Source organism: Choloepus didactylus, chromosome 24 (genome assembly GCF_015220235.1).
Source record: "Choloepus didactylus isolate mChoDid1 chromosome 24, mChoDid1.pri, whole genome shotgun sequence".
Lineage (NCBI taxonomy): Eukaryota > Metazoa > Chordata > Mammalia > Pilosa > Megalonychidae > Choloepus > Choloepus didactylus.
This window is the reverse complement of record NC_051330.1, coordinates 22508469-22580557: the sequence shown is the minus strand read 5'-3', so window position 1 is coordinate 22580557 and position 72089 is coordinate 22508469. Positions and strand designations below refer to the sequence as shown.

General features: G+C 37.3%; 1 protein-coding gene and 2 pseudogenes across 1 annotated transcript; 1 reads left to right on the top strand and 2 right to left on the bottom strand.

The window, feature by feature from the left end:
• Nucleotides 1–8679: 8679 nt before the first annotated feature.
• Nucleotides 8680–15295, bottom strand: LOC119519956 (annotated as a pseudogene).
• A 28425-nt stretch (nt 15296–43720) lies between these two features.
• LOC119519955 lies at nt 43721–55339 on the bottom strand (annotated as a pseudogene).
• A 3585-nt stretch (nt 55340–58924) lies between these two features.
• Nucleotides 58925–59863, top strand: LOC119520093 (olfactory receptor 8H1-like). The gene has a single exon (XM_037817850.1). It carries the CDS (start codon nt 58925–58927, stop codon nt 59861–59863), a length of 939 nt encoding a protein of 312 aa, XP_037673778.1.
• The last annotated feature ends 12226 nt before the right edge of the window (nt 59864–72089 follow it).

The following is a 72089-nucleotide window of genomic DNA, read 5'->3' as shown; positions in this document are numbered from 1 at the left end:
GGTAGAACTAGATAATAATCAAATACTCACAACAATAAATAATAAATAATGAAAGTGCCAAATGAGATGAAATAGAGAGTCCATGGGCACAGAGAGATACAGGAATTCATACATGAGGGAAAAATAATTGAGCTGACATACAATGAAGTTAACTTCAGAGTTAAATATACCACTATATCATACTGACTTTATGAGAGAAAATCTTGGGACACTTCTAGACCAATCATTTGGATTCTACTTTTGGAGAATAAGGGGGAATTTTAAGCATGCTAATCTTACATCTAATTTTGCCATTTTTGCCAAATGAATTATTGGTAAGATAATTTTAGGCATAAGGGAGTGCATCTTTATGCTAGTGTTCATCACTTTCTTTCCCACAGAAATATTTTTGTGGTTAATTTGAAAGAAAATGAAAAAACAGGAAAGAAACTTGATTGGCACTCCAGTTAGGTGAAAATCACAGGTGGAAAAGACTTTTTTGCCTCCCTTCAGTATAACGCATCTTCAGAGTGGCAAACAGAATGAAATTATAGGAACCTTGACTCTTAGTTCATTAGTTATTTCAATAAAGCCCACAAAATAGAACAGGAGCTGGTGTTATCTGAGTGTCAGAACAAGAAACATCATGAGCGAGGGATGTCACAAAAGACATGTCTAATTTCATCGAGTGCACAGAAGATAGGCTAAAATTGGCCACTGTTTGTAAAGTAGCATGCAAAATTACACCAACATAGGAAGCAATGATGAGTGGCACATAAGCAGTGTAATTGTTAACTGAGTACAGCAGTGTGTTGTAGATTTCTACATAGTGATCACAGGCCATTGCAGCCTAGAGAAAGCATTTTGTGGACCCCAAAGTAACAAAAAGATACATCTGTGTGGCATATCCAAGAAATGAAATGGCTTTATTCACTGTCAGGAAATTGGCAAACATTTTGTGGTGACAATCTAAGAATAGCAGGTACTCAGGAATGACAACACACTCAGTAAACCGTACACAGGTTTCTGAATCCAGGAATCCCCATTGACCAATGCAACCACTCCCAAATTTCCTGTCTGATTAAAAAGATAGGTTGCAAGAAACAGGAAAACAGGCAGATGTCCAATTCATTATTATCTGTGAAGCACAAAATATAAAGATTTTCACGTTATATTTTTCAATGGAACACTGTATGGCTCCAAATTGATGGCAATCCAAAGATTCCATTATATATTTATAGGTGCCCCAGGTCATATCCCACAATAAATAGAGTTTACCCTATTATACCACCATGTTTGTGTCATTGAAGGACATAATGATATACTAGATATTGATGAAATGGAAAATTTTAATGATGTTGGGCCAGGTGGATGCACTTTTCTGTATAAAATAAGTGAAGAAATGTTCCTTCAATTTTGGCTAAATGGGTTATGTAAAGCAATCAAACAGAAAAAAAAACCTGCCAATTTACAGTTTATTTCCCAGTTAATTTAATGTTAAATTTTCTATCATCTCTTTTCATTCTAAACCATATTAAAATTCACAAAGATTAATGAAAACTGTGATTTTTTACATCCAGAAATTTTATAATGGAATGTACACACCTCAGTACTAGTCTTAAATTTGCTATAATGTCCATGAAATGCTTTAGTTTAATAGTCATGATTATAAAATGGAGCAATCACATTGCAGTCACAATATTTTATTAAATATAAATGAGAATTAATTGAAAATTATTTAATTTAAAATATTTCCAGGTGACAAAAATATGGATTAAGTTTAACTTACATTTCTACTTGTCTCATAGGACTTGATTTTCATACCAATATATTTTGTGCTCTTTTCTGGCAATGATCCCATGCCTATAGTCCTTTGGGAACAGTGATGAACAGAGCAGCAGAAAGTATGCTGGAGGCAGATGCATGCTGTGTGCCATCAAAAGCAGTGCTGCTGTGCAAGGGCTTGGAAAGGGTGGGGCTGCTACTTCCTGAGGAGAAAACATCAGTTTATAGGTGATTCTCTGACTTTGAAATCTAATGGAGTCAGTCCTGGCAGTTTTCAGAATTGTAAGAGGACCTTGTCTCCTTTTTTCCTTCCAATTTCTCCCTATTGAAATGGGAATATTCATCTTATGCCTGTCCCTCCACTGTATTTTGGAAGCAGATAACTTGCATGTCCTTTTGGGGATACAAATAGTATGGGGTATGTTGGTTTGGAGCTGAATGTACATCAGAAAAATATGTTTTTAAACTTAATCCATTCCTGTGGATGTGAACCCATTATTAGTAGGACATTTTTGATGAGGTTAGTTCAGTTAAGGTGTGGCCCACTTCAATCTGGATGGCCCGTAATCCTACTACTGGAGTCCTTTATAAAAGGAATGAAATTTGGACAGAGGGAAAGCCACTGGAAGAAAGAAATGGAAGGTCAAGGGAACTCAGAAAAGAAGGTAGAGGCCAGGAGAAGCTTCCATCTGTATTTCTGCATGACAGAGGAGGCCAGCACCAATGATAACCAGCAGCCAGCCTCAGAAAGCCAAAGGGGAAAAAGCATCACATTGATAACACCTTGATTTTGACTTTTTCCGTCTCAAAATATGAGCTGATAAATTCTCATTGTTTAAGCTGACTCATTTGATGGCATTATTTGAGTAGCCAAGGAAATTAAATACACATTTGCACAACCTAAAATTTTCCATTTTAACCACTTTCAAATATACAAATCAGTGGTTTTAAGTATGTTCTTAATGTTGGGCTGCAATCAGTGCTATTCATTTCCACTTTTCCATCATCCCAAGCAGAAACTCTGCACTAATTAAGCATTAACTCCCCTTCACTTCTCCCAAACCAGCCCATGGTTATCTGTATTCTGTTTTCTGACTCCATGAACTTGCATTTTCCAATTATTTCACATCAGTGAGATCACACAATATTTGTCTTTCTGTTTCTTATATATTTCACTTAGCATGATGTCTTCATCCTTGATGGGGCATGTATAAAAACTTCATATATTAATAGTTGAATAATATTCCATTGCATGTATATATCATATTTTGCTTATCCACTTATCTGAACATAGACACTTGGGCTGCTTCCATCTTCTGGAAATTGTGATTAAATATCTGTTTGAGTCCATCCTTTCAATTATTTAAGGTTTAGGCTTCAGTGAGATTGCTGGGTTCTATGGTCATTCTATACTTAAATATCTGTGGAACCACCAAACTGTTTTCCGCAGCAGCTTAAACAACAATTTTACATTCCCACCAACAATGATCAAGTCTTCCTTCCCATACTCCACATCATCTCCAAAATTTGTTATTTTCTGTTTCATATTAGTAGGTATTCTAGTGGGGATGAATGATATTTCATTGTGGTTTTGATTTGCATTACTTTAATGGCTAATGATGTTGTGCCTCTTTGCACGTGCTTATTGGATGTTTGTATATCATCTATGGAGAAATATCTAGTCACGTTTATTGCCCATTTTAATGGGTTTTTATTCTTTTTATGATTGAGTTGTAGGAATTTGTTCAATTATCTGGATAATAAAACTTTGTCTTATATATGATTTTCAAATATTTTATCCCATGTGGTAGGTTTTTTCCAATTTCATGATAAAGTTTTTTGTTGTACAGAAGTTATGATTTTGAAGGTCAAGTTATGTATTTTTTTTTCTTTTACTACTTATGGTTTTGGTGTAAAGGCTAAGGAACCATTACCTAACATATGACACTGAAAACATTTCCCTCTGTTTCCTTGTAGCAGTTTTGCTCAGTTTCTCATTGCCAAAACACATACGTAATGTGGGCTGGCTTAAACAGTGAGAATCAGTTGGCTTAGAGCTTTGAGGCCAGAAGAAGCACAAAACTGAGTCATCAGCAAGGTTATTCTTTCTCCTCTAACTGTTGCCAGTGTTCTTTGATCCTTGGCTTTTCTGTTACATGGTAATGCACATGGCTATGTCTCCTCCTTTCTCCTCCAAGTTCCACTGACTTTCAGCTGTTTCTGTCATTTTCTTTTTTTGTTTTGCCTTTTTTTCTTCTTAAATTTTTTCTGTCAATTTCTTTCTATATCTGAGTTTCATTCTGCTTATAAAGGACTCCAGAAATTAGATTACAAACCAAACTGATCCAGACAGCCACACCTTAACTAAAAATAACTTCTACAAAATGCCTTTTTCAAAATGGGTTTACAGTCATAAAAATCCATTTGTGTTAAGGACATTTTTTAAAAACACAATTCAATCCCCAACAAAATTATGTTGTTTTGGTTTTTATATTTCAGTTAATTGTCCCATATGGTGACAGGTTGGGGTCAACATTCATTCTATAGCATGTAGAAATCCAGATTCCCCAATGTCATTTGTTAAATAAACCATTCTTACTCAATTGAGTGGTTTTGGCACACTTTTCAAAATCAGTTGGCCATTGATAAGAAGTTTGGTTTTTGAACTCCCAATTCAATTCAGTTGGTCCATGTATCTGCCATTGTGCCATATCTTGAAGTTTTCATTACTGTAACTTTGTAATAAGTTTAAGAGTGGAAATCATTAGTCCTCCAACATCCTTCTCCTTTTTCAAAAAGGTTTGGCTATTTGGGGCCCCTTATATAACTTCCTTATAAGTTTGACAATTGACTTTACCATTTCTACAAATAAAGCTATTGGAATTCTTAATTGAGATTGCATTGACTCTGCAAATTGCTCTGCTTAGAATTGACATTTTAACAATAAATATTCTTCCAATTCATGAACATTGAATGTCTTTCCATTTATTTAGGTCTTCTTTCATTGGTTTCAGCAATGTTTTATAGTTTTCTGCGTATAAGTCCTTTGCACCTTTAGTTAGATTTAAACCTAGATATTTGATTATTTTGAAGCTTTTTCTTAATTTCCATTTAAGACTGTTCACTATCAATATATAGAAACATCACTGAAATTGCTTGCTGATATTTTATCCTGAGACATTACTAAATTATTTTATCATCTCTAGTTGATAGAAGCTTTGTTGTGGATTTTTCAGAATTTGCTGTATATGGGATCATGTCATATAAAAATAAGAGTTTTATTCCTTCTTTCCCAATTTGTATGTGTTTTATTTCCTTTTCTTGCCTAATTATTCTGGCTGGAACTTTCAGTACAGTGTTGAATAGCATCAGTGACAGTGCCCATCATTGTCTTGTTCTTGATCTTAGAGGGCAAACTTTCAGTCTTTCACCATTCAGTGTGATGTTAGCTGTGGGTTTTTCAAAATGACCTTCATCATTTTGAGTTAATTTCTTATTATTTCTAGTTTTCTGGGTGTTTTTTTTTTTTTTTCAAGAAATGTTGCTTGATTTTGTAAAATGAATTTTCTGTATGTATTGAGATCATTTTTTTCTTCATTCCATTAATGTGTATTTCTATAGGGTCAATTGTAATGTTCCACTTTTCATTTCTGATTTATTTTCCTGCTCTCTGTTTTTATCATTCAGTCTAGCTTAAGACTCATCAATTTTGTTGATTTTTCCAAAGAACCCACTTTTGATTCATTGATAGCGTCTATTGTTTCTTTATTCTTAATTTATTTCCACTATAATATTTGCCATTTAACATTCTTTGCTCTGTGATCTCTATTTCTTCAAGTTGTGAAATCTTTCTTTTGTAGTAAGCATTTAGACATATGAATTTCTCTCTCACCACCACCTTTGCCTCAACCTATAAGTTTTTGTATGTTTAATTTTTGTTCATTCACCTCAAAATATTTCCTAATGCTTTTATGATTTATTCTTTGACCCATGGGTTGTTTAAGAGTGTGTTGTTTGATTTCCTCATGTTTGTGAATTTTCCAGTTATCACTCAGTTATTGATTTCTAACTTCATTCCAGTGTGGGCAAAGAAGATACATTGCATGATTTCAAACTTGTTAAATTTATTAGTACTTCTTTTGTGACTTACTACATGGTCTGTCCTGGAGAAAGATCTATGTGCACTAGAGAATAATGTGTATTTAGTGTTGGTGGGCAAAAAGTCTGTTAACTCTAGTTGTTTTTAATGTCATTCAGGTCTTTTATTTTCCTAAGCATCTTCTGTCTAGATGTAGTATACATTATTCTATATGGTATATTGATATCTCTTACTCTTATTGTAGAACCATTTATTTTTTCCTTCAAATCTATTGATATTAGCTTCATATATTGTGGGGATCTGCTCTTTAGATGCATACATAATTAAATTTGTTATGTCTTTTTATATTGTGGTGATCTGCTCTTTAGATGTATACATAATTAAATTTGTTATGTCTTTTTTGTTGAATTGACCTCTCTATTAGTATATAGCATAACTCTTTGTCTCTTTTTTATAAAATTTTGAGTTCTTCTTATTTCCCTCTGCATATTTTTCAGATATTTTTGTTATGGTTACCATGGGGTTTAATATAATGTCTTAAATCTATAGCAATTACTTATGATTTCAAATCAATTTGACTTCAGTAACATACACAACCACTCTTTCTACCCTCATCCATTCCCCATTTATACAAATTATATCTTTACACACTGTATGTCATAATCAGAAACTTTTCATTACTTTTATGCATTTTCATTTTACAACTTATAACAACTAAAATGTGGAGCTAGAGAAAATATAATACAACAATACTAGGGTTTATATTTACCCATATGTTTACCTCTACCAGAAATCTTTATTACTTTATTCCTCTTCAATCCATCGTCTAGTGTCCTTTTCTTTGAAAAACTCCCTTTAGCATATTCTTGTAAAGCAGATTAAATGGTAATGAACTCCTTAATCTTTTACCTGGGCTTGTCTTAATCTCTCCCTCATTTTTAAGATAGTCTTGTTGGATATAAAATCCTTGTTTGGCAATTCTTTTCTTTCAGCATATAAAACATTTTGTCCCAGTGACTTTTTCCCTCAATAGTTCTGAAGAGAAATCTGCATTTCATTTCACATAGCATGTTGCTCTTTTCCCGCACCTTTCAGAACCCTTCTTTTCCTCAAAATTTGGCAATTTGACTTCAGTGTATCTGGACATAGTTCTCTACAAGTTTATTCTGTGTTTGTTTATTGGCTTTCTTGAATGCATGCATTCATGTCTTCATTAAATTTGGGAAGTTTTCTGCCACATGTCTTTTTTTTTCACAAACTGTGAGTTTTATTAACTTCAAGTATTTCATATATGTGCATGTTTTTCCTCTTCTAAGTTCTTTAACTGCCAAAATTACCCTTACAGACTAAAAATATTGTAAAGTAAGTTTGATTATTAATTTATAAAATTTACCTGTCAAATGATACGTTCTGTATGGATTCTTTTAAATGACATTTGAGTTTATTTGCAATTATTGAAAGCAGATAGTTCTATAAACTTTACAAATAGTTACAGGCTCCTTAAGCTTAAACTCACAACATTCATCTATTTCAAGGTTAAATAGAAGCCCATTTTCTTCAAAAGTAATTTTCTTCTATTTTATCATAAAATATAAAAGACAACACTCATAGTTTTTACAATATTGAACAAAAACCAAGATTTTTCTACAAATGATACAACTTTCCCAAAAGTTTAAAAGACATCACAGAATAATGTGATGTGAAACCAAACTTTCTCATCACCATGAAGTATTTTACTTTTAAGAAATATTGTGCATTATTTCCTTTTAAACCTGACTTTTATGCTAGATTTCAGTTGTGTGTAGGCTATGCAAACACACCAGATTTAATCCAAGTCATTCATATTTATGCAGTAGATTGTCATATGTGACCAGTTACCATATACACTGCCATACAGTAATTGCAGAAATGGCAAAAGGTAATCTTTATGAAAGACAAAAAACTCTTTTTAATAAAAGGCAACCAACACTGCCTTAATTTTCTGCAAAAATTTCCTCTTCCTCCTACCTCTTTTTTCCTTTTAATGGTACATTTTATAGCATGCCATTACTTAAAGATGTTTATATCACTTTTACTTAAGATAGCTTTTTACGTGGTTGCCTTCTTTTCTGATATACTGACATTATCAAAAGACATCAAGATTAGACTCCCCAGTAGTTTCTGAATTTTGCTCTTTTTGAGGTTACTCTACAATGATTTTCCTCAGACAAGTGTGACTCTGAGAACATAAGGAACCAGAAGATAATGAATGATACAGCAAGCAGTGTGAAACTGGTGCCATTCCAATGACATGTATATAAGAAGTTCCTTGAACTTTTCATTTAGAATTAGAAGTCAGAAAAACTTTTGAAATGTAAACATAAAAATAGAGCATATTTATCAACAGTAGATAACCTTATAATAGCAAGGTATTAAGACTCACAGAATAACACATAGCCAAAAGCATTAGAAATGCATTATTCTGAAAAAATGTCTGATAGATACACACCATTAACATATAACAAAATATGGCATTATTTCATAGGGATAAAAAAGGTAAGTTTCATCACAAAACAGATTTACTGGATTTCCACTTTGATTTTAGAGCTATATTTTAAAGATAAAAAGCAAAACAAAGTTTCCCTTAAACTAAAAGTCTTTATATATGTGATCCATTATTAATACTTATAATGCTCTTACAACATAAAACATTTAGAAACTTTTGGGCTTTAGAAAGTATGACCAGTTAACTTTTTTGGCCTTAACATATTTTAAATTTCCTTTAGAGAATCACTTTAATGTTTTCATTCCATAAGTCAAATATGAATGGAACAATTCTATTTCCTTTCCTTCTTCTTTGGTGGTTCATCCTCTGTCCGGCGCCTTCTCGCTCGGTCCCGCGCGTCCTGTCCTCGGCCGGCAAGGAGAACAGAGGGAAAGAGGGAGAGACGCAGACAAACTGACACTTGAGGTACGCAATGGCAGTGAATGCAAGCCTTTTACTGGAGCCAGGAAGAAAACTTTCTCTGTTACATATTCCACACGAGGCCCTATACCCCGTGGGAGAAGAACCTCTATGCGGCCGTCAGGCACGGCTCCCTGTGGGCTGTCTCTCCGAGGCTAGCCCGGGTAATTTCTTATGTACAATAGTTACAACCAATGTGCTGGCACTACGTAAGCGTGTACAATAGGCTAGCAGCAACCGCTGCCTCATACGTCATATGCGGAAGCAGGATACGGGCGCCATCTTGGCTCAAACGATGGGCGGGGGCTACTCTAGAGCAGGTCGCGGTGTGTCCACTAGGCCTTAACCCGGAAAGCGGCTCCCCACATCTCCCCCTTTTTTATATATTTCAACCCAGTGTCTCCATTGATGAGTGTACTCCCGTGGGCCTGAGTGACCCACTACATGTTTTGGTGCTTTGGGGAGTCTGGACTAGGCCCCTGCCATTTTACGGCGGAACCTCTGGCACCGACCAGAATGCTTACCTCATATAGAGACCAGAGAGCCCATGAGCTGGAAACAACGTGACTCTCCCTACAGTACTTTGTCTCGTAACTGGGGAAAGACGGTTGGGGCAGGAGAGTGGCAACCAGCGTCAAAGGCGTCACTAGGCGTCTCTGTGCAATGGCCAGAGTCCAGTCTGGCCACAACTGGGACTCCGCCTAAGAGACTCGCCTGAGACAAAAATCAAGACTGCTGGAGTTGTATGTTATATCCGGGATACGGCCATGGACTTTGCCGCGAACCTGGCCCCAGAGCGCCCCACCCCGAGTGGCCGGGACGGGGATCGATCAGTATAGAAGCTACTGTCAGAAGTACTATAGGTTGAAGACATAGCCATCATAGTGGTAACGCGCAGTTGCTGCTGTGCTTGAAACAAGCGTTCTAACAGGCATTTGACGATTACTAAACCCACCAACATCCCTATAGCGAGGAGAACCCAAGTGGTCAGATTGGGCCATGAAAACCAGGAGGTAACTCGGTTCCACAGGTCAGTTACCAGACTGACAAGGTTGAACTTAACGGGGGTCAACTTAACGGTCCCAATCTTGTCCAGGCTGACGTCCACCTGCTGGGTAAGATTGGTAAAAGTTGGCAGATAAGTATTTTTAAGCCAGTCAGAGACTTTGTGGGTGTTAGCAGTTACATTGGCCCTGACCGGAGTGACGCAAAGTCTGAAAAGGATCCATCGGGTGTCACACAGTTGCTCGACTGTTTTCCAGAGCCCATCTATCTCCTGTCCAAGTTCCTGTATTTCACTTTGCATTTTCTGGATTGCTTGCGAATTCAACTCTAACATTAGATTGTGGGCGTGCAACGCGTCCCGGGTGGCATTGGCTAAAGTGTTGACTGTTTCCATCGTCAGGGCGATCTGCTCCGTTGTCCAGGCTTGAAGCACCGCATTCCCCACTGCTGGGACGAACACTGAAGCGACGATGCCGCCGAGGTTCCACAGCCAGCTTTTGACACTTCTTGGTTTCCTGTTAAGGGAGGGATTAAAAGGTCCAGAAAACGGAAAGTTTTCCGTTGACACAACCTGGGTAATAGGGCCTACCCAATCAGTGGTGTTGACTGGGACCCAAACATAGCTGGGACGGTAGGTTAGGATGGCGTAGGGAGGGAATCCGTTCCAGCATTCAGACAGGGTACAGGGGACTCTGGAGCAGTTGAAGGTAGGCTCTGTAGAGAGTAGAAAGGCGAAGGGAGGGAGCACACAAACCTGCCTGTGCAAAGGGAAGGAACAATTCTTATCAGCATATGTTCCCTCTGCACCCGAAAAAGAACAATTGGCAGAGGTAGAGTTACCCGTCGCGTCGGTTGACGTGTTGGTAAGGGTACCATTCAATAGCATGAAATAGCGCAGGTCCAGACATGCCCCCAGGGGGTTGCAGGCCAAATGCTGAGCGAAGGTTTGGATACGGGAGGCTATGGGGTCGATTAGCGGTTCTCGACATTGGTTTACGGTACCCCACGCCGATGCCTCAGTATAGTTTCGGATCTTGCTTATGGCTGTGAAATTACGTATGTGAGGGCGCACGGACCAGAGCCACCAGTCCTCACTTAAGAGGAATGGGTGCCTCACGGGCATACAGCTGTGCCAAGAGAAGTCCCCCAGAGTGGTTTTCCTGTGCAGATCATGCGCGCAAGGGGAGAAAGGAGGCTGCGGGGCATCAGGATCTCGAGAGCAGTTAAGGACTGTTGGTCTAAACCCAGAAAACTTGAGGCATCTTTTCGTCTCATTTTTGTTAAGCAACCCCTCACAATCCTGTTGATAGCCAGCCGAGGTATTAAGAAATTCTAGCAAGACTCCAAAAGTCACCTGAGTGCAATGGGTATCACAGGCAGTACTTGTGCTGTTTGCGCAGGAACAATTAGCTATAGAGCGATTAGCAAATGAAAGGATCAGCGTATCATCGGTTAGAGGAAAGGTCTCGTTGAAGGTTATGGAGGAAACATTGGCAGGCAAAGGTAGATGATGGAGGCTAAGAGTTAAATTAGGAGTGAAGAACTGAGGAGAGGCGGGGGACCCCGCAGAAAAGGGAGCTAGCGTCGGGGGATGGTGCCAGAGGCCCCAGAGGAATTGATCTTCTCCCTGAACCACTGCAACACTGCTGAGAAAGAGAAAACAAATCAGGAGGGTATTTATAGGGGAATAGGGGTTGGGATCACCGGTCCTCCCCCTGGACGACGGGGAGGCGGTCAGGATCATTCTCATCATCTTGCTGGTCATCTTGCTGGTCGTCACCAGCGTTGAAGGTTGGGTCTCTTGTGTCCTGTTGGGGGTTCCCCAATTGGTCAGGCTGCAGCTTCTCAGCGCTCTCGGGCGTTGATACGGTTCTCACCAATCTCTCCGGAACCCACACCGGTTGACGTCCTGGTTCCTGTGGGAAGACACAAACAGAGCCTCTGGCCCAGCTGAGCACGGGGTCAGGGCCTTGCCACTGCCCCGACAGGACATCCTTCCAACGGACTAGATCTCTATGCTGAGGACTCGGGGTGGTGTGTTGCAGGGCAGGTGTCACTCCCTGTGAATTTTCATTTAAAAAATTGTATGTAAATAAGGCTATAGACAATTGAGCCTTTGGGGACAAGCCGTGACCTATCCCCCCTTTCTGTTTCCTAAGCAGGTCTTTGAGCGACCTGTGCGCTCTCTCGATGATTCCTTGCCCTTGAGGGTTATAGGGGATGCCATGTTTCAATTGGACACCCATGTAGGGGGTTAGTACGAGTCTGGAGGTGGCACAGAGGTCCAGTCCTGCTGAGCCGGGGGACGCACGAATTTGATCGGATCCTGTGTTGTCGAATGGCATGCAAGGGGGTCCGTCGAAAGGGCGGACCCCCTCTTCCCGTTTTTTGGAATCTGCTCGGGGCGGCCAGAGAGGCGTCTACCCTGCGCATCGAAAACCGATTTACAATCTTCTGCGCGGTGGGGGCCTTTGTGGCAACGGCCACACGGCCTGGTTACTGCACCTGGTTCGCCAAACCGTTGAGTGGCAGGGGGCTGACGTCTATTGGGACAATCTCTCTTAAAGTGCCCTGATTGGCCACAGCCATAGCACCCGTTAGACTTTGCTCCTAAGGTTCTCGGGCCTTTTGTAGCCACCTGTAGGGAGCTAGCTAGCATGGCAGCTAGACCTGCATTAGTTAAAGGGCTGCCAGTATCTCTACAGAGCCTGACCCACTCTGTCAAATTTTTTGCTCTGTTTTGTGCCAGGATAACTTTGCACTCCTTGTTGCACTGCTCAAAAATCATTTGCTTAACCACAGTCTCTGCTACTCCTGGATCTGAGAAGATTCTCTCAGCTGCGGTTTGCATCCTGGCTACAAAATCCGCAAATGGTTCTGTGGGGCCTTGGTGTATATTGCTGAGTGAGGCCTGAGCCTCTCCCTTACCTGTTAGCTTTTTCCAGGCACCCACAAAACAGCGGAAGATCTGGGCGTAGACCTCTTGTGGGAAACCCGTTTGGTTCTGGGCATGGGCGCCTCTCCCCAACAGCATGTCAGCATTCCACCCGCCACGTCTCCCTGCCGCATTCCTTGCGGCCTGCTCTTCAGCTAACTCCTCAAACCATGCTTTCCAATCTATGAATCGGCCTGACGGCAAGCAAGCACGGGCTAGCTGAAAAATATCTGCGGGTGTATGATTTAGAGCAGAGAGGTTCTCGATCATGTTCAAGGTATAAGGGGCATTGGGGCCATACTGATGGACGGCCTGCCTCAATTCCCTCAATAGTTTGTAATCATATGATTCGTGCTGATTGCCACCTTGGGGATTGATAATAACCGGGTACATTTCTGAGACTGGCTGCGGCTCAAGTGGCTGGTAGCCACCCAGCATGCCAAAAGGTCTAAATGTTGTGAAAGGGTTCCATCTCCAGAAATGTCTCCCACCACTACCTAATGGCAAAGGGTCCTGAGGGCCTGTGTACTCGGGCGGGGGGTACGGCAAAGGTTGCCCCTCCCCTGACCGGCCCATCGGGGTTTCCGGGTCTGGCAGCAAAGGATAATTACATTTACTGGGCATGGCCACTAGAGGGAGCTCTCGGCGAGGTCCTTTGGCGGAACCGCTCAACCAGCCCACCGGAAGCCGCGGCGTTTTTTGTGACGCGGCGACAGGAGCCGGCGGGGCGGAAGGCCGCGTGGGTGGGGCGGGAGGCTCCTCCCAATCAATTAATGGAGGCGCTTCCGCTCCCTCATCGTCAACGCTATCCGATTCTGAGGCAGAGGTGTCCGAGCTACCACCACTCAACTCTGGCTGCTTGCCTTTATGGGAGCCGGCCGCAGATGACACCGACTGGGTTTCTTGGAGAGCGTGCCGTACCTCTTGCAAGGCGGAGGACGGACTTAGGCCTGTAGCCGACTCCAGTTCAAGGACCGCGCGGACGGTCTCCCATATAGGGACTAGAACTGGATCCAGACAAACGCCCGTCTGCCACGCCCGGTCTATATCGTGACCAAGCTTCAGCCAAGAGGGCAGACTGAGGCTGCCGGTGGAGGGAAACCAAGGGGCAAAAGTTTCAACATCATCGAGAAACCTCTGTAGGGAGCTTTTCTTAACTGAGATACCCCTCTGCTTCAGGAGGGTTTTTAAAGTAGCCAACAAAGGTGAACTTCCAGACTGCCCCATGCTTGCAGTCGGCACTGTACTTTAACCACTCGGAGAGCTCTTCCGAGTCCCCGGGACCGCCTGAGAACCCACGGGCCCTGACTCTCACGTAAAAGAAACACTCACCTTCTCGCGCTGATCAGGCGCGGGAAGTCCGCTGCAGTTCCCCGTACGGGCCACCACTTGTCCGGCGCCTTCTCGCTCGGTCCCGCGCGTCCTGTCCTCGGCCGGCAAGGAGAACAGAGGGAAAGAGGGAGAGACGCAGACAAACTGACACTTGAGGTACGCAATGGCAGTGAATGCAAGCCTTTTACTGGAGCCAGGAAGAAAACTTTCTCTGTTACATATTCCACACGAGGCCCTATACCCCGTGGGAGAACAACCTCTATGCGGCCGTCAGGCACGGCTCCCTGTGGGCTGTCTCTCCGAGGCTAGCCCGGGTAATTTCTTATGTACAATAGTTACAACCAATGTGCTGGCACTACGTAAGCGTGTACAATAGGCTAGCAGCAACCGCTGCCTCATACGTCATATGCGGAAGCAGGATACGGGCGCCATCTTGGCTCAAACGATGGGCGGGGGCTACTCTAGAGCAGGTCGCGGCGTGTCCACTAGGCCTTAACCTGGAAAGCGGCTCCCCACAATCCTCAGAGCTGCTATCTGTGCTGGTGCTACTGCTACTGCTACCGGAGGAGCTGGAATCTGAGTCTGAATCAGAGGAGGAGGAAGAGCTTGTGGAGGAAGCTGAAGATGATGGACTAGAAGAGCTTTCATCAGTGTCACTATCCTCTGAGGAAGATGAGGTAGATGTTTCTTTACTTTCTGATGAACAATCACCAGCTGAACTGTCACTGCCATTGATACTGGAACTGGTTACACTCTTAGACCTTTTTCTCTCGGTCTTTTATTTTACATTAGTTTCTCCAATGCTTTGTTGTAATAATAATCTCTTTTCTTATTCTTTTAAAGCTTTCTTTAGTTCTGCTGTTGTTGAAGGCCTGTGTAGGTATTTTCTTTTTCCTGTGCATTCATAAGTCCAATGCCCAAGTTCTAAGCATTTCTGACATCTTACATGTTGCTTATTTGCTTCCCTCACTGGCTCCAGCTCCTTGGGGCCAGGCACCAAAATGTCTACAATAATCCTCTCCCCACTGGGGATCCAAATCTGGCATCAGATCCCAGCATGTGTCCACCCACTGGTTGACAGGTGTTTCCTCACTCCCAGTCCACCCCGTTGCCCAGCTTGGGCCCTCACTAACACCTGTGTCCAGCTTTGAGATGGTGCATGGATGCCACCATATTAGTACCTGCCATATGTCTTTGAATATTGTTTCTGATCCATTCTCTTTCTTCTTCTGAGACTCCCATTGGGCATATATTATTATGTTTGATGGTGTACCACAGTTCTTTTAGTCTCTGTTCATTTCTTTTAATTGTTTTTACTTTTTCTCCTTATATCAAATCATTTCTTATGTCTTATCTTATAGTTCACTTGTTCTTTATTCTGCCAGCTCTAATCTGCTCTTGAAACCCTCTAGGGAATTTCTTATTTCTTACTGTGCCCTTCACCCATGGTATTTTTGTATGGTTCCTTTTAAATTTCTATCTCTTTATTGTGATTCTCTTACTGTTCATTCATTGTTTTATGATATCCTTTAATTCTTTCTTTGAGTTTTCCTTTTTCTGCTTGAGAATATTGAGGATTTTTTTTAAAGTCTTTGACCAGTATGTCCAAAGTCTGGTTTTTAAATTGATAGTTTCTGAATTTTTATCCTGTTCCTTTGAATGGGCCATTATTTCTGTTTATCTGTTATTCTTAGAAACTTTTGTCACTCACTGTACATATTAATATTTTAATGTTTTAATTATAAGATTTAGTTCCTGAGCTGTCTGTTGCATAAATTTATATCCAGCTAGTGGTATGACACATATTTCCTTGACTGATAGGAGCTAAAAAACATACAAACCACTGCAAATCACATCTTTCACTGTCTTCAAAATTTGGCTGTTTTGTATGATGCTCCCCTTCAGAATTTAGCCCACTAATCAAGCAGATTAACCCAAGGCAAATAGGAAATTCAAGGTCAAGAATATCAGACTGTGACAAAGTGTGGGATCCTTTCCTTCTTTACTGAGCCTGTGTTTTGTCCTGCAGAGGTGCTTGTGGTCTTATAGTTTCCCCTGTTGATTGACAAATGAATGCCCCTTCAAGTTCCATAGCCTTGTATTGTGTGTCTTAAAACCAGTGATCCACTGCTCCAGCCCTCCTTCATGGTTGTTTCTTCCAGTGTTTCAACTGTCCAAGAGCTTCTTCAGTGTGCAGTGAAAATGCTTGGAAAGCAATTCACAGATAAGTGTTTTGGATTAGTCTTACAGATTGCCTCTGTATGGGTGGGAACCAAATATATGTATCTCAGATGCACATAGAAGATGCTCTTCTTCATCAAGAACAGAGCCAGGGCCCAACAATGGGAATGCATGTGTACTCCTAACAGTGCCTTAGAGTGCATGGTGGGTGAGGCTAGCTTCTCCTACAGTACCAAGCTGCATTTTCTTTATTAAGCACTTTCCCAGTTACAGCTATCTTTTAACTGTTTTCTGGAGGTTTGAGTAGGTGGATCTGCCAAATCTGTTTAGTTTTTCAAAGATTCTGTGGGCAGATGGAAACTTGTAGTGTCTATGTTGTCATCTTGAATGACTGGAGGCTACAAAATAATTTAAAGTGAACTGAAATAAGTCAATGATGCTAATTTTATCCTCTGGTGAAATCACTGGCAATATAGTTAAATGAGGTATGGTGGAAACAATCCAATAGAGAGAAAAAAATTAATATTAAATATTTCATTAACCCAAAGGAAGCCAGAAGAGAAAGGTCAGAAATCCAAAAATGGGTGACAAAAATTGAAAATAATACATCAACAATTATTTTAAAATTAAATAAATGAAAGACTCCAATTAAAAGACAGAGTAATTTATTCAATTAAAAATAAACTCAGGTATGTGATATCCACAAGAAACTGGTTCAAATTAAAAGATGTATAAATATATACCTTGTGAATACAAACATATAAAAACACTAAATTATTGTGAAAACATAGTTGTGTTAGAAGAAGTAGACCTCTCTATTACAGAGATATAAAGGTCACTGTATAATAACAATAGAGCCAAATTTTCAGAAAGATATAAAAATCCTTAACAGAGCTTCAAAACACATAAATATTTGACAGTACTAAATGCAGTCATAGATTTTAAATACATAATTGCAATGAATTTTTGGGGGGTTAAAGAGCAAATTGTGTTGAAATCTAAGACAAAGAAGCCATATATCCTTTGTTTCTCACTCCAATCTTCTGCCAATATGATGTTACTAGTAGCGTTGACCTATTGGAATCTCAGCAATAAAGATTCAGAAAAATTGATCAGTCATAAAATTAGTTTTGTGAATTATTCTTTCTTCAGCCTTTACTTCTGTTACTCAACATTTCATCCAATGTCTATAAAAAATAATTTCAATGCTGGGTTAAGAAAAACAAACAGAAAATCACTTCTGGTGATTTTTATAACCTGTCCCTATTGAGATGGAATTTACATAGAAAATCTCCATTAATCTCTCATTTGGCTCAAACTCTAAGGTCACCTATTGTGAAATAAATTGATTTTGGTTATTTAATCTCCACTTAAGCCTGGCATATTATCACTAAATTTTTGATGAGTACAAGAATTGTACTTCCAAAAATTCACCAAATATAAAATACATTATTTTGTTACTACTTTATCCTTACTAACAAATTACCGCCTGAAATTTTGGAGTTAAAACAGTTTTTCTTGGAAGAGTTACTGCCAAATCTACATGAATATTTAATTCAACAACATTAATATTTGCAAGATTCACAAGAAAGCATTTAACTTGATTATATAGGGAGGATGTGAGCTTCTGGCCATGAATTACAAATTGTTTCATAGGTCAGCAACTTTCTTTACTTCTTTTCTTTCTTGTTTATTTTAATAAAATATTAGCAAAGAACACTAAAAAATAAAATAAGTTGCAGGAACTTTTTTTTTTTTGATGAATGAAGCAGTACATCTGCTGTGTCAATGAATTAGCTGAAACTGCCAAACATGAATGGAGAAACTAAAATGTGTTTTCCTTGTGATGCTTCAAAAATGCCCATTCATCTGCTGTTACATACTCCTAAAGAACAGTTATGGGGCACCAGCCTATGCAAAAAGTATGAAATTATGAGTTTTACAAAACTCTAATATAACTTAGATCAAGTTGTATTATAAATAGTCATAAAATCTGGATGTTATGAAAATATAGCATGATAAAACTTATGTGACCACATAAGTGTACATATAAATAATTAGCTATGACTAAAGGAAGATGATTGGAAAAAATATTTCAAGGTTAACAACGGTTATGAATGATTTTCATTTTCTTCTTTCAATTTTTCTGTATTCTAATTTTTGTGTAATGAGCATATGCTTACTCCCATGATGGTGTCACACTTTTAAATATAAATACATTTTATGATGAAAAATGTGTTATTCTATCCCTGGTGGCTAATGATCTGGTCTTTCAGTCCCAGAGTAATTAAGCATTTCTCTAAAAAATACCTTCTCTTTTACCTAGTCAAATATCACAGAATCTTGAAAGAATGCCAAAAAAAATTGTCAAAATTATGTGTCTTCTAAGAGAGAAGGAATTATCTGGTTCAAACTTAACAATGATACATTAGTCTTTGGAAACATGCCAAGTACTCTCCTTAGAAACTGGTCCCAGAGACAGCTGAAAGGGGCATAATCAGCAATCCTCAATATAAGTGGTGCCTTGGTATTAGCAGGGGGAAAGACGAGGAATACGCTACTCTGCTTTTGTTCATAGAAGCTCTTTGGTATACTTGGGAGACATGATTTCAGGGAAAATTTTCATTTCACCAGGATCTGCACAAAATTTGGGGGTTGATTTATTTTACCTCAGAATAAAACAAAAATGCATGTACAAAATATAAAAAAATAACTTATCTCAAAGAAAAATATTATATCATAGAAAATTTCAGTTCCTTAAATGGTTTACATATTGAGTATGTGGGAATAATTTGAGGCTGACATATTTTTTTAGACATGTCTTACTTGAAAAAGTTTTTCACCTTTGGCTCAGGGTAAGTGCTATTCTTAAAGGTATAAGGTTTTACATTTGATCAAATAAAATGAGGATATTAGAAGAATGTCCATATCCATAGACATAACATTTAAGTCCTACCTAAATAATACCAGGATTTTTGGAAAAGGTAATATAGAATTTGTGGGATTAGAATATACCTGCAATGTACATATATTAAAATTTAATTTTGGAAGAAATTTGATTTTAAATAAACAAGTTAAAAACATATATCTTTTGAAAATTAGTATTAATGTGTGTTATATAATATTAATACACCCAGCAAAAAGGCCAAGGGTTTAATTTCTTTCCTGTCATTGGTGTTACATAATATTGGATTCAAAAGAACAGAAAATGATGCTTTAAAACTATCATGATTTATTACATATTTATAACTATTTTTTTCTGACAGTAATTATAAAGAGGAATCCAGCATGATTAATATGCTGTCTGAATTCAAGCAAGTTTTGTAAAATCATAGAGCCAACACAATGATTATGACTCTGGATAAGTTACTTAATGTTTTTCTCGTCTAAAAAATGGATACAATAACAATACTTATGAAATAATATTTTCATCTGGATAAATGTGTTAATGAAAAGAAGCATACATAACAATAAGGTTCATTCTAATTATTCAACATATATGAGTTTTTATTATATAAAATGCAAATGATTTTTATACCTAATTTATATTTGGCAAAGTATGAATTTTCTAGTCACATTTTGCAAACTATTATAAATTTTAGGCTATGAAACTAATTGTTAAAAATGCAGGATCATTCATATAAACATAAATACTTTTTGAAGTCTTTCATGCCTAGTTTCACCTTTGATTTCTCAACAATTTACAAAGGTTGAACACTATGGGAAACAAGAATAACACAAATGTGCCTGACTTCATCCTTATGGGATTGACAGACTCTGAAGAGATCCAGCGGATACTCTTTATGGTACTCCTCTTCATATACCTGCTTACTGTGCTAGGGAATGCAGGGATGATACTGATAATTCTCCTGGATCTCCAGCTTCATACCCCTACTATCCTGAAAGTTAATTCCACTTCAGGAAAGCACAGAGCCTTCTCTACTTGTGCCTCCCACCTCCTGGGAGTCACCATCTATTACAGCACTACAATTTTTACTTATTTAAAACCACAGCAGTCCTACTCCTTGGGAAAGGATCAAGTGGCCTCTGTGTTTTATACTATGGTGATCCCTATACTGAATCCACTCATTTATAGTCTTCAGGACAAAGAAGCGAAAAATGCTCTTTTTAGAATCTTGCAGAAGAGAGACGCACCAGGTAATTGATGTAACAGTGATAGTGAACATTCAGTGTTTTCTTTTCTTTCTTTCCTATTGGGTATTTACATGATCTCTCTCTAAAAATATTAACACCCTTCACTTAATTTGCATTTCTGTCAAAACATCCTCTATGTCACTGCACCTGTTCTAGAATATTTCCAAGAATATGTTTAGAAATTGGCATAGTATTTAGAAGCCATGAAATATATGTCATATCTGTTGTCTAAATATAGGTGCTTTTAAGGGCAATTATTATGAAAAAAATATGGTGTCAATTTTCAAAATGTATCATAGAAATACCCATGTATGTTCCAATTTTGGAAAATTTTACTATGAAGAGCACTTTCAGAGGTTGTTCCATTTATTCTGTAGAATGCAAAGAAATTTAGCAGAGCCATGAAGAGTGCCACGTTCGACTGGACAATCCAAAGGTCAGATACCATGGTTTAGATTCTAGATGCCCTAGGTTTTTAGCAGGATTTCTCTTGACAAGTAACTGAAAGTTTAAGTCTCAGTTTCCTTAACTGTAAAGTAAAAATAATAATTCTAAATACATAGAATTATGGTAAAGATTAAATGATAGGATGAATGTGAAATACTTAATGCAGTATTGATAATTTGTGGCCATCACCATTATCAGAATTATTACAGTCTTGCAAAATATTGAATACACAATGTGTTTTGTTATGAAAATATTCACTGGTGTTTCACATCTACTTTTGATTAACCTTATTTATTAAAAAACAGCTAAAAATAGAAAATGACACTTCACACAATTTTTAGAACAAAGGAAATATTTAATAGAATTCAGTTATAGAAAAAAGTATATGTGACCATCGAAGAAAGTTTGGTAAATATTTTAAAATATTAAAGAAAATAGAGATCTAGGGTTTTCTTTGTATTTAGAAAAATGGAATAAAGGTCTACATAAAAACTTATAGAGAAGTAATTAGGGAAGATGGCAGAATGGTGAGGAGCAGAATTTCATCTCTTCCCCAGAGCAGCTGACAATTACCCAAGAACTATATGAAACTGTTTTTGGGTTCTCCAGTAACCAGTCACACATCAGATGCAAATTTGGAATTGGAGGAAAAGCTGAGATCACAGAGAACATTGTAAGTTCCCCGACTAGGGGTCTGGGGCCCCTCCCCACCCAGACCTCACAGACTGTCTTGCAGCCAGCTCCCTGAAAGGGGGGAAAAAAAAACCAAAAAACAGCAATCTGCTGCGGGCAAGAAGGGAGGCTCAACCCAGCCTCAACTGCAGAATTAATTAACAAATTAATTAATTAATTCTGGGAGCTGGGGTGCTAAAGAAGGGCTGGGCTCTGAGAAGTGGGGGCACGTAAAAGCAGGCACCCATTCCCAGACTCCAAAAAAGGAATTTTTTCCCTACATTTTGTCCCTTCTGGCTTCTCACTGATCCCTTATCTTTTTGAATTTCAATAGCCCCCTGCAGGGGTGGAACTGAAGCTGTTGGAGACTAATTATCAGACAATAGCCCAAAGCATATCTTTAAATGCTCTATTCTGACACTGACAAAACTTTCAGGCTGGGGAAAGGCTTTTAAAAGAGACTCTTTTTTTTCTTTTCTTTTTTCTTTTTCTTGTTTTTCTTTTCTATTTTTTTTTAATCTGAAAGTAATATATGTGGTTATTTTCTATCGGAAAGCCCAGGTTGAGGGACTAGGCTGGGCTTGGGGGGAGACAGAGTAGCCACAGTGTCTTTGAGTTCCATATTCACTACTGAAGGTTTCCACCCCTGTCTTTAACTGGCAACACAGGCTGACCAAGGAATCTACCTGGAGAGGCCCCAAAGAGAAGAGGGGAGAAGGGAATAGTGCCCCTGAGAGATAACTGGAGTTCTGAGGATTGGGAGAGTGGAGGGAGGTCCAGCTCAATTGGCAGTCCTCCTTTTGGTAACTCAGATCCCAGGGGCTGGAATTCAGATTCAGGCTTCAGTCAGTCATGCCCCCAACAGGATCAGAGTCACCAGGAGAACTAAAGTCTCCACACCTCCTTACACTGGTGGGGGAGCTGCAGGCTGGCCAGCGCCACCTGCTGGACAGGAGAGGAAAAGCACCAATTCTAAAGGCCTCATAGGAGGGTCTCATTCTCAGGAAAACTCCATACCCTCCCAATGAGACCTGCGCCTCACTAGACTGGGAAAATCTGACTAGGGTCGACCATATCTGAGGAGACCCACTCACAAAAAGGTTACATAGAGGCAGAGCAAGAAACAGAAAAAATAAGAGGGGAAAAATTCTGATCAACTAAATAGAACCTAAGTTAGAGGTCTAGAATACATTGAACTGAATAACAGAGGCCAGCGAACAAAGCCAACCAACAAGAAAACCACTAGGTAAAAGACAGAAAACAAGCTCCAAAATAAACTAATCAAGAAAATCAGATGCCTAGACAACTTAAGATAACAAGCCACACCAGGAAACATGAAAACATGGACCAGCCAAAGGAACAAAAAAATAGCTCAGCTGAGATACAGGAGTGGAGGCAAATAATGCTAAATAAATTTGATGAAATGAAGGAAGATACAGCAAAAGAGCTGAAGGATATAAAGAAGACACTGGCTGACCATAAAGAAGAATTCATAAACTTAAAAAAACAAATGGCAGAACTCATGGGAATGAAGGCCGCAATGGAGGAGATGAAAAACACAATGGAGGGACACAACGGTAGATTTGAACAGGCAGAAGAAAGGATCAGTGAACTGGAAGACAGGCCATTCAAATTTACACACACAAAAGAACAGATGGTGAAAAAAGTAGAAAAATATGGGCAGGGTCTTAGGGAGCTGAGTGACAACATGAAACACACAAATATACGTGTTATGGGTATCCCAGAAGGAGAAGAGAGGGGAAAAGGGGCAGAAAGAGTAATAGAAGACATATTCACTGAAAATTTCCCAACTCTTATAAAAGACAGAAAATTAGAGATTTCATGAAGTACAACATACCCCTAATAGAATAGATCCCAATAGACCTACTCCAAGACACTTACTGGTCAGATTGTCCAATGTCAAAGACAAAGAGAGGATTCTGAAAGCAGCAAGAGAAAAGCGATCCATCACATACAAGGGAAGGTCAATAAGACCATGTACAGATTTCTCTGCAGAAACCATGGAGGCAAGAAGACAGTGGCATGATATATTTAAGATACTGAAAGAGAAAAACTGCCAACCAAGAATTCTATATCCAGCAAAACGTTCCTTCAAAAATGAGGGAGAGATTAAAACATTTTAAGACAAACAGACACTGAGAGAGTTTGTGAATAAGAGACCGGCACTACAAGAAATAATAAAGGGAGTCCTACAGGCTGATAGGAAAAGACAGGAGAGAGAGAGTTGGAGAAGAGTGCAGAAATGAAGATTATCAGGAAAGGTAAAAGGAGAGGAAAAAATAAGCTATGACATATAAATTCCAAAAAACAAAATGGTAGTAGAAAGTACTGCCCTTATAATAATAACACTAAATGTAGTGGATTAAACTCCCCAATAAAAAGACTCAGACTGGCAGAATGGATTAAAAAACAGGACCCATCTATATGCTATCTACAAGAAACTCACTTTAGACACAAGGACAAAAATAGACTGAAAGTGAAAAGTTGGAAAAAGATATTTCATGCAAACAACAACCAGAAAAAAGTGGGAGTAGCTATATTAATATCAGACAAGTTAGACTTCAAAAGTGAAACAATTAAAAGAGACAAAGAAGGACACTATATATTAATGAAAGGTTCATTTCATCAAGAAAACATAACAATCATAAATATGTATGCACCAAGCCAGAATGCCCCAAAATTCATGAGGCAAACACTGCGATCACTGAAAGGAGAAATAGATACCTCTATAATAATAGTTGGAGACTTCAATAAACAACTCTCATCAATGGATAGAACATCTAGACAGAGGATCACTAAAGAAACAGAGATGTTGAATTGTATGATAAATGAACTAGACTTGACAGACATTTGTAGAACACTACATCCAACAACAGCTGGATACACTTTTTTCTCAAGGGCTCATTGAACATTCTGTAGGATAGATCACATGTTGGGTCACAAAGCAAGTCTCAACAAATTTAAAAATATTGATATTATACAAAACACTTTCTCAGACCACAATGGAATGAAGTTGGAAATAAATAAAAGGCAGAAGGTCATAAAATTCAAAAACATATGGAGGCTAAATGACACCCTCTTAGAAAATCAGTGGGTGAAGGAAGAAATTACAAGAGAAATTAGTAAATACCTCAAGGCAAATGACAATGAAAACACAACTTATCAAAACTTATGGGATGCAGCAAAGGCAGTGCTGAGAGGGAAATTTATTGCCCTAAATGCCTATATTAAAAGAGAAGAGAGATCAAAAATTGAAGCGTTAACTGCTGACCTGGAGGAATTAGAGAAATAACAGCAAACGAACCCCAAAACAAGCAGAAGGGAAGAAATAACAAAGATTAGAGCAGAAATAAATGCAATTGAAAACAGAAAAACATTAAGAGAATCAACAAAACCAGAAGTTGGTTCTTTGAGAAAATCAATAAAATTGATGGACCACTGGCTAGGATAACAAGAAAAAAGAGAGAGAGCAGATGCAAATAAACCCAATCAGAAATGGGAAAGGAAATATAACTCATGACACTGCAGAAATTAAGGAGATAATGAGAAGGTACGATGAGCAAATATATGCTAATAAACTAGACAATTTAGATGAAATGGACAACTTCCTAGAAAAGCATAAACAACCAACATTGACTCAAGAAGAAACAGATGACCTCAAGAAACCAATCACAAGTAAAGAGATTGAGTCAGTCATCAAAAAGCTCCCAAAAAGGAAAAGCCCAGGACCAGATGGTTTAACATGTGAATTCTACCAAGCATTCAAGAACGAATCAATACCAATCCTGCTCAAACTCTTCAAAAAAATTGAAGAAGAGGGAAAGCTACCTAACTCTTTCTATGAAGCCAACATCAACCTAATACCAAAACCAGACAAAGATACTACAAAAAAAAAGAAAATTATAGACCAATTTCTTTAATGAATATAGATGCAAAAATCCTCAACAAAATACTTGCAAATCGAATCCAGCAGCACATTAAAAGAATTATACACCACGACCAGGTGGAATTTATTCCAGGTATGCAAGGCTGGTTCAACACAAGAAAATCAATTAATGTAATACACCACATCAATAAATCAAAGCAGAAGAACCACATGATCATCTTGATTGATGCATAAAAGGCATTTGACAAAATTCAACATCCTTTCCTGATGAAAACACTTCAAAGGATAGGAATAGAAGGGAACTTTTTCAATATGATAAAGGCAATATATGAAAAAAACCAAAGCTAACATCACACTCAATGGGGAGAGACTGAAACTTTTCCTCTAAGATCAGGAACAAGACAGGGATGCCCACTATCACCATTGTTATTCAACATTGTGCTGGAAGTTCTAGCTAGAGCAGTTAGGTAAGAAAAAGAAATAAAAGGCACCCAACTTGGAGAGGAAGAAGTAAAACTTTCACTATTTGCAGATGACATGATTCTGTATGGAGGAAATCCAGAAAAATCTACAGCAAAGCTACTAGAACTAGTCAATGAATACAGCAAAGTAGCAGGCTACAAGATCAACACACAAAAATCTGTAGTGTTCCTATACACAGTAATGTGCAACAAGAGGAGGAAATCAAGAAAAAAATCCCATTTACAATAGCAACCAAAAGAATCAAGTATTTAGAAATAAACTTAACCAAGGACACAAAAGACCTTTACATAGAAAAGTATAAGAAACTGCTGAAAGAAATTGAACAAGACCTAAGAAAATGGAAGAACATACCATGTTCATGGATTGGAAGACTAAATATAGTTAAGATGGCAATTTTACCTAAACTGATTTACAGATTCAATGCAATAACAATTCAAATCCCAACAACTTACTTTACAGAAATAGAAAAACCAATAACTAAATTTATTTGGAAGGGTAAGGTGCCCCGAATAGCCAAAAATATCTTGAGAAAGAGAAATGAAGTGGGAGGTCTCACACTACCTGACTTTGAAGCATATTACAAAGCTACAGTGCTCAAAACAGCATGGTACAGGCATAAGGACAGATATACTGATCAATGGAATCGAATTGAGTGTTCAGAAGTAGAACCTCGCATCTACGGACAACTGATCTTTGATAAGGCAGTGAAGCCGAAGCAACTGGGAAAGAGCAGCCTGTTCAATAAATGGTGTTTGGAGAACTGGATATCCATTTCCAAAAGAATGAAAAAGGATGTCCATCTCACACCTTATACCAAAATTAACTCCAAGTGGATCAAAGACCTAAACATTAGCACCAAGGCCATAAAACTCTTAGAAGAGAATGTAGGTCAATATCTTAAAGATCTTGTGATAGGAGGTGGTTTCTTAGACCTCACACCCAAGGCGCGAGCAACCAAAGAACAAATAGACAAATGGGATCTCCTCAAAATTAAACACTTTTGTACATCAAAGGACTTTGTCAGAAAAGTAAAAAGGCAACCTACACAATGGGAGATGATATTTGGAAACCACAGATCAGATAAGGGTTTACTATCCCGAATATATAAAGGAATCCTGCATGTCAGTAACAGAAAGACAAACAATCCAATTAAAAAATGGGCAAAAGACATGAACAGACATTTCTCTGAAGAGGAAATACAAATGGCTCAAAAACATATGAAAAAATGTTCAACTTCACTGGCTATTAAGGAAATGCAAATCAAAACCACAATGAAGTATCATCTCACACCTACCAGAATGGCCATTATCCAAAAAACAGAAAATGGCAAGTGCTGGAGAGGATGTGGAGAAAGAGGCACACTTATTCATTGTTGGTGGGAATGTAGAATGGTGCAACCACTCTGGAAGACAGTATGGAGGTTCCTCAGGAAGCTAAATATAGATTTGCCATATGATCCAGCTATTCCATTGCTGGGTACATACTCAGAGGAACTGAAACTTAAGACACAAACAGACATTTGTAAACCAATGTTTATTGCAGCATTATTCACTATTGCCAAGAGATGGAAACAGCCCAAATGTCCATCAAAGGACGAGTGGATAAACAAACTGTGGTATATACACATGATGGAATATTATGCAGCTGTAAGACATGGATCATGTAATAATGTGGATGAACCTTGAGGACATTATGTTGAGTGAAGTTAGCCAGAAACAAAAGGACAGATTCTGTATGATCTCACTAATATGAACAGACATTAATGAACAAACTTTGGGAGTTAAAAGCTGACAACACAGGTGACCCAGAGATAGAAAGAGGGCAGAGACCAGCCATTTGATGCTGAAGGACTACAGAACGTTTAGGATTGATTGCATAGATCCAGAAAGAGCATAATACTGCATGATGGATGGTAGCACAGTATTGTAAGTACAGTGAACAAAGATGTCTGTGAGTAAATCTGAAAGAGGTGGGATAGGAGAATGTATGACACCAGAGGTAAAGATAGATGATAAAGACTGGGACTGTATAACGTGGCAAAAACTGGAGTGGCCAATGACTGTTACTAAATATACAAATATAAAAATGTTTTTGCATGTGGGAAAGCAAATGAATGTCAACCATGTAGAGAGCTGAAAAGGGGATGGTATTCAGGAAAAACATAATCAAAGCAAACTGGAGTCTATGGTCAACAGTAACATTGTAATATACCTCAATTAAATGTAGCAAAGGCAATATGCCAATGCTAAATGTATATGAGAGGGGGATATAGGGGAGAAATATGGGATTCTTGATAGTGGTGTTATTTGCTGTCCTTACTAGTATATTGCATTGTATGACATGTTATTTTTCTTTTTATCATTTTTTTCTTATTGCTAAAAAAAAACATTTTTATTGTAGTAATCAATATGTTCAAGTGCTGATTGTGGTGATAAATGTACAACTTTATGATGATACCATGAACAACTGATTGTACATTGTGGATAAATGTATGGTATGTGAATATAACTCTATAAAATTTTAGGAAAAAAAAATATATATATATAGGAGTAAAAGTGTTGGAGAAAACATGGTGAGAGGCATGATGCCTCACCAATATGGACTAACTACAATGTGTAAACTCAGAATTGAATCTTAGAACATAGGCTAATGTGGACCTAATAATTGTATTAGTTCCTAGATTGTAAGCTCTTACAGCAGTTAACTCTATCCCTGAATTGTAATGCCTATCTCTAAACGTTGAGATGCTGATCCCCTAGAGTATAACCTGATTGGTCTCTAGAACAATACATATCTCTGAGACACCTGAAACTCAGAGCTAGAGCTCAGCAGATATGAATGTCAGTATTAGTGCATACAGCCACTGTCAAAAAAAAAAAAAAAAAAAAAAAAAAAAAACAGCTGAAAAAGAGCCCAGGCTTCAATTAGTGATATGAATGAAGCAGGTCTGGTTAAGACCAGGGCAAGCCAGGCCAAAGGGTAAAGGTTGAAACTGATTGTGTTTTAAAACTTCAACTTCCATATGAGACCAAGGGAAGAGATATCTATTTGGTACAGGATCTAAATTTTCTAAACTGTACAACTCTACAGTCGATTTGTTCAAACACCAAAATTGCATGGAACTTTGAATAGGAAGTGAGATACAGTAGGTTAGTATAGGCTGGAGTGAAATAGTGACACATCCCAGACTAATTTGGGCAGATAATAAAAAAAATATTTACAGCCTCCCACTCCCCAGCCCTGAGGATCTGGGGGAAGGTGCAGATGTGTTGGACATCCTCACCTGGACTGGTGTTGATGTCACAAACATCAGGACTGGCAGTTTGATGTGCTGAGCCCTCAATCATGGGACTTGCCCTTATGAAGCTCATTACCATAAAGGAGAGTCTAAACTTGCATGTAATTCTGCCTAAGAGTCTCCCCCTGAATACCTCTTTGTTGCTCAGAAGTGGACCTCTCTCTCTCTAACTGAGCCATCTCGACAGGTGAACTCGCTGCCTTCCCCCTACGTGGGACCTGACTCCCAGGGTTGTAAATCTCCCTGGCAATGCAGAATATGACTCCCAGGGATGAATGTGGACCCTGCATCATGGGACTCAGAGTATCTTCTTGACCAAAATGAGGATGCAAAATGAGACGAAATAGTTTCAGTGGCTGAGAGATTTCAAATGGAGTTGAGAGGTCACTCTGGTGGACATTCTTATGCACTATATAGATAACACCTCTTAGGTTTTAATGTATTGGAATAGCTAGAAGTAAATACCTGAAACTACCAAACTCCAACCCAGCAGTCTGGACTCCTGAATACAATTATATAATAATACAGATTACAAGGGGTGACAGTGTGATTGTGAAGACCTTGTGGATCACACCCCCTTTATCTAATGTATGGATGATTAGAAAAATGGGGATAAAAACTAAAGGACAAATGGGGTGGGATGGGGGCATGATTTGGGTGTTCTTTTTTCAGTTTTATTTTTTATTCTTGTTCTGATTCTTTCTGATGTAAGGAAAATGTTCAGAGATAGATTGTGGTGATGAACGCATAACTATGTTATCACACTGTGGACAGTGGATTGTATACCATGGATGATTGTATGGTGTGTGAATGTATTTCAATAAAACTGAATTTGATTTAAAAAAGAAAAAAAAAATAGAACTATCCTAACACCATTTTTGATAGTTTATTCATGATCTTCTAGATTAATATGTATGTATGTGTATGTTTATTTTATGTATATATTCCAAGTTCTCTTTCTATTACTCTTTTGCAGTTTGTGTTTTACATTTATCAGTATATTGCTTGGTAATTGCTTTGTCATTTATAGTTGGGAGTTGAATGTTTTCTTGGTCCTTCAGTGAGACTAAGACTCTCATAATGCATGCAGTAATTTCTCTCATGTGTCTACCTGCTAACCACTTGAAAACCCTACGATTCTGTGATGCGCCAACAAGCTTCAGTAATTAAAAGTTCTTGGCTTAAACTCAGTATGATTAAAATCAGTGTTTTGCTCCTGATTTCTACAGATGTGTTATGTTATTTAAAAAACAAATTTTCAAATTAAAGTTGTGTTTATTTCTTTTAAAAATTTAATAGAGAAAATTTGTAAAGAGAAGTGTTCATAATGAATACTAATTTTACAAAACTCATAATTGTCATAAGGTAAGTTGGTAAAATTTCCTTTAAAAATTCCTCTAAAAAATCTAGGATTGCACTTTTAAATTTCTCTACTGCTCAATTTATACAAGAAAATATTTTCCCATTTTCCAAGTATTTGTTTAAAATAAAGTTCATCATTTGTTTTAGGCATAATAATGTTTAAAATCTATTCATTAATTTATTCAAATTATTAAAATCTTCATTGTTTCCCTTTACAGTCTTAATTTATGTGAAAATTTTAACTTAGCAGATATAACATAAATGATTTCATTATGACAATTGCTATTTGAAATCTGTTTTTCAGAATCTATACATTTTGCAATTCCTCTTGATGTTTTTTGCAATGAGAGATGTCTTTGATAAGCATTTATTTATTTTTTTGTTTGTTTGTTTTGTTGTTTTTTAAATGAAATTTTACTGAGATATATTCACAAACCAGATAATCATTCAAAGTTTATAATCAGTGGTTCACTGTGCCATCATATATTTGTGCATTCATCAGCACAATGAATTTTTGAACACATTTTTTAATCCAAAAAATAAAAATAAAAATCAGAAAAAAATAAAAAAGAATACCCCAAATATCCTATTCCTCTTTTTCTCCACCTCAATTATTTATTTATTGTCTTTGTTTTCTTACTCATCTGTCTATATGCATAAAGGAAGTGTCAGTCACAAGGTTTTTGCAATTACAGAGTCACACCTTAAGAGCTATATAGTTATCTCCATGAATCAAGGATACTGAATCACAGTTTAATTTCAGACATTTCCTTCTAGCTTTTACAATACACTAAAAACTGCAAAGGGATATCTATATAATGCATAAGAATAACCACCAGAATTAACTCCCAATCCTATTTGAAAACTCATAGCCATGGAAATTCTATTTTGCTTATTTCTCTTCCCTCTTTTGTTCCAAGAAAACTTTTTCAATCCCACAATGCCAAAGCCAGGCTCATCCCCAGGACTCATGTTCCACATTGCCAGGGAAATTTACACCCCTGAGAGTTATGTCCTACGTGGGGAGGGCAATGAGTTTACCTGCAGGGTAGGCTTAGAGAGAAAGGCCACATCTGAGCAACAAAAGAAGTTCCTTAGGGGTGACTCTTAGGCATAATTATAATTAATTCTCCTTTGCAAGAATAAGTATCATACGGGTAAGCCCCAATATCAAGGGCTTGGCCTGTTAAACTGGTAGTATCCAATTCTTGCAAGAATATCAGGAGTTCCCAAGGTAGGGAAGTTTAATATTTCCACATTTTCTTCCAGTCTCTCAAGGGGCTTAGCAAATACTTTTTTTTTTATTCTCTGCCCAAATTACTCTGGGATGTATCAGGGCATTACACTAACATGTACAAACCAATGTGGTCTCACTCCCTATTCAAGGTTCCATGTAATTATGGTATACAAATAAACTGACCACACAAGTTAAATTAGATATTGTGATATAGAAGATGTAAATTTTGCACAAATAAACATCTCTTCCTTTGGTCTCACACAGAACTTGAAGTTTTAAACCACAGACAATATCTTCCTTTAACCTTTAGTCTCATTTGCCTTAATCCTAACTGATCTGCTTCATTCATCTCCCTAATAGAAGTCTGATCTGTTTTTCAGCTTTTTTTTAATGGTTACTCTATGGGGTAATACTGACTTTCACAGCTGCAGAACTCTAGCTCTGAGTCTCAGATATCACACAGATATCCAATGTTCCAGGAAGTGACCAGTTTATATGCAAAGAGTTCAGCATCTCAGAATTTAGAAGTAACCATAACAATTCAGGAATAAATGTCAGTGCTGAAAGTAATTTCAATCTAAGAACATTTACAATAAGGCTTCCCCTGATAACCTATTAATTGCTCTCAAATTCAATTCTCAGTGTTTGCATATTATACTTATTCCATATTGGTAGGCATTATGATATTAGTCTTTACATTTATGGCTTATTTCACTCAGCCTACTGTCCTTGAGGTTCATTCACCTAGCTGTCTGCCTCACAACTTCATTCCTTCTTGCAGTCACTCAATATTCCATTGTTGGCACACACCACAGATGCCCCTCTCTTCATCAGTCTATGTAACCTTAGGACACTTTCATCCATTGCAGATTGTGAATACTGCCATCAAAAAATACCAGTGTGCAAATGTCCATTTATGTCCCTGTTTTCAGTTCTCCCAAGTATATACCTAATAATGGGGTTGCAGGATCATATGGCAACCCTATAGTTGGCCTCCTGTGGAACCACCACACTGCCTTCCAGATGGGCTGCACCATTCTACTTCCCTAACAACAGTGAACAGGTATATCCCTCTCTCCACATATTCTCCATCACTTGTATATTTTTGTTTATTTTCTGAATGATTTTATTCTCATATCATATGATCCATCCTAAGTAAACAATCAATGGTCCCTGGTGTAATCACATAGTTATGCATTCACCACCACAATCTATAAGAGGATAGTACCATTTCTTCTGCAAAGAAAGAAGAGGAAAAAAATGAAGAATAAAAAAGTGAAAAATACAATCAAATAAGATAAAAAGAAGAAATAACAGAAATAATACCAAGAATCCCATACTCCTTCTTTATATCCTCTCATTGACATTTATATTTGTATATTGCCTTTGTTACATTTCATGGAAGTATATTACAATGTTATTGTTAACCATACACTCTATTTGAATTGATTGCATTTTTCTATATACCACATTTTTAACACCCTTGCAATATTTTGTTTGTTTTATGCTCCCCAGAAAAAGCCATGTTCTTTGATGCAATCTTGTGGGGGGAGATGTATTAGCATTGATTAGGTTGGAATCCTTTGTTTGAGTGTTTCCATGGAGATGTGACTCAATCAACTGTGGGCAAGACCTTTGATTGGATAAATTCCATGGAGGTGTTGCCCCACGCATTCACGGTGGGTCTGAATTAAATCACTGGAGCCATATAAAAGAACTCATAAACAGAAGGACTTCAGAGCAACTTCAGCTAAGAGAGGACAAAAACAACATTTTGGAGAGCAGCATTTTGAAACACCACCTGGGAACAAGTGGACACCAGCTATGTGCCTTCTGATCTAACAGAGGTTTTCCGGACACCAATGGCCATCCTTCAGTGAAGGTACCTGATTGTTCATGCCTTACCTTGGACACTTTATGGCCTTCAGACTGTAACTTTGTAACCAAATAAACCCCCTTTTATAAAAGCCAATCCATTTCTGGTGTTTTGCATTCTGGCAGCATTAGCAAACAGGAACAGTCACCATCATTGTCCACTCTAGGTTTCACTAAGTTATACATTCCCAGTACTTATCTTTTATCTTTCCTTCTGTTGTCATACATGCCCCTAGCTTCCTTTTCCAATACTACTTACAGTCAGCTTATTTCATTGTACTTAAACTATTGTTCTGCCATCTGATATTTTGTCTTTTGGATTTTGTGTGTCATATCTTATTTGATTTTTTTCTTCTTTTTATTTAGTTATTTATTTATTTTCTCTCTCTCTCTTTTTACCCTTACTGGTAGTCTTCATTTCTACACTCCTCTAAAAACCTCTCTCTCTCCTGTCTTTTCTTATCTGCCTGTAGTGCTCCCTTTAGTATTTCTTGTAGAGTAGGTCTTTTGTTCACAAACTCTCTCAGTGTCTGTATGAAAATACTTTAAACTCTTCCTCATTTTTGAAGGGCAGTTTTGCTAGATACCAAATTATTGCTTGGTGGTTTATCTCTTTCAATTACTTAAATACATCATACCACTGCTCTCTCATCTCCATGGTATCTGTGGGAAAATCCTCATATAGTGTTATTGAGCTTCACTTGTATGTGATGGATTACTTTTCTCTTGCTGGTTTCAGAATTCTTCCTTTGTATTTGACATTTGACAATCAGATTAGTAAATGTCTTGGAGTAGGTGTATTCATATCTATTCTATTTGGGGTTCACTGCACTTCCTGGATCTGTAATTTTATGACTTTCATAAGAGATGGGAAATTTTCAGTGATTACGTCCTCCATTACTGCTTCTGCTCCTTTTCCCTTCTCCTTCCTGGACACCCATGAGTCTTATGTTCATGCACTTCATATTGTCTTTCAATTCCATGAGACCATGCTCTTAGTTTTCCATTCTTATCTGTTCTTTTGTGTGTGAGATTTCAGAAGTCCTGACCTCTAGTTCACTAATCCTTTCTTCTCCATCTTCAAATCTGCTTTTTCAAGTCTCCGTTGTGTTTATCATCTCTTCTATTGTGACTTTCATTCCCATAAGTTCTTCCAATTGTTTTTTTTCAAACTCTTGAGTTCTTCTTTATGTTAGCCCAATGTCCTCTTTATATTCTTCCTAACTTTTGCCATCTTTTCTCAATTTGTTGATTTGATATTTGAATTTATTTAACATGTTTTAACATCTTTAATTTGGTGTTCCAGTCTTGTATATCATTTGAACTGTTAGGTTGTTCCTTTGACTTGGCCATATTTTCATTTTTCCTAGTGTGACTCATAAATTTTTGTTGGTGTCTAGGCATCAGATTTCCTTTAAAGTTTATTTTAGATGTTGTTTTCACTCTTTTACATAAGGTTTTCTTGTTGGTTGGCTTTGTTCTCTTATCTATCCTTTGGTATTTAGTTCAATTTATTATAGATCTCTATCACAGCTTCTGCTTAACTGATCAGAATTTTTCAGCTCTTGTTATTCTGGTTCTTATCCTGCCAATATGGAAACTTTTTTTTTTTTTTTTTTTTTGAGCAGGGTTTATCCAGATATGTTCAACCCTAAACTGATTTTCCCAGACCAGACATGCCCAGGTCAAAAGAGGGAGGCATAATCAGTATCAAGCTTCCCTGATGATGAGACCCAGAAGGTTTTCAGACTTTCCTGTGAGGCTTCTAAGCTCTGTGCTTTCCCTGTGCTGCCCAGCAGGTGGTGCTTCTCAGCCTACAGCTCCCACTAGCATAACAAGTTGGGTGCTTTTAATTCTCAGCAGACTCTATGTCTGCCAGGGGTGTGATTGAGGCTGAGGCTGAGGGAGAAGCCAAGCTCAGAACTGTTTGTCCCAAATGACCATTAAGTTTATTAGTAAAAGACTGGTTACTGATAACAGTGCATCATAAAATCTTCCAAAGGAAAGGGAAGTTTTGTGGACCATATGTTTTTGTGTGGCAGTACTAAGTTATTAATTTTTAAAATCAGTACTTTTTAAATGGAAACAATGATCAAAAATCTGTCACAGAATTTTGGGACCCATTGAAACAAAGTTTAATGAGAAAATAATAGGTTGTTTGTTTGTTTTTTCCAGTCCCTAGGGCCTGAATTATCTGAAGCAAGGCTACCACTTTTGCTGGTCCCCAACCACCTTTTCTTGTGGAAGATAAACCATTAAGAAATTATCTCCTTCACTTGACTCCTTACTTTGTCTCTCAGACTTATCTTAACTGCACCCTTGCTTGGGTCAGGGATGATAATTGAAAATACCTGATGCTTTCTATAATAAGCTAATTAGAATAGTTTTTAAAAAAGAGAAAAAAGAAATCCCCTTTTCAGAGCCAGTCTCCAGCCCCCAATTTTTGCCAGTCAAGAGCCAGACTTGGTACCTGGCTATATGTGCCACTTTTCTCGGGACACAGCCCTTTTTCAGTATTCTGAGCTTGGCCAGTACCAAAAGCCTCTGTTTTTTATTTATTTGTTTGGTTGTCATTTATTTCCATCTTCTCTTCCTCCTTAAAAAGACCTCAGGGTTCCTTTCTTGCTTGCTCCAGGTTTATCTGTGCTTATAGCTCTAATTCAGTTGTCCAAATTTGTTAATTAAAACTGCAGTTGGAGGTTGGTTGAGCTACCTTACCTTGCTCTAGTAGAGACTGCTGCTTTTTCCCACAGGCAAGTGTTCCAACTCAATGTGCTGTGCCAGTTGGGGAGGGTCACCAGCCCTCACAATTTTGGGGGTTCTACTTACAGTTTATGCTGTGGTCTTGGCCCTTTCACCCATTCCAGACTACTGTAAAATGTGTGTTCAGTCATAGCTGTCCCCAAAACAGTTGTTCCAGGCTCTTTACTAGTTTACCTGGCTATTTCCTAGCTGATCTAGAGGACAAAATTCCACACTTCTATAAGCAACTATATTGCCCCACCTTCTGCCATCTTGTATATGCATTGTGTCTCTTCTTATATTTTAGGGTCTATATTTTCTGGCCTTTTTATGAACTGCAATGACCTTGCTTTTATTTATATACATTTCATTGATTTAGAAAATGTGTCCTATTGATATGTATTCACAATCATGGTCAACAGATTCTATAATTTTGTAGAAAATAATACATTCAGGAAATGCTTAATTTTTAATTAAATTAAGAATACCCTCCAAAAAAAGAATACCCTATCCTCTTATATTTTGTTCTAATGAGCAATTACATTATTAAATATATGCATCATAATCTTTGGACAGCATTAAAACACTAGACTATTTGCATTTTCCTTTTTATTCCCATATATGTCAGTGCAGATCATATTTTATATAAAATGTGGTCTGAAATTTTTCACTCAGGAATCCCCACAGCATGCTTGCTTGCAGGCATATATATAGATTATAGATGTGTGTGTGTGTGTGTGTGTGTGTGTGTGTGTGTGTGTGTGTATTAGAGAAGTTGAAGGTTTAGAGAAAAATTATGGACAAACTGCAGATCTCCAATAAATCTTCCTGTTACTAATGCCTTGCATTAGTGTGATAATTAGTGTGGTAGCACTATTTTAATTGTGCTATTAAGTATAGTCCATGGTTTACATTAGGATTCAATGTTTGCATGGTACACTCCATTATTTTTCATTCTAGTAATATATAAATATCACCTAAAATTCCCCCTTTCCACCATATTTAAAATGCTTTTATTCATGGTGCTATGCTTCAATTCTTTGTATTGTAAAAGTCCAACTGTTTAAATAATGATGAAGAAAATAAGATTGGAGTACTGTATGAAAATATGAACATTTTTGTTTACAAATGATTGATTTTTTATAATAATGGTAAAAAATAAATTATATTTACTGAGTACCTACTGAGTGCCCATCTATAATTAACCTGGATTACTACAAAAGATAACTCTCAGATAGATACTTACAACATCTACAATTTAATATCAGGTAATGGAAAATTATTTTCCTACTTGTTTGGGCAAAGACTTATGAGCCATTCTAAAATTTTCTCTATATCTCACACCTTACATCCAGTCCATCAGCATATCATATTGATTCTATGTATAGAATATATTTGGAGCATGACTGTTTCTCAACACCTCCCCTGCCACCACCCTTGCCCAAAGAACTGTTATCTCAGTATTTAAATTATTGATGATGCCTTCTAAGTTGTTTTCCTATTTTCTGTCTTTTTCTACTTAATCTTAATCTTAAGAGGATCCTGATATTAATAAAAATGTAAGTTCGATCATGCCACATTTATTCAAAAAAACCCACAAGATTTCCCATCACACTAAGAGTAAATTCAGTATTTTTACAAGAGCCTCCATATCCAAAATGATCTCACTCCTCCTTGCTCCTATCAACTCATGCTTTGTCACTGAGTCTGTCACTCTCACTTTGGAGCAACCACCCTGGCCTCCACACATTTCTCTATACGTATTAGTCCTGATGCTGCCTGGACATTTTTCATTTTTCCTTTTATCTGAAAATCCCTTCTCTCATATAACTCATGGATCTTTTCTCATTCTCTTCCTCATGAGACCATGCCTTTCCATGTTATTTAAAATCATTCCTGCCTCCATCCCTCATCCTTGCTGCATTTGTATTCTATGGCAATTACCTCAGCTAACCTATTGTCTTGTTTATATCCTTTGTTTCTTCTCTGTTTCCTCCACAATGAAATCTCTATGAGCACATGTTTTTAGTTATTTTTTTTTTTTCAATGCTGTATCCCCAACACCTAGAAGAGTGCCTCAATAGATGTATTTGAGTGGATGAAATTTACTGATGATGAAACTGGGGCACAGAGAGATATAGAACTTGTTCATGGTCAGCCAACAGCTTCAAGGACAAGTTCATATTTGAGTCCAGACAGTCTGATTTTAGAGCTCACATTCTTCATCACCACTCTATGACATGCCTGTTTTTCTGCAAAAGTATACTATTCTTAATAGAGAAAAAATAGAATATCACTTTATTATATTTTTGAAAAACAAATACAACAGGTCATTGAGAGGTGTGTATTGCTGGCAGACATTCTTTAGAGATGCTGAGAGAAGACAGTGTGATTTTGACAACACTAGCTAAATTTAGTCAAAAATACATGTACAGTCCTATTTACAGAAAGAAGAAAAAATTGTAAAGGAAGGAAAGATTTATTAAGTGATGTGATTGGGCTGCAGAGAGAACTGTATTAGATATAGGCTGTCCTTGTGTGAGAAAGCGATTCAGAAACAGTGTGGCTCAACAAAGGGGAAAGAATATCCTTGGATGTAACAGTGCAGACTTGTGTTGAATAGAGTTTGTGAGTGGCTCTTTGAGGCATTCCTGGGACCCAGGTTTCTTCTATGTTTTTGTTCTAGTATCTCCCAAGAGGTTGTCCTTTTTTGCATAGTTTGAAAAGGTTTCACATAGCACTCTGTCTGCATTTCAGTCTTTGGATTGCGAAAAGAATTCTGATGTATTTGTCATATGGAAGATTTTTAAAGAAAAATTCAACCTCATGAATAGACATAGGTCTCTTCAGGTTAACTATTTTTCTGGTGTCAGCATCTTTAAGGAAGTATACATTTTATCTAGATTATGAAATTTAACAGCAAAAGGATGTTTATAACATGTTATTACTATCCTTTCAATATTGTGGTTAACTATACTATTATCCCTTCATTCCTTCCTTATTTGGCAATATTGTCTTTATTTCCACAGTGACTGCTCTATGGATTATTTGCCTTCTAGTAGAGATCCAATATATCTTTCTGAATCTTTGTACTATTTTTGTCATAAATTTTACCTTTATAATTGACTCAATCCCTCAAAGAAGTTTTCTGTTAGCAAATTATTTTTAAAACAATTACATTTTTTAAAATCCAGTTTTTGATATATTTACCCTCAATTTTACATTTTTACATCATTATTTCTTTGAGTAGACTCAAGGTTCATTCTGTTATCCTACTACTTCTGCTTGGAAAAATTTTGGAGTCCAAATCTGCTGGCTATAAATTATTTCTATATGTGTGTATATTAATTTTCCTGGCAAATACTTTATTTTGTTTTTATATTTGAATGATATTTCACTGGGTATTGAATGCTGCAGAGACAATCATTATCTATCAGCATTTTAAACACGTCTCTGCATTTTGTCCTGGCTTGGATCATTTTTGACATGTACGTGTCTGTTGTAATTCTCTTGGGTTTTCTTCTGTATGTGATATGTACACTCCTCTGACTGCCTTCATAATTTAATACTTATCTTTGATGTTCAGCTCTGCAACCAAAGAATCTAGATGTATTTTATTTCTTAAGTTGATTTGCTATTTGTATTTAACTTTCCTGGTGTGCTTTATCATTCATGGACATTAAGTTTGATGTCTAACCTTATTTTCAGGAAATTTTTGACAATTACCACTTTATGTATTTTTCATTAGTGCTCCCTTTCTTTCTTTCTTTTTTTTTTTTTTTTTTGTAGTACTCTAACTACATGTTATAATATACTGTTTGACTTTTGAATGGCAGCTCTTGGATACTTTGTTCCACACTAATGTTTCTTTTATTATTTTTTTTCCTGGTTTGGTTAATTCCTATTGGCTTATCATCATTTTTTTTCCCTCATCTTTACTGAACTACCAATGATACTGTTGATGAAACTTTTTTTGTTTCTTATGATGTATGTGTTGTACGTGTGTGTGTGCATTGGACACTATCTCATGGATTCCATCCCTGTGATTCAATTCCTTATGTATCTGTGCATGTTGACTATCCTGTCCACTAGATATTTTAACATAGTATTTGTCAATGGTCTTTAGTCATAGACCACCAGAAATACCTGTTGTTCAACAAAGTGGCTTTATTACTCACTGGGATGAGGAAGAACACCCACCATGTGGAAACATGCAGTTTCTAAATGAGAGGGTATTAGAAAAAAATCTATGATGGGATTTAGGCTCTGTTTGGATAATTAAGGGGAGTATATAAGGAAGCAAAAGTGTGTTATATGTTGGATCTTCTCAGAAAGCAGGAACAATTCTATGGTTAGTATCTCAGTTAATCTTACCTATTGTTAGGGCAGACTAAAGTAAGAACAAAGCTGTAATTGTTAAAGAAATAGCAATCTTCATTTGGTAAGAGTGGAGGATATTTTGCATTTTGTGAGTTGCACTGTGATCTCTGATCCCAATTTTTGTCATGAACATTTGGTAGAGACTTTCAGAGAAGGTAAACCCTTGAATCTAGGTTTCTCTTCTTTTTCAACTGATAGGATAGCCCACACTTGATTTTATCAATTCTGTATCATTTAGCTGATTTCTTTGTACTTGCATATACTATGGCTACCTCTTGCTTCTACCCTCTAACAAAGTTGAGACAGTTCATCTGTCACATCTCCTCTTTGAGGGTTTTGTGCCCACTCAGAATTCAAATTACTTGAATGTTTGCAACCTCAACTTTCTGGTGGCCTCATGAAAAGCTGATATTTTATATTATCTGACATTTTAAAAATCATTAGAGTTCAAGCAATATTTTTGCAGATTTCTACATCAAAGTAGAAGTTGAAGTTTTATATTCCCTTTTCAATTTTATCCAGTATGGTGGCTTCAAATATTTCCATTCTGGATAATGCCACACTTTCTCATATTATACCTGTGAAGAGTTCTAGTTCTGTACCTTGAAAATGTACTGGAACCTCAGAATAATTATAGGTATAACTGATTCCATTTTATAGGTATAAATGATCTCATTGTTTTTCCAGATGATCTCCTTCTTATTCATGTGATTCCTCCTTTTCCTTGTCCTCATTTTCCTCTCCTTTCCCTCCTCCTTCTCCTTTCTCTTCTCCTGCACTTACTCTCCTCCTCCTCCATTTTTTTTCTACTTCTACTTCTATTTCTATTTTTATAGTCTTCATGTTATTTATCAACCAGGATAAAAACCTGCAAATTCTATATGCATCAGTCCTCCAAAAGATTTGTCAAATCCAGTGACACCAATTCTTCCCTACTTCTTACAAACACTCCTTTCTCTTACTTTTGCTCTTGACTTAATGAAGACCTTCATTACTTCTAAAGTATAGTCAGGAAGCCTAATAATCAGAGGGCAAAGGGAAAAGATTATTTTGTTTTTCTATTTTATTTATTAAAGTTCTTTAAAGTGTGTTTTCTCTAGTTAGGAAACAATTTTGAATTCTGGTGTCACTCCTATGAGCTATGCAGTTTTGAGGAAATTTCTTAAAGCTTATGTGCCTCTGTTACCTTATCTCTTATCTGTGATGATAGGTAAGAATGGACTCCCTTCTTGGTGTTGTTATGAGGATGCAATGAGTGAGTGTATGTAAAATATTTATATATTTTCCAGTAACTAAGAAGCTGCATAAAAGCTCTAATTATTGCTATTAATAATCACTAAAATTTCAACATTAACCATATGTATGTTTTCTAAGTAAACTATATGTTCTTGGGAGTTCATTATTCACTGAGGATACAAATGTGTGAATAGACAAAATCTTGCCTTTAAGCCAGCTACAGTGTCAGCACAGTGCAGCGGTATATTTAGATAGTAATCAAATTTCCATATCAACAAATATTAAATGATGATTATGTTGAGTGATAAAAAAGAGAAGTCTGATGTGAACAATGGAAGTCGAACAATTCTTTCTTGTTGGAAAGATAATTGAGCTGAGATATGAAGTATGAATGGTGATTAACTTAAGAATTCAATATACCATTTTACCATATTGACCTCAAGAACAGAAAATCATGGAAGTTGTTTATTCTCACTGCTTGGTTTCTACTATAGCAGGAGAAAAAGATAATGATGCAATTTTCATTCATATTAAATTGATATCAATTTGTCTAAATTGGAGACAAAAGTACTGGTCAGATATTGATAGGCAAAACTGAGTGCATCTTTAGTTGTGCTAAGGACAAATTATTTTTGATAATTTGAAGGAGAAACTAAACTGAAAAATCAGGGTACAAACTGTGAACAAAACTTTGCCTTTAAAATTTGAAAATTTGACTTGAATGGAACAAGCCATAAAATGATACTGGAAGGCTGCAATAATTTTGTCTTTTTGTAAGAAAAGCATAGTTAGAAACACTTTTGATAGTTTATGCATTTAATACAGAAAAATCACCTAAACAGATCACAATAAAGAAAGTAAATTTAGGATACTGTGGTTTCAAATAGGTTAGTTTCTTTACAAGAGAACTTTATATCCACATTATTCTCAGTGTTCTGACTCTGAAAATTTCTTTTTTTTTTTCTTCAGAGGAATTTTGAGTATACTTTAAACCACACTCTGCTATCAAACTTGTGTTTTTTGTTTATTGTTTATTGTTTTTTTTTCAATAGGATGTATAGTCTCTTTACATAACTGAATAGAAACTGAGGTCCTGAAACTTACTGTACTGCATTTCAAATTCAGACTTCAGAATTAACTCTTTAATTACCTTGTTTTCATGGGATTGTTATAGTAGACTCAGAAAGACAAGCATCCCTCCTGGGAAAAGAGTGAATTTTATTGAAAGAAAAGTAAATTTCCATCCCTAATGTCCCTTCAAATAAAAAATATTAGAACAAAAATAAGCAAAGCCCAATAAATAAGGCAGAAGCAGGTATGTATTGAGGTAATGAGAGATCATTTCTCATGGCTTTGCTCACTGGGTATAAACTTTGAGGAATGATGCAAATGAAAGTTCTTTCCTTAAGAACTTTCTTTTTTTAAACATTTCATAAAATCTTTAATGAAATGGGGAGGAGAGGCAAGAACAGAGGGAAGGGGCAATGGGGCAGGCTTGGGGACTAAGGAGCTGGGTAGGAGGTAGGGCTGGGTTGGGGGGCGCTCCTCTTCCCTGCAGCCGCCCTCCCCCATCATCCCACTGACTGGGAAGGGGAGTGGGGAGGTGGAGCCATAAATACGTCCAGACTTTCCAAGACTTCAGGGAGGGCAGGAGGTGGCTGGGGTCTCAGAGAGGGGGCAGGGGCAGGCCAGGGTCACCCTTCTCGGGGGGGCCTAGCTCCTTGGATGACCTTGGGAGCCCTAGGGGTCCCGGGGTTTGCGGCCATGCTTGCAGAAGTGGCGATAGCGCTGGAGGTAGGCACGCACCAGGTTGCTCACCTTCACGGGGTTGATCTCCCCGCTTTTGCTGTGGCAGATCTTGTGCACGGCCTTCCTCAGGATGTCTTTGTACTCCTCCTTGGTGATGTCCTGCTTCTGGCAGTAAGACTTGATGGCCAGCTTCACCTCCTGCACTGCCCGTTCCTGCGTGTGCAACTTCTTCAGATACTTGTCTAGGTCCCCACGTCCCTCAGAGCTGCTGCTGTCTTCTGTCTTGTCAGACACTGCAGCCATCCTCGTGGGGGTGGGAGGAGTAGAGCCGCAGCCCCACCAGGGGTAGGCTGCCAGGAGGCAGGTAGCTAGAGGGGCCAGCGTGCAGACCCAGCAAGGGAGGCGTGGGAGTCGGTGTCAGTAAAATGCTGCCTTTGAATACAGATTAATCTTTTCCTTAAAATATCTTAAGATACACAAATGCTACTAACTAAAAATAGGAACTATTTCCCTAGATTCAGACCATAGATAAATGAATTGATATCTAACATTCTCTCAAATCTTACTCAATGTTAAAATTGCACTTTGTTAATGAACTAATTTTCCTTAAACAATTTTTCAATTCCCTCTTTAATATCTTTGTTCCTCAGACAGGGATGATGGGATACAGCATGGGAATCACAAGTATAAAATACAGACACTATAATATCATACTCAAAGTATAGTTGGATATTGGCCTCGTATGCATGAAGTGGATTGTCCCCTCATAAACTGACAAACCAGTTAGGGGGGAGCCACAACGGAAACGAACTTTTTGCCTCACATCTTCAGATGGGAGAAGGCATCTTCAACGTGGCCAATAGAATTAAACCATAGGATATCTAGACAATTAGTATAGTGATTACCTCAATAAAGCCCACAAAATAGAAGAGTGGAATCTGGTTGATATGAGTGTCAGAATAAGAAAGAGTAAAGAGTGAAGGGATATCACAGACTTGCCTAATTTTATTGGATGCACAGAAGGATAGGCTAATGTGGCCCCTATGTTTAAAATAGCATCCAGAATGCCTCCAACATAAGAAGCAATCATAACTATCACCAGATAGACCTGGGGTGACTTCTTAACTGAATAGAGCATTGGGTTGTAGATTGCTACGTGGTGGTCATAAGTCATTGCAACCAAGAAAAGAAAACTCTGTAATCCAAAAGGTAACAAAAAGAAAAAAAACAAACAAAACAAACAAAACAAAAACAAAAACAAAAAAACAAACAAACAAAAAAACTTTGGCATGCCTCCAAAAAATAAAATGGTTTTATTCTCTGCCAGGAGACTAACATTCTGGGGGTGGGGGGGTGGGGTGGGGTCAAAAGAAGAATAGTAAGCATCCAAGAATGACAACACACTCAGAAAATAGAATGTGGGATTGGGGAGCCAGAATTACCCAATGACCAGTCCCAAATTTCCTACCAGATTAAAGAGATAAGTTGCTGGAAATAAAAATAGGAAGACTTACAGCCCAAAGTCATCCATGAAGCCTGTCAATATAAACATGGTGAGTTTAGTCACATTCTTCAATGAAATCCTGTATATATCCAAACTGGACGGCAACCCTGACATTTCAGTATATATTTATAGGTCCTTGAGGCAATATTTTATGAGATATTACAATATCTTAAAATTTACATATACACATGAATATTGGGATTTTAAATTCCAAATGTAATCATGGAAAGCACAAATCTGAGTACTAGTTCTCTATTTCCTATAATATGCATAAAATGCCTTTCCCTAATGTTTGTAATGGTTAGAAACCCTATTTACAACAGAAGACTGTATTCAATTTAAAGAAGAAGCAGGTATGAAAATTATGTAATTTTTAAATGTTTCCAGATGACTAGAAATTGTTATAAGCTAGACTCACATGTCAACTTGTCTAACAGAGCAGCCCTTGTTACCTACAATTGTGTGCTCTTTCCTAGCAGTAGTATTTTCCAATAGTCCTTTAGGAATAGTGGTGAACAGAGCAGCAGAAAGCATTCTGGGGGAAATGTACATTGTTTACAACTAAAACAGTGAAATGTCATTTTTAAATTCAGTTTTCTCTCCTGAAATACATATCAATAACTTGCCTTTTTAGGGCATTGCAGTATTTTTTACCATTATTATTTTTTTTCACAGTTTGACTTAATGATAATGTAAGGTGCTTCTCTGTTTACATGCTCATACCTGCATTATCCTTGTGTGGGTTTTGTGACATATTTCTGTCAATATAAAATCATGGCCATTTCAATAATATATTATCTTTGCTTATGTAGTCTCTAAAATTTCTATGAAATAAATGTAACCCAATAATCAATAATAAAATTGTTTTAAAACCTATTGTTAAAAGACGTAAATCATTGTATTTGCCACAAATAGTACTTGATTTTTAATATCCTTCCCTATGCCATCAGTCTATTTCTCACTTAGTGAAGGGTGAAGAAAGGAAGGCCTTCTGTTAGTTAGGGTTCCCTAGGGAATCAGAACTGACAAGAAATCTAGATCCATCTATCTGTGTCTATATAGCTATACCTGTATCTATATTTATACATATAGATAGATATATAATGTAAATATGAGATTTTATTAATTGGAATTGGTTTGTTTGACTTTTGGGAGATTTAGTCCAAATTCTGTAGGGCAGACCTCAAGCTGGCAGTTCCAATGAAGATTTTTGATGAATTTCCAGAAGACCAAACAACTGAGCACTAGAATGTGGTGATCCAATCAGTCTCATCCAATCAGATTCTAATGAGCATTAGTCAGATAAAACTGTTATGTTCTGCCTTTAGCAATCAGCACCAAACCTTCTCTCTGCCCCAAGAACCAGTCTCTTGACCTCTGTTCTGCCCTGAGGAATCTGCCATCTAACATCCACCTGAAGAGATTAAGCTTCTGAACTTAATAAACCTGTAAACACCTCCCCTGAGGAAATAACCCTCACTCCTCTGTTGTAAGAGAGTATTCCTGCTTTACAAGATGAAACTGCAGTGGAATGGCCTGAGGTATTTTGCTGGTAAGACACTTCTAATTGATTGCATCTACAACTCATTGCATTGGCAATCAACAAAGAAGATTGCCCACTGCAATGTGAACAGTCTCTCCAACTAATTAGCTGGGGGGCGGGTCTTGGCCAGGGCCCTTGTAATACTTTCTGTACTTTTTCCATGAAACAGGGGAAGGAGAAAAGAAAGGAGTGAAGCCAGGTTTGCACATGAGACACTATTTGCCTTACACTCCACCCTGTAAATCTTGTTGAGCCTTATAATCTTATCTGCCATTCTTCTGCAACTACCTGATAGGCCAGTTTGCACAGGGGCATTGTATGAGAATTCCCCAACAGTAATATAAAGCACAGCAACTACATAATGGCTCCAAGGGTTGTGAGCATACTTATGAATGAATGTCCTCTGCAGCTATGGTGGTCATTTCCCTGCATCCAGTAGCTTGACTAGTTGTGCACAGCAGCAAGTATCTCCACCCATTCTAGAAAGGTATGGTGTAAATGTCATTCAGGAAACTAGGAGAAAAAGAGAGATGTTTAGTGGCATTAGAGTAGTGGGTGTCCTGGTTTGCATATACTATGTCCCCCAGAAAAAGCCATATTCTTTAATGCTCTTGTGTCATATTTATTAATCATTTTGATTAATATGTGACAACTTGATTAGAGATTTGACCCCACCCATTCAGGATAGGTCTTGGTTAGTTTACTGGAGTCCTTTAAAAAAGCCCCACAGGTCCAGATGTTAGCTGCTGATGCTTTGGAGATGCTAGCCCAGAGTTTGCTCTGGAGAAGACAAGAGAGACAAGCCTAGAGACATTTTGAAGAAAACTATTTTGAAAGCAGAACCCCAGAGCAGATGCCAGCCATGTGCCTTCACAGCTAACAAAGGTTTTCCAGACACCATTGGCCATCCTCCAGTGAAAGTACCCTTTTCAGGATGCCTTAGTTTGGAAACTTTTATGGCCTTAGAATAGTACATTTGTACCCTAATAAACCCCCTTTAAAAAATCCAATCAATTTCTGATATTTTGCATAATGGCAGCATTAGCAAACTGGAACAGATTTTGGTACCAGAGAAATGGGGTGCTGCTGCTGCTGAGTTTGCAAATAAAAAAGCATGTTGGAACATCTTTTTAAATGGATAAGGGGAAGATTCTGGAAGAATTGTGAGGAGCTTGATAGAAAAGGCCTAGATTGCTTTGAAGAGTCTGTTGGTAGAAATGTGGACTCTAAAGATATTTCTGATGAGACCTTAGGCAGAAATGTTGAATGTGTCATTGCAAACTGGAAGAAGAATGGCCCTTGTTTTAAAGTGGCAGAGAATTTGGCAAAGTTGAGTCCTGGTGTTGGATGGAAGGCAGAATTTAAAAACAACAAGCTGGGATTCTTGGCTGAAGAGATTTTGACACTAAATTTCAAAAGTGTAGCTTGGCTTCTCCTTACAGCTTATAGTAAAATGTGAGAGGAGAGGGATAAGCTGAGAACTAAAATCTTGGATACAAAGAAATGAGAAATTGATGGGCTGGAAAACTCTGGGCTTCCTGAAAGTGAAACTCCAAGGTCTATAGCCCCATATGAGGATTTAATGAAACCTGGAACCAGCCAGCCGTTCAGTACAAGCCAGGATTGGAGATGGAGTTATTCACAAAGGATTTGTGGGTAGTCCTATTGTCTGATGGGGTTGACCCCAGTAAGCTGCATGCCAAGCCTACAAAATTTTTGTGAGATTTGTTTAGATAGAACCACTTCTGTTCTGAACTGGAGGGGATGGAGAAGGAACAAATTGAAGGAAAATTTTCTTCAAGGACAGAATCATGGAAGTTGAGGTCTGGAGTCAAGAAATCTCAGGCAAGGATAACAGAGCAACCCATGCAAATGGAAAGGGTGAGTTTGCCCAAGAGGCAAAGTGCAGGCCTTCTGCCTCAATGCTCAGGAAGAGAGCTGCCATCCCAGACCTCAGAGAGGGTGCAGCACATTCCCCAGGGATTGGGGAGAGCATGGCCACCACTGTCCTGAAGGAGTTGAGCGTGTGCCCTAGAGATGAAAGAGAGTCCAGGTGCTACCCCGATGTTTGAGGGAGGTGGAGCTGAGAAGAAGGTGGTCTCCCCAATGTGTGGATATGTTGGGGCACTTGCCCAGTGTTTGGAGAGAAAAGGGCTGCCACAAAGACCCTTGGAAAGGGTTGGATTTCTTTCTGAATCTCCAAGGATAAAACGTCATTTGATAAATGACTCTCAGACTTTGCGATCTAATGGAGTTTGCCCTGGTGGTTTTGAGAATTGTTCTGGTCCCATGAACCCTGTTTTCCTTTCAACTTCTCCCTATAGCAATGGGAACATTTATCCTATGAGTTTCCCTCCTTTGTATATTGGCACCAGATAACTTGTTCTAAGTTTCACAGGTCCATATTTAAGAGGGGAATTTGGCCTTTGGTCAGACTTTGTCTGTAACTGCTTTTGATAAGATCTTGTACTTACCTATTGTTATTTGAATGATTAAAGTTTTTGTGATATTGTGATGGGATGAATGTATTTTGTATTTGGAAAGAATATGTCTTTGGGGGATCCAGGAGATGGAATGTGCTGGTTGTATATATTAGGTCCCCCAGAAGAATTCTTTAATGTTCTTGTGGCAGCAGACTTATTATTCTTTTTTTATTAGGGCATGAAATCTTGATTAAATGTTTCCATAGAGATTTGATACCTGTCCATTCAGGGTGGGTCTTGATTAGTTTACTGGAGTCCTTCAAAAAGAGCCATACAGGCCCAGACATTTGCTGTTTATGCTTTGAAGATGCTAGCCCTGAGTTTGTCCTGGAGACACTAAGAAAGGCAAGCCTAGAGACATTTTGAAGATATACATTTTGAAACCAGAACCCCAGAGCAGACACCAGCCATGTGCCTTCCCAGCTAACAGAGATTTTCCTAAGACCCTTGGCTATTCTTCCATGAAGTTACCTGTTCTGCTTTGCTAATGCTGCTGTTATGCAAAATACCAGAAATGGATTGGCTTTTATAAAAGGGGGTTATTTGGTTACAAAGTTACAATCTTAAGGCCATAAAGTTTCCGTCAACAACAGGGTACCGTCCTTGAAGGATGACCGTTGGCATCCTGAAAATTTCTTTTAGCTGGGAAGGCATGTGGATGGCATCTGCTTGCTTCCAAGTTGCAATTCAAAATGGTGTTCTCCAAAATGTTGCTCTTGGAGCATTTTGTCCTTTTTTAGATGCAGCTCTTCTTCAAGATGTCACTCTCAGTTACTCTCCAACATGTCACTCACAGCTGCTCTACATCTGGGCCTGTGTGGAACTCTTTAAAATACTCCAGTGATCCAATGAAGACCCATCCAGAATAGAAATAATCCAAAGAAAGTTTTTTGCCCACAGTTGATTGAGTCACATCAACTGAACCAATAGGTTCCAACCTAATCAACACTAATGTGTCTGCCCTACAAGATTGCATCAAAGAACATGGCATTTTGGGGGATGCAATACATCCAAACTGGCACATTCCACCCCCTAGGCTCCAAAATGACATGATCTTTCCATATCCAATATACCTTCATCCCCACACAATATCAGAAAAGCTTAAATCTTTTCAGTAACAATAGGCAAGTACAAGATCCCATCTAAATCAGTTACAGGCGTGGTCTGTCCTAAGGCATGATTCCCCTCTAGCTGTGGACCTTTGAAACTTAGAACAAGTTATCTGCCTCCAATACAAAAAGGTGAGACAGCCATAGGGTAAACATTTCCATTACCATAAGGAGAAACTGAGAGTAAAACAAGGTCAGGGGACCAAAAAAGTTCCTAAAACCCATAAGGCAAACCCCATTAGATTTCAAAGTCTGAGAGTCATTTATAGAATGAGGTTTTATACTTGAGGCTTGAGAGAGAGGCAGTCCCATGCTTTCCAAAGGCTTATGTAGCAGTGCTTTTCTCTCCAAACACTGGGCTGAGTGCTCCAACATATCCACACACTGGGGAGACCACCTTTATGGTCCCATCCTCCTCAAACCTTGGGATGCCACCTGGAACCTGCCTCTCTAGTGCAAAGGCTCTCCCCTCTCCAAGGGGTGGCAGACAGGCTCTCTCCAATCCCCAGGGAATGTGCTCCACCCTCTCTGGGGCCTGGGGTGGCAGCAATCTTCCTGAGCATCCAGGCAGCAGAATGCCTGAGCTCTGCCTCCAAGGCAAACTCCCCTTTTCCTTGTGAATGAGCTGTCCCGCTCTCCCAACCAGATACCTCTTGACTCCAGACCTCAATCTCCATGGTTCTCTCTTTGAAGAAACTTTTCCTTCAATTTATTCTTTCTTCATTCCCTCCAAGCCAGAGCAGCAATGGTTCCATTTATAGATTTTACAAAAATTCTGTTGTATTGGCATGCAGTTTGCAGGGATCAAAACCATCAGAAAATAGGACTTTCCACAGATCCTTTCTGGATAACTCCATCTCCAATCCTGGCTTGTACCAAAATGGTGGTCAGTTCCATCTTTGGTTAAATACTCATGTGGGGCTTTAGCTTCTGGGGTTTCACTTTCTGGAAGCTCAGAATCTTCAAAACCATCAATTTTTGTTATCTTTGTACCCAAGAGTTCAGTTCTAAGTTAATCTCTTACCTCTCACATTTTACTATAACCTACAATGGTAATCCAGGCCACACTCTTGATGTTTTCTGTCAAAATCTCTTCAGCTGAGTATATCAGCTCATCATTTTCAAATTCTACCTTTCATCCAACACCAGGACACAATTTTGCCAAATTCTCTGCCAATTTAAAATAAGGATCACTTTCTTTCCAGTTGGCAATGACACAATAATCAGCCTCATCAAAAATGTATTTAGAGTCCATATTTCCACAGTCTCTTCAAAGCAATCTAGGCCTTTTCTCTCACGCTCCTCACAATTCTTTCAGAATATTCCCCTTATCCATTTAAAAAGCTGTCACAACATGTTTGGTATTTGCAAACCCAATTGCTCCTTTTCCAGTTATGGGGCATGGAGTGGTGACTAGGGCAACTACAGCTTTAGTTATCATTGGGCCAGCAGTAACTGGTAAGCTATAGGGCAGGAGGGTTGTGTGTTGGCATTAATGTTTTGGGTGGCTTGTAGCAGCATCTTCTTCCAACCTTTTAAGGTGTTTTCAGGTGTCAGTAAATTCAGTTGTTTTAAAACTCTCTTCTTCTTCTCCATCAGACCAGCAACTGTTAGATTGTAGGGTAACTGAAAGTTCTATTAGATGTCATTTTCCTCAACACGTTCTTGTACTTCTTGACCAGTGAAGTGGGTTCAATGGTCATTGTTGATAGTGACAGGGAGTCCATACATTATATTTAATTTCTATTATCCCCAGATGGTGCCTTGCTGAGTTGCTCTCTTTGCTGGGAAGGTCTGTAGCAAGTCTGTCACTGTGTTCACACATTCCAGAGAATATTTTTGTCCTTCTGATACCAATAAGGGTCTGATATAGCCTATTTGCCTTCTGATGCATGGCTGGTTTGCTTATGCCTGTTGTCCTGGTTGATGTGGCACTGATTGAGCTTGCTGCCTCTGGCATGTAGAGCCCTGATTGCAAGCAATTAATATTTCAACATAAGTTCCATCTCCTTTGAGAATACCATCAGACCTTTTGTCCTTTGTGACCTGCATTATGGTGTAGCCATGCAAATATTTTGTCCACCAGCATATACTCCAGGGCTCCAAAATGAGCTAGTTGATCTGCCTTCTGATATCCCAGTGGAGTTTGAGCAGTATGTGCAGCTTCAAGAAAAAGAGCCACTTCTGTTTAAACAGGCTGCATTTATCCCCACATTTCTTGTCCCCAAAAGGGTTTATTTAAAACTGTCCAATTTTGACTCTCCTATTGGGGCAGCTACATAGGCCCTTGGGTTCAGCCTAGCTGTTGGTACAGAGGGTTATTGGGCTTGCTTCATGTGTCAGCACTAGCCAAGCAGCTCATAGCTCAGTGCATTGACTGCTTTGCCCCATATCATCTTCCATCTGTAAACATCAGAAAACATACTCCTAAATATTCAGGCCTACCTGAATGCACATCAAACAGAAACAAGTTTATTTGCTTTGGTGAGATGAGTTTATTGAAGATACATTAACATGAAACTAGAGGGGGGTTACTTTCTAAGACCATTTCAGAGTGAGAAGAGTGGTTTGGGATTTTATAAACCCAAACATACAAAGAAATGACCAGGATCCAAAAGAAAACAGAAGGGGCAGAGTAGAAGGGAAAAAGCTGTTTGGTCAGAATCTCATGTTATCTTGATGTCCTCCCCTCATTCAGGTTTGTTTTTCAAGGAGAAGGGACAGACCATGTGGTGATATCTCTTGTAACCTCCTGCAAGCAATGCTGGGAGAGTTTCCTGGGAACAGAGAGTAAGTTTTTGTTGTTGTTGAGATTAGAGCAACAGCAAGTTATTTTAACAAGGGCTTTTTATGCTTAGAATAACTCAAGCTGCCCCCTTCCACACACTGGTGACACCCCTTTTCAAGATGAACAAGTTAAGGTGGTCACTGCCTAGACATTCCTGAAGATGTAGAAAGAGATTAAGTGAGAGGAAGGGGTAGCAACAAAAATGATTATGTCTGACAAAGATCTATGAATACTGAAACTATCTATTTGTTTCCGATTGCTGGGGTGCTGGAATAGCTGGGAGGAGGTAAATGACATGGTAGAACTGTAACCTATAATGTCCTTTGAGATTTGCTCTGTAGCTGCTCATTGAATTGTGCTTTGAAAGTCTTCACCTTTCTGTACATACCTTATGTTGCATAATAAGGAAAGAACTGAAACTGTGGAACTGTAACCCATAACAATTTTTTTAAATTATCTATATAAATGCTTGTTGAGCTGTACATCAAAAGTGAACACCTTTCTTTTTGTATATTATATTTTACAATAATAGAAACAGCTGAAGTTGTGGAACTGTGACCTATGGAATTTTTTGAAATTTGCTCTCTAACTACTTGTGAGATCATATTTGAAGGTTATCATCATTACGTACATATGTTGAAGTTCACAATAAAAAGAAAAAAAAACTAATTCAAGTTTGCTTGAGTGAACAGACCTTAAGCATTTTTTTTTTTGATACTGAGGCTATACTAAGCATTTTTCAGCTAAAGAATTATATTGAGCATTTTATTCTACATATACAGCTTTCACATCCAGATGATGTCAAATATTGGGCTGTGCTGCAACAGTCAGTTGGTGCGTGGATTACCCTTAGCTGACCTGTTGGAGTACCAGGCACCATCCAGAATGGGTTCTATTTATTCCTTTATATTCTCAAGCATTGCTAACTGTCTGGCTACTGTGTTATCAGTGGAGCTTGAGTTATGGATGGTGCACTCCTCAGGTCCCAAGATGGCATTTAGTTCATTGCTCAGGGTTTTATTGGCCATAGTCACTCACTGTTGTAGATATGCAAGTCATTTTTGTATAGTTTGACTTTGTGCCCTCCTTGAGGATGGCTTGTTAAATGTGTTTCTGATCCAGTCAGCATTGGGAGTAGGGGACCACTGCTGGAAGAACTTTTGTATGTCTCTTTTGTAGGAGGGCATTTTTTGTGGCTCAGTTGCTTTCTAGAAGGCTATATTTGTTTTCCACCCATTTCCACAGTTGAGACCAAAATCCTATAGGGATGTATTTACTTCCTTTCCTCTGCTAGAGGCCCCATCCATACTCCTCTAGATAGTGGGCTAAATCTTCTTGTTGCTGACAGGGCAGCACAGGAATGAGACACAGACACAAAGTTAAGAATTAAGGGAGCAGGGGGCCCACTGCATCTTGGGCTAAGTGGACAATAATGCACCTTTGCTCCAGCTATTTATTTCAGAAGATAAGGGAGTATATGCTAAATGTCCTCAGGCATGGGAGAGCCCACCAGATACCTATGTTTACATCCTGTTGCATATCAGAAGGAACAATCTAGGTTTAGGACAATGGTAAACGTTGTTGTCATCATAGTCACAAGACACGTATCTTTACAGGGTGTGCCTGCATGGCATTCCATGCAGGCCTGTGGCTTAGCATTCCAAGCCGCCACCCTAGATGCACCTCAGGCAACATGGAAGACAACTTCTTCATATACCTGTCCTTACAGTAAAACACCAAAGGCTTATAATTGCTTTACTGCTATCTCAGCTTGTTGAAAGACTTCCTTCTCTGGGGTTCCCCAGTCTCAAATATCCCCCTTCTTTATTAACCAGTATAGAGGCCTTAATATTTGGTCTAAGTTGGGTATAAGATGTGCCCAAATACCAACAATCCTACAAAACTATGCAGTTGCTTTGGTGATTGGAGTCAGGGGAAATGCTGGACCTTATCAATAACTGCCTTGGGGAAATAATTCTTACCAGACCAGATAACATCCAAGTGTCTGACTGATGGCCCTGGACCTTTTAGTTTGTTGTCATTACTGCCATTCCACTGCTTTTGAGGTAGACCACTAGATTGGGTGCCACCAGTTCCAGTAACTGACATGAGTCAGAGGGTAGCATAACATTATCATTTTAATGCAACATAGCTATGCATTTTGGAAACACCCATTTATACCACTCTGCAGTTATCATTACATGACAAATTGTGGAACTGTGGGGGTAACCTTGTGAAAGAAACTGAAATGTTCCTTGACTCCCTTCCCATGTGAAAGCAAATTGGTCTTCCCTTTTGAGGGCTATGGTTATGCTAAAGAATGCATTGGCTAGGTCCAAAACGAAATGATAGATACCCTAATTGTTCCATCAGTTGGGCAATATATGGTTAGCAGCATTTAGTGGCAGCACAATTTTATTTAGTTCCCCTGTTTATTGTGGACAGACCCATGGGTATTGAATCCAACATGAGGTCTCAGGTCTCTTGATACATACCTGAACCTGGTTGACTTTGAATCTGTAGCTCTCTTGTTTAATTTTCTTTTACATTTACTATAAGAAACTATATTATTCATATGCTTGCTATATTGCCTTCTTTTGCTCTAATATGTTTAATTTTGGGAATATTATTTCATTTCATTAATCCTTTTGCACTTTAAATAACATGATATAAAGTTTAATTGTAGTTTTTAAATTCTATGTTTAAATGTGATGTGTATTATGACTTTCAGAAGGAGGTACAGACATAGGTTAGAAATGAGTCAAAATTTCTTTTCCACTTCCATACTCACGGAATCCCTATCAATTTTTTATGATTGATCTAAAATATTTCCCTTTGTTTGGAGCTATGTTAACACTAGGAGTTATGCCCATTCAAACTAAGATAATCTGCTTTGAAGAAACAGTAAGGAAGTAGTGTCTATACATAAATGGTCATGAAAAGTTTAAAGGGCAAAAAACCTTCAACCATACAGTGGTTTATATTTTGATATAATGAGGAAAAGAGAAAAAAACTCAATTATCCTTTTCTTTTCTCAAATAGAGTTTTATTGCTAGGCAGAAAGCAGGAGAACAGATGGCCCATTGGTCCAAAATCTGTCTCCCTGAACTGCAGTTATTCTGATAGTTTTAAAGCATCAAAAGATGGGCAGGTTTTAGGATAATGTGTACAGTGGCCCCAGATTATGTAATTAGAGGTGATCTAATTATTGAGCATGTGCAGATTGGTTGCATGCTTAGTCACAGAATGTATGTAAGAAAACAGCAGCCTTAATATGATGATGGATATGATTTTTAGTATCATAATGAGGTATAGGTGACTTGTAGGCTAAAGTCTAAGCTACTGTGCATGTCAGGTGGGCCCATTTTTGTTAGATCTGGCTTCAGTTGTCAAGATAACTTTGGACTTGGGGTGGGTTAGTTCTGGGCTGACTCAAGACCCTTCATAATAAACATTAAAGGCTGTCTTTAATGGTCATAAGAATTTCAAGTAAAAAAAAACTGGATAAATGGGTACAAGTGAAGGTTAGTCACAAGGTTTTTACAATCACAAGGACACAAGATAAAGGCTATACAATAATTATCAGAGATCAAGGCAGCTGGATTATAGTTCAGGTTTCAGGTGTTTTCCTCTGTCTACTCTAATAACTAGAAAGTAAAAAGGAATATCTATATAATGATTCAGTAATCATAATCAGTCCTTAAATCCTAACTTCTAGGTTACAACTCCTACCCCTCATTTGATAATTTTCCCTCAATCTTGAAGGATATCTGGGTGATGACTCTTCTAACTGCTTCATGCTGAAAAAGGGGCATCAACATTATGGGGCAGAGGGATGAAACTGGTAGTTATTCCTTCTTGGAGAGACCAGCACTTCTGAGATTCAGCACTTATCTGGCATAGGAAAAATCCCAAGGCTTTACATCTCTAAAAACACTTTTATTGAGTAATAAAAGAGGTTTTCTGGGGTAACACTTAGGCATTAATTGTAAGTCGGCTTAGCTTTGTCATTACAGAAATAAGTTTCACAAGAGCAAATCTCAAGTTTAAGCCCCTAGACAATGAAACTGGGGGCCCTCACTGCCTAAGAGAACTTCAGGAATTACCTGGGTTGGGGGGGGGGTGAGTTTACAGTTCCATTTTTCTTCTCTAGCCCTTCAAGGAACCTTGCAAATACTTTCTTAGCTTTGCCTAAAATATGTTGAAATGAGTCAGGGTATAATAGTTACTTGTAGAGAATATTAAGATTTTATTCCTTTTCTAGGTTCCTTAGGTTTCTTACCTGTAGCATGTATTAACTGTGAGAGTTGCTTTAAAGGTAAAATTAAGCCAAAAATTCCATTCCTGCACCAAGGGCTAAATAAAAGATAGTTTTGATATTTTTCTCCTCCCTTAAAAAATTTGATAGTTTCAATGTTGAGTCCAATATATCTGGAGTTTTTAAAAATATCTGTTAACATGGTAATTATGGAAGCTTCTTTAACTTTAAAGGTTTATCCATTATTATTTAATTATTTAGCAATTACAGACACTTTCTCTTTTTAAGTTCTGAGTACTCTCAATATGTGCTGATATTATATGCACAAAGGGAAATACTTGGAAGAAAACACATCTGAAGAATAACAACATTTATAAATATTTTCATTTTCTTCTTTGAATTTTGTTGTAAAATAATTTTTGTGCTATGAATAATGTGCAATCTTATGATAAGGTTTTGTGTCTAAATATAAAAATGTTTCATTTTGAAAAATTAGGTATTTTATCTTTTGCAGTTAACAATCTGGCCTTTTGACCAGATAATAATTAACTATTTTTCTAGAAATAACTCTCCTTTTATCCAGTAATAAATTAAAGCATCACAAAAGAATACCAGAATGTTGCTCAACATTATGTGACTTCTAAATGGAAATCAACTCTCTTTTTCAAACCTAACATGGATACATTCATCCTTGAAATTTTATCCATGGTACCATGCCAACAGTCTTCCTTGGGAACTGGTCCAGAGATGACCAATTGTTGCATCATCATTGATCCTCAATATAAGAGGTACTGTAGCATTATCAGTGTGAGATTAGAACACTATCCTCTGCATGTGTTTGCTCCCTGATGTACTGGTGAGACAATTTCCAGGTGAACTTTCTATTTGACAAGGACTTGAAAAATATGTAAGCTGATTTATTTTACCTCAAAGTTAAAAATACATGCACAAGATAATTAAACATTTGTTATCTCAAAGTAAACTAATATTAGATTGCAAAAATTTCAGTTTCCTTAAATGGTTTACATATTTTGTTTGTGAGAAAATTTTGAAGTTGAAAAAGTTCTAGACAGTTATTACTGGAAGAACTTTGACTCCAGGTATTAATCTCAAAGTTAGAGCATTTTAAGTTTAAAAAAAGGGATATTATAAGAACGATATGTCTATATATATATATATAATGGTCATAACTAAGTAATGTCAGGATTTGAGGATATTATATAATACCCAATTGTTGATTTATACTTAATTTATTCTTGGCAAACTAAAGTTTTTTTTTCAGTCATATTTAGCAAACTGCACTTCATTATGAATTTCTAAAATCACTAAACTAATATTTTAAAGTGTTAAATTATTTCTATATGCAAAAACCTTTTTGAGGATATTCATGCTAAGTATCACATTTGATTCCCAACAGTTTACAGCAGTTGAACACTATGGGAAGTAGGAATAATACAAATGTGTCTGACTTCATCCTTATGGGATTGACAGACTCTGAAGAGACCCAGCAGGTCCTCTTTATGTTATTTCTACTGTTATACCTGATTACTGTGCTGGGGAATGCAGGGATGATACTGATAATTCACTGGGATCTCCAGCTTCACACCCCCATGTATTTTTTCCTCAGTCACCTGTCTTTCCTTGACATCAGTTACTCAACGGTCATCACACCTAAAACCTTAGACAACTTACTGACTTCCAACAAGTATATTTCATTTTCAGGCTGCTTCACCCAGATGTCTTTTTTTATCTTCTTCTGTGGCACTGAATTTTTCCTTCTCTCTTCAATGGCCTATGACCGCTACATAGCTATCTGCAATCCTCTTAAATACTCTATTGTTATGTCCAGGAGACTCTGCCACACCCTCACCACTGGGTCCTACCTGATGGGCTTTATTGAATCATTAGTTATTGTTATTTACATGGACAGTTTGCATTTCTGCAAATCCAATGTAATTTATCACTTTTTCTGTGACATAATGCCAATTTTAGCCCTGTCCTGTGCTGACTCTCATGACACTGAAATCCTGATATTTATTGTTGCTAGTTTAAATGTCATGGTGTCTCTTATCACAATCCCTGTGTCCTATGGGTCCATTCTGTCTACTATCCTGAAAATTAATTCCACTTCAGGAAAGCACAGAGCCTTCTCTACTTGTGCCTCCCATCTCCTGGGAATCACCATCTTTTATGGCACTACAATTTTTACTTATCTAAAACCAAAGCAGTCTTATTCTTTGGGAAAGGATCAAATGGCTTCTGTGTTTTATACTATGGTGATCCCTATGCTGAATCCACTTATTTATAGTCTTAGGAACAAAGAGGTGAAGAATGCTCTCATTAGATTTGTGAAGAAGAGAGAGGGTTCCAGGTAACTGAAATGACAGTAATAGTGAATTTTTCTTTCTTTCCTATTTGTGTATTTATTTCTAGATAGAGTAGCATTCTTCAATTAGTTTGAATTTCAGTTAAGGAATACTGTATTTGATAACACATAATGTGGAACATTTTCAGAAACATGTCTTTAGAAATCTACATAGTATATAGATGCCATGAAATAGGGTTTAATCCTGTGGTTTAAATAAATGTGTTTTTAAGGGTGACAAATGAACAAAATAATTTTTAAAATGTGATGTTATCCCTGTAATTGTATTACAGAAATCCCCATGCATATTCCAAGTTCAGAGAATTTCATCATAGAGAGCTGTGCCTGAAGTCATTCCATTTATTCTGTAGAGAAGACATATAGCATGGTCTTACAAGTGCTGGTTTGGACTAGACAATCTAGGGTTTAGGTCCCAGAAATGCCAGTTGTTTAACTGTATATCCCTTAGTAAGTCACTGAAAGTTTAAATCTAGTTTCCTCAACTGTACAAGATAAATACTTTTAAATCCGTAGAGTTATTTGAAAAATTAGATGATGAATGGAAAGAATTTAAAGCAATACTAGTAAATTTTGAACTCAATCTTCAGGAATGTTTACATTCCTGCCAAATTTTGAATACAGATAGCTTTTTTTATGGAAATGTTCACTGGGATTTTAAAAATACTTTTGGCTAATCTTATTCATAAACAAAGAGCTAAAAAGAAAAATGAGCACTTCAATATTTGGTTTTAGAGCAAAGTAAAATATTTTGATGGAATTAAGTTATAGAAAAAAAGCAGATGTAAATATTGAAGAAAATTTAGAAAATATTTTCAAGTATTAAAGAAAATAGAAATATCCTACCCATTTTTGAGAGTTTTGTTCATGTTCTTTTAGAATAATCTTACGTAGAGGTATATATATATATACATATACAATTTTTGTCAGTTTCTATTTCTGTTTTGCAGCCTTCATTTTCTGCTCATCACTATAAATTTGACAATTCCTTTGGCATTTCATTTTGGGAGATGAATGTTTTCTTGGTATGTAACATAAATCAAGAATCTCATCATGAAAAGGTTTAAGACCTGAAGTTTTGTAAATTGAGGAGGTTATTTACCTGCATTTTGTTATATCTCTTTTATGTCTACATGCTAACCATTTGAAAACCCTACCATTCTTTGATGCATCAACATGCTTCAGTAATTACTATTTCTTTCTTTAATTTCAGTATGATTAAAAGAATAATTCCTTTTTTTGGTTTATATAAATATTGGTTCTTTAAAAACATATACAATTTTGAGTTAAATCCTTGGTTCATTTGTTTTAAGAATTTTACTAGAGAAAAGTTGCAAAGCTAAAAATTGATAATGAATCCAAATTTTGTGACACCCGAAAAATTTTTGTCTGGTAGATTGCCAATATTTCCTTTAAAATTGTCTGTATGCAATCCAAGATTGCAGTTTTAATTCTCCCTATTATTCCATGTGTATTTAGGAAAGTATGTTTTCTTCTTTTTCCTATATCTGAATATTTTCAAACTTGATCAATCATTTTTAAAAATGGTTATTTTTAATTAAACTTAAGCAATGGTTTGTCCTTTCAAGTGATTTGTATTATTTTAATCTATATTGAGTTTTTCTTTGTAGAATTATATTTGTTCATATTCTTAAATTATTTTTGAAAGGTTAAAATAAGGTTTAACCTATGTTTTAGGGTTTAAATTTTAATGAATTCTCAGTTTCTTTACTTTTTATTAATTTATTCAAACAATTTAAATATGCATTATATTACACTACATCCTGAATTCATATAAAAATTAACTTAGCCTACCCCACCTCCATGGTTGCTAACATGACCACAGACATAGGGGACTGGTGGTTTGATGGGTTGAGCCCTCTACCATAAGTTTTACCCTTGGGAAGACGGTTGCTGCAAAGGAGAGGCTAGGCCTCCCTGTATTTGTGCCTAAGAGTCTCCTCCTGAATGCCTCTTTGTTGCTCAGATGTGGCCCTCTCTCTCTGGCTAAGCCAACTTGAAAGGTGAAATCACTGCCCTCTCCCCTACGTGGGATCAGACACCCAGGGAAGTGAATCTCCCTGGCAACGTGGAATATGACTCCCAGGGAGGAATGTAGACCTGGCACCGTGGGACGGAGAACATCTTCTTGACCAAAAGGGGGATGTGAAAGGAAATGAAATAAGCTTCAGTGGCAGAGAGATTCCAAAAGGAGCCGAGAGGTCACTCTGGTGGGCACTCTTACGCACACTTTAGACAACCCTTTTTAGGTTCTAAAGAATTGGGGTAGCTGGTGGTGGATACCTGAAACTATCAAACTACAACCCAGAACCCATGAATCTCGAAGACAGTTGTATAAAAATGTAGCTTATGAGGGGTGACAATGGGATTGGGAAAGCCATAAGGACCAAACACCACTTTGTCTAGTTTATGGATGGATGTGTAGAAAAGTAGGGGAAGGAAACAAACAGACAAAGGTACCCAGTGTTCTTTTTTACTTCAATTGCTCTTTTTCACTCTAATTATTATTCTTGTTATTTTTGTGTGTGTGCTAATGAAGGTGTCAGGGATTGATTTAGGTGATGAATGTACAACTATGTAATGGTACTGTAAACAATCGAAAGTACAATTTGTTTTGTATGAAAAAAAAAAAAAAAAAAAAAAAAAAACTTTATGGTCCAGGACAGAAAAGAAACATCATAAAAGATGGGGGAAAATGATTTAATCCCAGTGTCTGCTTGGCCTAAGATCGCTTTGGTTTTTGTTTATCACTGATTATGAAACTTAGAGTTTTTTGCTGGAATACACAATTAAAATATCATAATTCCAAAAAAAAAAAAAAAAAAAAAAAATCAGTAGGAACTTATGGCACCCTGACTTGCCTCTCCCCCTCCCCTGCTCCACTCAGCGCAGAGCTGGCCTGCACTTCCTGTGTGGATCCCTGGTCCTGGTTATGGAGGGAGCAGTGTAGCCCTCGTGCACATACTGGGAGCAAGGTGTCTGGCCCAGTTCGGTCCAGTGGTGGCTCAGGGGCTTGCCATTCCAGAACTTGCCCTGCATCTAAAAGGCGGCTCAGAGAACTCTCCTACAGAAGGCTGTGGGAGAGCAGTCAAGTTTTGCTGCCTGGGGCAAGGGATTGCTGGCTATAGGACAAACAGTGCAGTGCCCAGGACCAGAGGAAACTGTTTCCTAGGGAAGACGGGACATTTGGAACCAGACAAATGGGGGAATTCCTAGGGCCCTACACACATGTCCAGGAAAGGATGCATGTGCAGAAAGGACCAGGGAGGCCCCTGCACTTTGGCCTAGAGCTCTTCTCTAAACTCATTGTATGGATAAACTATGAAGGAAAGCACCTGCACAGGCCAATCTGCAAAGACTGGGAAAGGTGCTTTCTTTTGCCTTTTTGTATTGTTTGTTGTTGGCCCCTAGAAATCAAGGAAAGCTCTGTCATAACACAAGCTGTATACAAGTTTAAAGACACGAAAATATCAGAATACTCAGGTTTCAACAAAAAGTTACAAAGCATACAATAAAACAGGAAGTAATGGCCCAGGCAAAGGAGAAGCGTAAAGCATTAGAAACCAAATTGAGAAGGACCAGACCTGGGACATATCAGACAAGGACTTTTTTAAAAATGGTCTTAAATATGCTCAAAGAGCTAAAGGAAAACGTGGACAAAGAACTAAAGGACATTAGGAAAATGACAGATGAACACAAACAATATCAATAGAGAGACGGAAATTACAAAAAGGAAGCAAACAGTACTGAAGACCATGGGAATAGCAATTAAAATTCCCGAGGGGTTCCACAGCAGATTAGAGCTGGCAGAAGAAAGAATCAGTGAACTCGAAGATCAGACAATTGGAATCATTCAGTCTGAGGAGCAGAAAGAAGAGAGAATGAAGAAAAGTGAACAGAGATGAGGAATCTGTGGGACACCACCAAGTGTACAAATATACACATTGTGGGAGTCCTAGGAGTAAAAAAAGAAAGGGGCAGAGAGAATATTCAAAGAAATGATGACTGAAAACTTCTCTAATTTAACAAAAGACATGAATATACACATCCTAGATGCTCAAAAAACTTCAAACAGTATAAACCCAAATAGACCCACATCAACATGTTATAATCAAACTGTCAAATGCCAAAGATAGAGAATTCTGAAAGCCACCAGAGAGAAGCAACATGTCACGTTAAAGGGAGCCTCAGTAAGAGTTGGTGCCAATTTCTCTTCAGAAACCATCGAGGCAAGAAGGCAGTGGGAGGACATATTTAAAGAGCTGAAAGAAAGAAAGAAAAAGCTGTTAAGAATTCTATATCTGGCAAAACTGTCTTTCAAAAATTAGGGAGAGATTAAGATGTCCCCAGATAAACACAAGCTGGGGGAGTTCTTCACCACTAGTTGGTCCTACAAGAGATGCCAAAGAGAGTTCTGCAGGTTGAGAGGAGAGGAAAAGAGACAACAGATCAAAGCCACATGAAAAAAATCAAGATCTCTCATGAGGGTAATGACATGGGTAAATACAAATGTGGTACAATTATCTTTTTGGTTTGTGGCTCTACTTTTTATGTCCTACTGGATCTAAAAGGCAAATGCCTAAAACATAATGAGAAATCAGTGGTTTTTTACTGATAGTGTAAACATGTGTAATTTGTGACAATACCTATATAAAGGTGGGTGTTGGAGAGGTATAGTTTGTACATAGCATTGGAGTTAAGTCGGTGTCTAAGTAACTTAAGGTTATGGATTTGGGATGTTAAGTTTAAGCCCCATGGTAACTAAAAAGAAAATATTGGAGAATATGCAAGCTCGTAAGTAGAGAAATTAGAGTATGGTTTGCTGGGAGTGGGGGCAGAGGGAATGGGGAATTAATGCATAATGGCTACAGGGTTTCTATTTGGGAAGGTGGGAACATTTTAGTGATGGAAGGTGGTGAGAGTACTGCAATGTTGTGAATTGTGATTAATCCCATTGAATGGTATGCCAGGAAATGGTTGAGATGGGAAAGTTTATGTTGTGTGTATGTTCCATAATTTTTAAAAAGAAAGAGCAACAAAAGAGACAATGACAATTAAATGCAATACATGATTCTGGATGGGAATTAGCAAGTGAGAAGAAAAGAATCAAAGAGACATTATTGGGACATATGAAAAAATTGGAATATATACTGTAAGTTCACATCAATGTTAAATGGTTTGAACTTGATAACTGCATTTAAGGTGGTTACATAAATGAATATCCTTGTTCTTAGGAAATGTACATGGCAGTATTAAGTGTTCAAGGAGCATGATGTATGCAACCTACATTCAAATGTATAGATAGAATGATTCAACAAACGTGGCAAAGTGTTAAAATTGGTGGATCTGGGTATCTGCAGGGATAGAGATATATATTGGAGTTTCCCGTATAGGGTTCATTTTGTAACTGTCGTGTAAGTTTGAAAGTATTTCAAAATAAAAAGCCCATATCCAGAGCTCTCAGAAGCCCACCAGTGCTTTGGGGGAACGTTTATATACCACCATCACACACACATGCACACACACATATATATAAATGCTCTGGGCTGCAAGTAACAGGAAACATACAGAGGTTTTTTGGTTTATCCAGATGGTCAGTGATGCCATTGGCATCCCAGATTCCTCCATTTCTCTGCTCTGTGGTCTCTAGTCCCAGGTTCATGTTGAGGTTGGCTGCCCTCACACTGCTGGAAGGCTGCCAACACCAGTGCAGCTTACTTCCTTGTTCCAATTCAGTAGGAAAGATAGAGAGGGAGGAAGGGAGAAAGAGAGAGAGAGAGCACCTGTGGCTCAAACATCATAAGAGTGTTGTTGGGTGTTCAGAAGGAGCTAAAAGTAATAATACTGATTAACACTTATAGGGCATTTTCTGTGCCACAAGCACTGTTAGCTTTTATGTATACTCTATTTCATCAATGCTAAGATGCCCTGTTTGTAAGAAGTATGTTAGAAAGAAAAAAAAGTGCCAAATAAACCACCAATGGACCATCTAAAAAAAAAAAAAAAATTAACTTATATATAATATCCATATAATCACTATATTAAGATTTATTTTTGCTCTGAACTCTGTTGTTTAGAATCTATATTTACTGCAATTATTTTTTTTGTGTGTGTGCCTATAGTTATGTCTTAGCAATTATTTTTTATTAATATATCTTTTTTACTACTGTCTCATCTTGTATATGCATTGTGTCTTTTCTTTAAGATTTTCTGTTTTTTTTTCTTCCTGAATTGTGTTGGCCTTATTTTCATTTGTGTACATTTCTATGATTTAGAAAATGTATCCTGCTGTTTTTGTTGGAAATAATTGCCAATATATTTTCTAATTTTTCTGACAATACTAAGTTCAGGAATTACTTGTGTTTTATTTAAATTCAAACTACTCTGTCCTCTTACATTCTAGAGTGCATTTATGATGTCATTAAATGAAAGTCACATAACCTTTGGAGAATTGGAAGACACTAGAGTATTTACATTGTCCCTCTATTTATATTAGTGTGTATCATATTGTATTTAAGATGTAGTCTGAAGTATTCTTAAGACAAATCTTTTTGTTCACGGTAGTATTGGAGATAAGACCCTCTCAACTTTGGGTTATTCACTTGGCCTGACAATGTTATAGATATACCAAACCCAGTTGTGGAGGAAAAGGAAGTTTTATTTAAGCCAGTGGAGGACAGGAACCTTGATTGGCCTCAAAGCTGCCTCCCTGTAGTGATTTTACTTGTGACTTTTATACAAGTTAGAGACAAAGAAAGTTAATAATGGATAACATTTATCATTTAGCAAGAGTTAGGGAACTTCATTAGTTCCTTAGCTCAGTTAGTTGCTACATCCTTCAGAGTTACTTCCTTTAAGATACATGGTGCATGGTGCTTCCTGGTCCTGGGGTAGGGCTGGGAGAACACAAATGATAGTGATTGATTTATAGCTTAACTTAGTGCCTATATGTGACTGGGTGCACATCCTGCATTCTGATTCTCTATGAGACTAACAATTTGCTTCTCTGTGAGACTAAATTTTAAGTATATAGGTTGTTTACAGTTTCAGAGTTACATTTAAAATTCTAACACTACATTATGAAGGAATTCTATGTATGTAAAAGTTGAACCACTTAAAAGTGATAAAATAAGACTGGAATACAGCATGAAAATATGTAAGCAATAGTTTTCAATTGCAAATGATTAGTGATATATAATATTGATAAAAATAGATTATATGTACTAAGCACCTATAGAGGTGCAGAATATATTCAAATGGCTTTAGGTATATAATTAACATCGTATATCTTCACAAGAAACTCTCAGGTACATACTTGAAATATCTAAAATTCAACCTCAGGTAATGTAAAGCTATCCTCCTACATGTTCAACCAAAGACTTAAAACTCCTTCTGGAATTTTCTCAATGTCACACACCACACATCTTGTACATCAGCATATCATATTGATTCTCTGTGCCGAGTTTATTTTGGAGAGTGTCTCTTTCTCAATACCTCCTCTGCTATCCCATTGGTCCAAAGAACTATCATCTTAGTCTTTAAATTATTGCCACAGCCTTCCAGATTATCTCACTCTTCTCTGCCTTATCCCCTATGTTCCTTCTCAAGGTAGGGTCCAGTGATACTGTTAAAACATCGGTTGCATCATGTCACTTTTCTTAACAATACCTACAAGACTTCCCATCACATCAAGGGTAAAAATCAAAATTTTACAAGAACTTATAGGTCCAACATGATCTTACTCTTACTCTTTACTTATATGAATCATCCTTTATCATTGTTTCTATCACATTCAATTTGGAGCAGCCAGACAGCTATCAACACCTTTCACATACACATTAGATCTGATGCTGCCTGAAATATTTCCACTTCTTCTTCATCCTGAAATACTCCTCCCAGTTGACTGCATTGATCTTTAATCATTTTCTTCCTTGTAAGCCCATCCCTTACCACCTATTTAATATGACACCTGTCCAGCAGTGCCATTTATGTCTATGTTTAGACCCAATTGTCCTTCTGTTATTTTACTCCATCCTGGAAAATTGTTAAAGCCTGCATCTCTGGCAAAAATGTACCTCTCTGTGTGCATGTGTGTCTGTGTGTGTTTATGTGTTTCTTAATTTTCCTTAAAAGTCTTTATTTTTTTTTGAAGGTTATTTTCCATGTGTATTGAACCCTGGAATGAGCTTTTATCTTCAGTGCATTAAAAATATCTTTCCATTATCTTCTAGTTTGTATCACCATCAAAGGCAAATCTCTTATCATAATTACATTTTTTCTACTGTATATGATATGTCCCTCTGAGTGCCTTTGCAAAATAAATTGAAAAATGTATTTTTCAGCAGTGAGTTTGATAAATCTAGATGTGTTTTATGATTTGTTGACTTATTTTTTGTATTTATCCTTCCTTGTATGTTTGCTGACATTTGTGGCCACATGATTTGATGCCTTTCCTTATTTTTGGAAAAGTCTTGGTTATTATCTCCTTAAATATTTCTTATGCTCCATTCTCTGCCTATTATTTTTGTAGAACTCTACAAAATACTGTTTTTGAGTTTGACTTAAATATTTTTCCCACTCTGATTTTTCTTTAGATTTCTTTCTATTTGGTTAATTCCTATTAGTTTATCTTCAGGTTCACTAATTCTTTCCTAAGATGCCCTGACTTTACTGATGAAACTGTTAAATGAATTATTGGTTTCTGACATTGTGCTTGTGCCCTTCTTAACATTTTATTTCTAGCTGTTCATTGAATGCTACCTGATAATATCCATCTGTCTGATCTCATCCAGTTTGCTTTCCAAATATTCTCCTCCTTCACACTCTTACTCATTTTCCTTCTCATTTTATCCATTTCTTCTCCTTCTGCTTATCCATTTTCTTCTTATTCTATGCCAATGTCTACTTCCACTTTAATTTCTCCTCCTCCTTCTGCCTCTCCTCCTCATATTATTCTTCCTCCATCTTTTTTTCTGCTCATACTTCTAGTTTTAACATCTTCATCTTATTGATCACCCAGGATAAAACCCTGCAAATTCTACATGTATCAACCAACTGAATGATTTGAAAAATCTAGTGAAAACAATTCTCCCATACTTTTCAAGTACATTCCTTTATCTCTTATTTCTGCCACTGGCTTAATAAAGACCTTCATTACTTCACAATATATGGATAGGAGGCCTGGCAATCCATGGACAAAGTGAAAAGATAAATTTGTTCTTTCATGCTATGTATTAAAGTGCTTAAAAAAAGGAACTCTATAGTCAGGAAACTTACTTTTGAATGCTGGTATCACTTATATGATCCACGTGGTTTTGAGCGAATAAAAGTTTATATGCATCTGTTTTTCATCTGTGATCTTTGATGATAAATAATAATGGACTTTCCCTCATAGAGTTGTTATGAGGATATAATGAGTTAGTATAAGTAAAATATTTCTAAACGGTCCAGTAAGTAATAAGTTGCATAGAAGTGCTAACTATAGCTATTAACTAATACTCATTTCTTAACCCAGCATTCATTAAAAATATACATGTTCTTAGTATATTCCATTTTCCAGCAACAACATTATGCCATGGGGATACAACTGTGTAGACTGACAAAATCTGGCCTTTAAATAAGTTACAGCATCAGTGAAATGGTAGATCGAGATAGTAATCAAACATCTATATCAAAAATATTAAATGATAAAAAAGAGAAGTCCCATGTGAGCAAAGGAAGTGAAATTATTTTTTCCTGAGGGAAAGATAATTGAGCTGAGATATGAGGAGTGAAAAGTTGTTACCTTCGAGTTTAATATACCAAATTTCTATATTGACTTGAATAGAAAATCATGGACATGTCCATTCTCAGTATTTTGTTTCTGCTTTACTAGGAGTAAAAGGCCTAGGGCAGTGTTCATACAGGTTATCTTGACACTATTTGCCTAATTTGTGGGCTGAATTATTGATCAGATATTGATAGGAAAATGCGAGTGCATCCTTGGTCCTAGAGCTAATATCTTTCTTTCTCTTAGAAACATTAATTTTGCTAATTTGATAGAGCAACTAAACTGATAAACCAGGATGCAACCATGATTGAAATTTTGCCTTAATAATTTGAAAACCTGATATGAATGAAAGAAGCCATGCATTCATCCTGAAATCTTGTAAACTTTTTAATTTTTGTAAGAGATGGATATTCAGCAATACTTTTGGAGTTTATTCCTTTATTCCAGGAAAATCAACCAAATCTTGATCATAATCAAAGATGTAAAAATTAAGAAGCCCTGGTTTCAAATAACTTATTTTCTTCAAAGAAAACATGATATCCACATGATACACTGTGTTTTGTCTCTGAAATTTTTCTTTCAAGAGGAATTTTGAGTATGTTTAAACTACATTCTGCTATAAAATGTGTTGTTGTGTTTTTTTCCCCCAATGAGATATATGTGTTCTCTTTGCATAACTGAATAACAACTAAGATCCTGAAAACTATTGGATTGAATCTCAACTTCAGATATAAAAATTAACTTTTTGATTACCATATTTTCATGAAATTTTTGTTAGTGGATTCACAGAAAAATCATCCCTACTGGGAAATGAGTGGATTTTGTTGAAAGAAAAGTAAATTTCCACTCCTTATATTCCTTCAAATAAGCAAATGAAGGATAGGCTAAAAGTGGCCACTGTGTGTAACATAGCATCCCAAATGCCACCAACATGGGAAGCTATGATAAGCAGCAGATTGACTCATTGTGACATGTTAACTGAATGCAGCAGTGGATTGTTGATTCCTATATAGTGATCATAAGTCATTGCAGCTAAGAGAAAACATTCTATAGTCCCAAAGGTAACAAAGAGAAGCATCTATTTGCATATCCAATAAATTACATGGCTTTATTCTCTGTCAGGAATTTGTCTAACATTTTGGGGGAGACAATTAAAGAATAATAGGCATCCAAGAATGACAACACACTGAGAAAATAATGCACCAAATCATGGAGTCAGGAATCCCCAATGATTGGTACAAGCATCCCAAATTTTGTTTTACTGTAAATAAATAAATTGCTACAAATAATAAAAATAAGAAGGCTTGCAGCTCAAAATTTCCCATGAAGTCTATCAACATAAACATGGTGACTTAAGTCACATTCTTCAGTGGAATCCTGATTGAATGGCAACCCTGACATTTCGGTTTATATTTGTAAGTCCTCAAGGCAATAGTCTATGAAAATACAACCCATACAATTATATCCTCATCCTTGTATCCTGCAAGGCATACTGAAATCTAAGACATTGATGTGATCAGCCATGAAAAAGAAGTTGGATCCAAGTGGATTGATTTCCCTGTGTAAACTAAAGGATGAAATTGTGTTATACATTTGTTCACTAAATAAGTCTCTAAGAAAATTCTGCCAAATTAAGTGTTAAGTTCCGCTTCATTTCTAATCAGTTTTCTACATTGTGTTCTCATATTATATTATCTTAAAATTTACAGACATAAATGAATACTGGGATTTTTAAATCCAAAAATGTTATAGTGGAAAGCACAAATCTGAGTACTTGTCCTATATTTGCCACAATGCATGAAATGCCTTTCTTTAATTGATATATAAATATATATATATATATATGCATCCATATTCACATCAAAGATCATATTCAATTTAAAGAATAAGGATGTGTGAAAATTATGTAATTTTAAACATTTGCAGATGACTAAAATTGGGATAAGTTAGTATAACATGACAACATGTCTTACAGGGTAGTCCTTCATAACAAATGCTATTGTGCTCTTTCCTGGCAATTTTGGTTTATCCATTAGTCCTTCAGTAATAATAGTATACAAGTCAAAAGAAAATACTCTGGAGATAGGTGTGGATTGCAAACAAAAGCAGTGAAATGTCTTTTTTATTGGTTTTCTATCCTGAAATACATGTCAATAACTTGCCTGATCTGAGATTTGCAGCAACAGCTTCTATTTTAACCAGGGAATTACAAAGAAGAAAAGGAGGCTAATAGAACTAAGCTGACATACCAATGATTCTCTGCAGTGGTGACAGAGACCTCTGCCCCTGTGAAGAAGAAAAACTATAACAAACAAGCCAAGGCCAGTGATAGAGAATCTGCTGATGGTTACCTGATGGCCATATGTTGCACAAACACCCTGTTCCTGTGGGTTGCTGATTACTCAACCCTTGCTCATGGACCTTTCAT

What these genes read in the sequence shown, in the direction of transcription:
- LOC119520093 (XM_037817850.1), top strand. Translation starts at nt 58,925, where the DNA reads ATGGGAAGTAGGAATAATACAAATGTGTCTGACTTCATCCTTATGGGA.